At 38.6% G+C, this 72089-nt stretch overlaps 1 long non-coding RNA gene across 1 annotated transcript; it reads left to right on the forward strand.

Annotated features, from left to right (window-relative positions):
- Nucleotides 1–32284: 32284 nt before the first annotated feature.
- LOC107968521 (uncharacterized) lies at nt 32285–50993 on the forward strand. Its single transcript, XR_001709702.3, has 3 exons — nt 32285–32366; nt 45557–45732; nt 50730–50993. It is a non-coding gene; the product is annotated as an uncharacterized LOC107968521 (long non-coding RNA).
- The last annotated feature ends 21096 nt before the right edge of the window (nt 50994–72089 follow it).

Consider the following 72089-nt stretch of genomic DNA (forward strand, 5'->3'; position numbering starts at 1 on the left):
TTCTCTCCTCAGAACAGGCCCTCTAGCTCCAGCAGGTGGCACTGCCCCTGGGATTCAAGCAGATGCCCTCTGCCATCCCGAGAGCTCAATTGGCCAGTAGATTCATTTCTTTCCACTTCATCTACCTGCTGTTTGGTGTTGCAGGCAGAGGAAAGAGGTAGCTTTGATGGGATGGAAAGACCATTTGATCATCCAGTGGCTGGACCATTTTCTAGCAGGGGAATTTTGAGCAAATCACTTAGCAGCAATGTCCTAAGTTTCCTCATCTGTAAAATAGGATTGAGGCTGATACCTACGCCATGTGTAGGATTAAGTGTGAATGTGTATGAGATGCAAAATACAGGATGGACTGACACGGAGAACAGAATGGGAAGAAGAAAATTCACATTTAATTAACATCTATATCCTGTGTATATAAACATGCATGACACTTTGTACACATCGCTTCATTTATTTCTCACAAGTTTGTCCAGATGGATATTGTCACCCCCTTTTCAGATGAGGAAACAGGACACAGCAAGATTAATTGACCCAGCCAAGGTCCATAGCCAGTTTGCCACAGATGTGGATTTGAATTAAGGTGAGTTTCATTTGATTGGCACAGTCCCACACTGCCACTCCATAGCAGAAGTGGAGGTGCTGCTTTGTAAACTTGTGAGGAGGAACAGAAAGGAGGCTAGTGCGGCCAGAAGATGTGGAGCACAGGGGAGGAGGAGGTATATGAGGAGCTGGGAGAGGCAGGCAGTAACTGGACCACATGGGGCCTGCAGGCCTTGGTAAGAAGTCTGAATTTTGGCTGGGCGTGGTGGCTTACACCTGTAATCCCAGCACTTTGGGAGGCTGAAGTGGGTAGATCAGGAGTTCAGGAGCAGCCTGGCCAACATGGTGAAACCCCATGTCTACCAAAAATACAAAAATCAGCCAGGTATGGTGGCATACACCTGTAATTCCAGCTACTCAAGAGGCTGAAGCAGGAGAATTGCTTGAACTCAGAGGCAGAGGTTGCAGTGAGCCAAGATTGCGCCACTGCACTCCAATCTGGGTGACAGAGTGAGACTCCATCTCAAAAAAAAAAAAAAGTCTGAATTTTATTGTAGTTTTCATGGGAATGTCTCAAAAGAATCTAGGTGGAGACTCTTGCCTGTGCTGTCCACACCAGATGATTCATACAAGCTCCCTGCATGTTGACATTTGCAGTTTTTCAGTAGAATTAAGGAATTGCAGCACTATGAATTACCTAGGTCTTCATGGATAGTGACTCTATTTGCCATACTGCGTGTCTACCCATTTCCATTTGAGCAAGAATGTGAATTCTCCCTGGCAGGCACTAGCCATCATCACTGAGAAACCACTCGGCCAAAGGCCAGAAGGTTCCTTGTTTATCACAGGCTCAGATGGTTTTGCACAAAAGGCCACTGATCCCAGGCTGTCCCCTCCACTTGTCAGAGGTTGGCACTCACAAGTACCCAAGCCCATGACAACACCCTGTGAGTTCTGATTTATACACAAGCATTTCCTCACCTCCTCCAAATCTTTCGTCCTCAGCAATGGGGAAGAGTGGGCTTCAGAAGCTTGCAGTTGTGATATAAACTGGATTTGGACTTAGACGGACGGATAATTTAGAAGCCTACACTTTGCATCAAGGGAGTAAACCTGTTTGAGCTCAGTTTCCTTATCTACTGATGGTGGTAGAGAAAACAAATCTCACAGGATTGTTGTAGAATAAAAATGTGATGGCATGTATGAAAGCACTCTACACGGCGCTTGTCATGTATTAAGTGCTCAAAAATGTGCATTTAAAAAAATTGGAATAGCTAAACCTTGCCACATAAACCTAGGGTCAAATAAGAAACTCCACCTGGGAATTTCATAAGCCATATGCATCCTATAGATCTCTGGAACAAGAGAAGAAAAGAACAAGAACACGTCCAAATCCAGAAGATTTCTTTGAAATACAAACATCTTCAGTATCTAAAAAATATAAAATGTAAATATTAGAATCAGCTAAACTTGGGAGATAGAAAAATGAATAATAAATGCAGGTGGAAATTTAGAGTTTTGTTTAATGCATAAAAGGGGAATAATTAACAAATCTCAAAACATGTAAATGAGGGCATAGGAGCATTTTCAAAACACTACATCCAATTTCAGTTACATATGTGGAATTTGCTGCATTATAATAATTAGGTATTTTTTACAAAAGATTTATTTATTTTGAATAGAAGTATTAAATATTATACTAATTACTGGTTATTTTACTTTGTACCCAGGGAAAAGAAATGAATATTCATTAGCTTCTTAAGCTACTGATCCTCCACTGACTAGACAGATCCCAACAACACCACGAAGCTGCGGGTGGGTAGAAAATGCTCTCTGCAAAACTGGCCCCATGCTACAAATCACAGCCCAATCTATTCTGCTAATGTGCACATGCTATAACCCCCAAGTGAGTTCCGTTAACATTGTACCGACCAGAGCCCCCGGCTGAGCAGCCAATAAGTGAGAATAACTGTTAAATTGATCACAATAGTATTTTTCTGTCTACACAATCCAATAATCTTGAACAAGACGAGTCTTAAAATTTTAAACATAATTTTATAACATAAAACTAACATCTCCGTCCGTCTAAAACATGGCTTGTTCATTACAAAAGAACATTTTAACATATTTCAATCATTTTCTGACTTGGCTTTTGATCCTACTCTAAGGGAAATATCCAGAACCAGGCTTAATAACTTTAATTTACAAGGCATTTTCACCATAGCTCAAAAGGCAAACACTGTGTTTTGTTTTTGTTTTTTTCCTCCAGTGAAAGGGCAAATGAATTAGGCAACGCATTTTTCAAGACGCGAGTTTAGTTAACTTTTAATCCTTGTTCGGTTTAGGACACTTCTATGTTGGAGTCCAAGAGCTGCTTGAATTTTTATTTTTATTTTTGTTTATTTATTTATTTTTTTTGTTAAATTTTGTGAACCAATTTAGTGCTCGAGCAAGTCACTAACTCAGAGTGGGAAAGGAGCTGATGGCTCTGAGGAGAATGTGGTCTTGCAGGAGAGGCCACCATTTCCCCTCCATGGCTTGGCCCGTGATGCTGGTTTGCAGCCCCAATGGGACATCTCTGCTGGGCAGAAGCTGTTAAATCTGCCAGATTGTGCTGGGAAAGAGTGAGCAGAGCAGGGTGCACACACTGATGTTTTCTACATGGAAAAACAGCCATGGGTTCTGCCTCCATGTGGTAGATTATCGGGAGGGGTGGAAATATGCAAAATACAATCACTTGCTAGAGTTTGCTTTTCAGAAAGCCAGAAAGTTTTTTGGGGTGTTTTTGTGTGTGTTTTTGTTGTTGTTGTTTGTTTTGTTTTTTAATTTCCAAGAAAGTAAAAATTCCTGACAGTCTCACCCAGAGAAGAACAAAGAAGAAGGATGTGACTTCACGGGAGGTTTCAAATTCCTGGGGGTTAGGACAGAAGAGGACTCATTCAACAGATATTTATTAAGTACAAAGCATGTGCTGTACACTCTTGCCACTTGGTGTGATTCCTGACCCAGCCACATCCACATAATCTGGGAGCTTCTTAGAAATGCAACTTCAAGGGTCTACCCCTGACCTACTGAATGGCATCCGGAGGTGATATTTCCATTAAAGTTTGAGAAGAGCTGCTAAACACTGTTAGGTGCTCACCATGTGTTACAAAAATAAAAATCCAGGACACATATTTACCAAAGCTTATTTACGATTTAACTTAAGATATAACTCTAACTGATTGCAAGGGACATGGCCTAGGCATGCACAGTGACAGGAGGTCATCAGGAGCCATTTCCATAGTGACCTTGTGCACCAAGCCAAGGAAGAACCTGGCTTCAAGGCAGACAAGCATACTTGATCTACCTGATACAATTAAACCAACAGCTACCCTATTTCTAAATTCAGGTCAGAAGGGCTTCCTGTGCAACAACTCTAAACGCTAGAGAAACCTAGGAAATACAGGCTGGTGTCATCTGGTATCCAGCAGGCAATGAGAGAAGGATAGAAGGAAAATTACCCAATTCATTTAGCTGGCTTATTTAGGTCCTTCACTAGTCCATGGCCCTTGCATAGGAGAACTCATGAGAGATAGATAAACACCGGGGATGTGTCCACTGATTTCATCGGACAGCTGTGTTACATTTTATCTTCATTTTCTGCTCTAATAGATGCTGGTAATATTCCTTGACAGATTGTGTGGAGCCACAGATTTTCCAAAACCACATGGAAGTGATTTTAAAAATACTTTAGAAATTAACGACCTGTGAGGATTTTCTAGGGACTTATACCTGTTCTCTCTGGAGCTTCCTCCAGGACAATCTTTATCAACTTGTCTATTTCCCAGAAACCTAATTCTACATTAAAAAAATTTAATTACGAAAGCAATGAATAAATTTGTGTCTTAGAAAAAAATTCACAAACAATACAAAAATGTATAGAGTAAAAAAGTGAAAAATTGACTAGGTGTGGTGGCTCACGCCTGTAATCTCAGCAATTTGGGAGACTGAGGTGGGAGGATCACTTGAGACCAGAAGTTCAAGACCAGTTAGGCAATATAGTGAGATCCTGTCTCTACAAAATAAAAATAAATAAATAAATTAGCTGGGCGTGGTGTCACATGCTCATAGTCCTAGCTACTCAAGAGGCTGAGGTAGGAAGATCACTTGAGCCCAGGGGTTCAAGGTTGCAGTGAGCTGTGATCACCACCGTATTCCAGCAGCCTGGGTGACAGGGCAAAACCATGTCTCAAAAAAAAGAAGTGAAAATTCCCCTTTACTCTCCTCTCCAGAGGTAATCACTGTTAACATTGGATTGCATTTCTTCAGGTTTTATCCTGTGAATTTACATTGTATATGCATACATCAACCTGTAGTAGTTTTATATACTTGAATGATACTATATTATTCTGCAACTTTTTAAATTTTACTTCCATTTTCCCACTTAATCTATGTAATTTTAAAATAGCTGCATAATGTTCTATATAGTAGATTTACCCTGTTTGACTTAATCATTCTCTGTTGATGGCTATTTAGATTATGTCCAGTCTATTTTTAAGGAATTATAATAACAGTTCCAAGATAGCCAGATATGAGAGTGACATATGAAAACCAAGAGGTTCCCCATGCATCATCAATAATTAATTTATATAGAGATGTTGTTTTCAAAAAGCTCATTCACAGTAACAAAAGAAGAAATGTACAAGAAAAATATGGGGGAAAAAATCTAATTTTATTGATTGACATAAAAGAAGACCAAATTGTTTAGATATATCCTTTGTTCCTAGATGAGACTATTTAATATTGTAAACATATTAGTTATCTCAATTATCTTTATACAAATCAAAGCAATTCCAAAGACATGCCAGTGGGATAGTTTATGCAACTTGAAAATCAGTATAGAATTCTTCTAGAATAGTGTGAGGAATAGCCAAGTAAATTTGGGGAGGAGAAAGAAAACACAGCCAAGATACCATAAGTTTTGGTGAGTGGATTTGATTTATCTCCAATATCAACACAAGTTAGGAGCCCAGAGCCACCAGTATAAGTCATGTTTTTGGAACGGACACCTGGGATTGTCAGGGGGCAGTGGGGGAGGACATAGGGAGAGAGAATTCAATTTAAGATAAATTTGCAAATCAAAAAATATTACCACTAAGAAAATCAATCAGTCAAGTCAACATATTCTTTGTGATCAATGGTCAGTTATAAAAAATATTACCACTAAGAAAATCAATCAGTCAAGTCAACATATTCTTTGTGATCAATGGTCAGTTATGTAATAGTAAACTTTTAAGGGCTATTTGAAAGAAATGTGGATTCCCTCTTTGTTGGCTATTAGACATATAGATTCATAACCAAGCTTGTTGAGTTCACACATACATACCAAAAAAAAAATCACTTTTTTTGCTTGGTTTGCTTGATGTGTTGACTCCTGATGGATGTGAGCACTTGAGCTTTTCTTCAGTTTAGGAAAAATTTTCTTTTACTATAGCTTTGATTATTTCCCCCTATTTGTTTGTTTCTTTCTTTCTCTTTCTCTCTCTCTCTCTCCTTTTCTCCCTCCTCCCTGTCCTATTTTGTCCTCCTACTCCTTCTCTTTCTCTCCCTCTTTCTTTTTCCTCTATTGTCCTGTAGAAGATCCAATATTGGGGATATGTCTGTTTACTTCCTTGTAGTGTCAATTGCCTGTTCGTTCATCCCTCATATTTCCTCCATATCGAAGTTAGTTTTAAGATTTGTTTAGATTCTGGTTTAACTCCTTGACAATAATACTCTATAGATTTTAGCCAGTACTTTGTAACTGTATCATGTCAGGAGGCACAAAGTCTGATTCTAAGATTGATCAGTGGGTTTAAGAGGTAATATTCTGATTCCTCCTTTGTAAAGTTTCCCACTGAAATTTCATCTAACGGTATTATCATTAATGATTACCTAATCTTATTAGAGATTGAAAATGGTGACTTTCTAATTGCATTATTCCTTACACACTTATATGAAATTTTTACATAATGAAAAACTTTCATGCATCACCTGAGCTATTTGATAACCCCAATATATATTTCATACAGGAAATACAAGTAAATGGTTAATCTTTCCCTATAATCGACAGCTGTTAAAGTAAAGAGCTATTGTCCTACTTCATTCCGATGGTGTCTAATAAGGTGTTTTTGTTTGTTGGCTTTTGGGGCTTTTTTCATTTTTTGCATATCACAGAATCATGTGTTTTTATATATTTAATGTACTTCAATAAACAGAATTCACTAGTATTTTTGGTGCTAAAACTTTCCCATCTCTAGCCAAGGAGCTTCCTTCATGTTGGCTCTTGTGTCCCTTTGATCATGACTCATTAGTTTTTCATAGCTCCCTTGTTTTCAGGCACGAAACATCCCAGAATTGTAGATTTCTTGTCCCAGACCTGGAATAAGTTACTTCTCCAAGGAGACTTGATTTCTTTTGATATTTAGAAACCACAATTCGGGTGCTAGATAGGCTTGTTGTCATTGGACTTCCTAGACTTTTCATATTTTCAGTGGACAAAACTAGGAAAATGTGTATTTTTAAAAAAGAAAAAATAATGAGTTTATGCTGACATTTCTAATTCAAATCTAACATCACAATATTTTAATGTAATTTTTGAGGTTCTATAACTATTTCTTATCTCCTACACTCAAAATATTGGTTCTTAAGAACGTTCATATACTTAAGTACATTATCCTATCCCCTATATATGTGCATATATGTATTGAAATAAAAACACATATTACCACTAGCAATGTAACAGAGTAAAATTTACAATTTCTTTACAGCACTTTTTGTCTTCAGACTATATTCCACTAAGAATGTACAGTGAAAACACTATATTACTTGAAATGACTATGTTCTCCATGAGATTATATCACCAAATTGATATGTTAGTTTCATTAATATCCATTGGTTTTTAATTTCTTAAGCTTCTTTCTTTTGTATTTGATTAATATTTAAAACATTATATGATGCTACAATTGAAAGTTATTTATAATAAGGCATATTCAGAAAAATCTTCTTGCTTCCGTTCCTATTTCCTTTACCTGTTAATGTCCCTTCCCCATAGATTAGTCAAAAACTAATAAAAATGGTTATTTTTCAGTGGGTTTTTTTTTTGCAAATATATTAGTTTTGTATTTTCTACATACATAATCATCCCATTTACAAGTAATGATTTTTTTATTTCTTCTTTTCCAGCTCTGTATTTATTTTCTTTGTTTTATTGCCCTGGCTAGAACACCCAGTATAATGTTGAATAGAAGTGGTGATAGAGGTATTCTGTGGTATTCTTTCTGCTGAGTGAAAGCTTTTAATATTTCATGGTAATGTTTGCTGCAGGTGTTTCATAAATAGTCCTTATCAAATTAAGGACATCTTCCATTTCTAGTTTGCTAAGGGTTTTTAATAAATGAATGAATGTTTATCAAGTGTTTTTGCTGCATCTGTTAAGATGATCATGAGATTTTTCTCCTTAAGGTAATATAATGAATTATATTAATTTTTGAATGCTAAACCAACCTTACATTCTTGGAATAACCAAATTTGGTGGGTAAGGATGGGGTTAAGTTACAAGTAGTCAATGGTAGCTAGTCTTAGTTCTAGGTTCTAGTCTTAGCTCTAAGGAATACAAGAAATCTGGCACCAACCCTTAACCAAGACGTAGATGAAATGCACTAGCTTGTAATGTGTTGCTTAAAGTCCAAAATTTCCCAGAGGCACCTTCTACCAGCTTGTCTATATTGTTTATTGAAAATGTACATATTGATGCTTTACAACTGGTTTACCTCGTTATGCAGGCTGATTTTAACTATGTGACTTGTAGGATATAAAAGCCCCTCAAGCCAATTTGCCTCTTGGAATTCCTGAGACCAAAGCATCCCACATGTATTGGTTGTTGATAAACCAAAGAGGTTGCAGATTCTGTAAGACTGAAAAAGGAAATTGGAAGCTATGTCTAGAAATCTGAGATTTCTCTCATGTTTTCTTCGTGCATTCTTTTTCCTGCTGTATCCTATCCTTCACCTTCATTAAAGCTTTACGTGTTGTGTATATTCCTTTGGAATCTCATAAGTTTTTCAATTAGCCAACACTTTGTAATTGCTGCACTTGGTCATAATGTACCATACTTGTTATTTATCCTTGGATTTGGCTTGCTAATATTTTGGTTAGGATTTTTGAATCTTTACTTATGGGAAAGATTTGGCTGTCATTTTCCTTTCTTATGTTTTTATCATGCCAGGTTTTGGTATCAGATCGTTCTGGCTTTATAAAAATAGTTGGGATGTTCCTTTTTCTATTATTTGAAATATTTTGTGTAAGACTGGTTTTACTTCTTCCTTAAATATTAAGTAGAACCCACTATTGAAGACAGCTGGGCCTGGAGTTTTGTAGGTAGAAAGTTTTTCATTATAAATTTATTTAAATGTTTAGTATTATACAGGTTTTTCTATTTCTTCCTGTATACATTTTTGGAAAGTTGTGTTTTTCTAGGAATTTTTCTACTTCATCTAAATTTTCTAACTTCTTAGCATAAAGTTGGTGGTAATATTCCACTATAATCTTTTTAATGGTGAAAAGATTTTTTTGTAACTTGCTTATTTGTATTCTTCATATTGGTTATTTAAGCAATCTTTATTTTTTCCTTGACCAGACTCACCATGGATTTATCCATTTTCATAGGTTTTCTTAAAAGAAACTTTGGGCTGTGTTGATTTCCTCATGCATTTTGTTCTTATTAATTTTTGCTCTTATGAATAACTTCTTTCCTTTTACACTGTCTAGTTTTAGTTTCTGACCCTTTCTTACTTCTTGAGACAGGTGCTTAGATTACTGGCTTTCATCCTTCCTTCCTTTTTAACATCTGTTTTTAGTACTATACTTTCTAAGAAGGCTGTAGCTGCCTCTCACAAGTTTTGATATGTAGTATTTTCATTATCATTCAGTTCAGAATATTCTCTAATTTCCTGTGTGATTTCTTCTTTAATTCTTATCATATTTAGATATGTATTGCTTAATTTCCAAACATATGATAATTAGCTCACTTTCTTTGTGGTTATTTCTTCCTAGCTTAGTATGACTTGGTCGGAGAACATACTTTACATCATTTTAATACATTGAAATGTATTCATCTTTGCTTTATGGCCAAAAGTCATCAATTTTGGGAAATTCTCACTTGCAATTAAAAAGAATGTCTAGTCTTCAGCATTGAGTTTTGTATAATATCTCTCAATTCAGTCAAGTTTGTTAAACATGTTGCTCTAAACATCTACATTCTTAATGATTTTTGGTCTGCTTGTTCTTTCTGTTACCGAGAGATGTGTTGAGGTCAGCCACCATGACGGTGGATTTATTGGTTTCTTAGACCTTCCAATGTTCTGACAGAGTTCGTATTGTTATGTTTTCCAGGCGAGTTGAAGCTTTTATCATCATAAAACGCTCCTCTTCAGTTTAGGTTGGCATGCTATATTTTTTTCTCAGACTTTTAACATTTTCATATCCTTATATTTGAGATATGCCTTGTTTTAGCAGCATGCAGTTGGGTTTCGTCTTTGTATTGAGTCTGAAAATTTTTGTATTTTAATTGGGATATTTGTTTCATTTTTCTATAATGCAATTTCTGATATATTTGGGATTAAATACACCACCTTTCTATTTTTTTCTATTTGTACCTATTCATCTCTCTTTTTCCCTTTCTTCTTGCCTTCCATTGGATTGATTTTGTTATGATTATTCCATTTTCTCCTCCTTTAGCTTGGGAAAGTTATACATTCTATTACTATTCTTTGTAGTTATAAATTATTTTTATGAATTCTTTTACTATTCTTTCAGTGGTTCTCCTGAGATTATAAAATGCATTCTTAATTTATCAAAGTCTAATATAAATCAGTATTTTTACCACTTCCTTGACTAGGCAAGGCTTTAGAACTTGTATGGTACGGCTATTACGTATTTTACTTCTCTCTATACATAAATTTCATCCAATAGTATTATTGTTATAATTGTTTTATACTATCAATATCTATTTAGATTTAGTTAAATGTTTACCATTTCTGTTCTTCATTCTTTGTCCATTTGCAATCTTCTATTTGGTGTCATTCCTTCCTGCATGAAGAACATCTTTATTATTTCCTTTAGTATAGGCCTAAATTACCAGTTTATTTCCTGGCTGAAAATATTTTTGTTTCACTTTCTTTTTGGAGGGTCTTTTTACTGGGTATAAATGTCTAGGCACTTTCATAATAATATTCATGTATCTTCCAGGTTCTAATTTTTTTTTCTTTTTTTGAGACAGAGTCTTGCTCTATTGCCCAGGCTGGAGTGGAGTAGTACAATTTCGGCTCACTGCAACCTCTGCCCCACGGGTTCAAGCAATTCTTGTGCTTCAGCCTCCACGTAGCTGGGACTACAGGCACATGACACCACGCCCTGCTAATTTTTACGTTTTTTGTAGAGACAGAGTTTTGCCATGTTGGCCAGGCTGGTTTCGAACTCCTGACCTCAGGTGATATGCCCACCTCAGCCTCCTAAAGTGTTGGGATTACAGGCATGAGCCACTGCACCTGGCCTGATTTTGTTCTGTTGAGAGTCTGTCAGTGTTTTTGAAGACTATCTTTTCTTTTGCTCTTAAGTCTTTATCTTTGATTTTATTTATTTGTTTTATGGAGTCTCACTCTGTCACCAAGGCTGGAGTACAATGGCGCAATCTCGACTCACTGCAACCTCCATCTCCCAGGTTCAAGCGATTCTCCTGCCTCAGCCTCCCTAGTAGCTCGGACTACAGGTGCCCATCACAATGGCTGGCTAATTTCTGTATTTTTAGTAGAGATGGGGTTTCACCATGTTGGCCAGGCTGGTCTCAAACTCCTGACCTCAAGTGATCCACCCACCTCAGCCTCCCAAACTGCTGGGATTACAAGTGTGCACCAAGCCCTGCTAATTTTTGTATTTTTAGTAGAGGCAGGGTTTTGCCATGTTGGCCAGACTGGTCTCGAATTCCTGACCCTCAGGTGATCCACCTGCCTTGACCTCCCAAAGTGGTGGGACTGCAGGCATGACCCACCATCCCCGGCCCTTTCCAAATTTTTTAATCTTGCTTTTTAATTTCCTTGAATGTTCTGAGCACAGTTATTTTAAAGTCCTTGTTTTATATTCTGTTGTCTAGAGCCTCTGTTACTATTTTCTGTTATTTCCCTTGGTTTCAGTCTTGTTATCTTGCCTCCTTATGTGTCTGGTTACTTTTTAATCAAATATCAGATATTGTATGTTAAAAATTATAGTGGTAACTTCAGATATGTGGAGACATTATCTTCCTCCAGAGAGAATTTTCATTTGCTTCTGGAAGGCATTTAGGCTAAGGGCACTTGCATTTCCAGATCACGTTAGTTGGAGATTGAGATGCTTCAAAGCAGGGCTTCCATTCTTGTCTGGTCTATTTTTATGTTATAGTCCATTATGATCCTAACTACATGCTTGGAGGTTTTAAAAGTCTGGCCTCTCTTTGTCAAATCCTAAAATCTAGTTCTTGTCCTGTGGACCCTTAAACCTCTCAAGACTCTGCTCAGTTTCCCCCTTGTCACTTGTCTCCTCTAGGCAGGACCAAAGCCTTTTAAAGGAAAGCAGGCCCCAAATTACAGGCCCCATGATTCTTCAGTGCCTTTGTGGCTTCCCGATTTTTATTTTGTCATTTTTATGTGACTTAAGGATGCAAAAGAATTTAGCTTCCTGTAATATGTTTAGTTGACTCTCCAGAATCAGAAGCCAGTTCTAATTTATTTCTATCTAAAACAATATTATTTCAGAAATGTAAACAAACTTATGACTTTGGACACATGATTCTTTTCCATTAAACATATATATGTCATATGTATGTCTATCTGTGTATATACACATTTCCTTTTTACAGGCATGTGTAAAGAGAGAGGGACTGGGATGCGTGAAGTTTTATAAGTTAGTATTTCTCTAAAAAGTTTCCTGGTGGTCTTCTGTAGCTATTGTGGGACTGATTCCTTATTTAAAAGTAGTAAGAGAAGAAAATTGAGTAAAGGGAATTAAGAGATCTCTCCACTCCTGCTAAGACCAGCTGTGCTGCAGGTGAGCTGCTACTGCTGTTTTAAGTTCAGGAGAAAGCAGAGGCTAGAGACTTAATGTCAAGAACTGACATTATGCTTCAAGACCAAGTCTTTAGTTCGGGTCTTGAATGCTTCCTTGACCTTCCAGTGACCATGGCTGAAACAGCGAACAGCTTTGTTTAGAACTTCAAAGACGTTTTTGGCCTTGGTGTTCCAAATACATTCTAATATTTTACAGCCTTTTCTTTTTCCTTCAGTGACTCTCTTCCTATAACACTTTGTGTAAAGAGCAGAATACCAACTGTCTAAGAGAATATCTATTCCAGATTCTCAAATTGGCTATTATTTTGTGTGAAATGGGACAATTCCAAAAGAATGAGATAAACTCAGATCATAGTTGACAAAATCTACATGTGAATTTGCCATATTTAAAATGCAATACTTCCTCAAATTTGAAAAAGGACAATCCAAATCGTTTAGTGTTTATTCATTCAACAAACGTTTTATTGAGCTCCTACTCTGTGCTAGGTACTCAGCATACAACGTTAAATAAGACATACTTTTGTCCCCAAGGAGTTCTATCTAGTAAAGTAGAAGGATATGAGAACACTAACTATAACAAAATATGATAATAAATACATGATGAAGATGAGTATATATTATTCTAGGGAAAGAGATAAAGGAAGATTAAATCCACCCTGGGGGAGCTAGGAAATACTTAAGCTAGTCTTATTCAAATGTAACTTCCTATTTCTCACTTTCCTTGATGTTTTCAGACTGGATTAATTACTTTTTATCCGTGTTTTCACTTTCTATATTCATCAAAATTCATCAACTGTATCAGTTATCACACTTTTGTATAGTTATCATTTTCTCCATCAAGTTGTAAGTTTCTTGAGAACATGATACAGCTCTTATCCATCTTTCTATTTCCAGTACCCAAGAACACAATATAAACTCACTGAATATTTTTTGATACATAAATGTATACATATATGGATGAATGAGGTAAGGCATACATTAAGATTAGTGTATTAATAAAGCTATATTATTTATTAACAGAATAAATTGGATATTAGTTATAAGTATAAAAAGTCTTAATTGAACACATAAATGAACATCAAGGTATTAAGATTCATCCTTACTTGAACACATTTTAGATACTTTTCTGTACATCTTATAGACACATTTGCCCCTATTCAATCAAGTATTTTCATTACTTCCAATAACATTTGAAAATGTTATTTTATACTGAAATTCGTACATAATTCCTTTTGTCTCCTGCCTGAAGTTGGAGGATCGCCTGGTTATCTTTGAGGTAACACAGTCAGTCAAGGTGGCCATTATACCCCAGGAAGAGGAGTTCAGATATGTTTAGAATGACTGCTTTTAGGAACTGTCCCCGAGTTGTGCTTAACTGTAAATTGGAGGGAAACTGAGCAAAGGCTCAAGGGTAAAATTCTGACATTTTAATATTATACTATATAAAATATGTCTCTAAGTATCTTAGTTGCAGCTCTAAGACCTTATTCATAAAACACATCATTTCTATGCTTCTCTTTGGAAATGAAATTGACATTCTTATACTAGTGGAAATGGTAAATGATAAGTTCTTAAATTGTTAATAGCTTCTCCAGGCTTCCGCTCTCTTGCCATGCAATTGCTTTGGCTCCAAAATATAAAAATACTGTGATACGTGCTCATCAGCCTGCAATCCTAGGCTCTTCCTATCCCTGTAAACAACTTTTAGACTGGGGAATAAATGACAGGGGTCCACTTCTGGGAAGGAAGTATTTTAACATGGGAATCCATTGCACATTTTGTACCCATTTTCTTGGATATTGACAGATAATGCATCCAGACTGTGGCTGTATAAAACTTATTTTGCTAAACACAATGTCATACTTAACATATAGTAAATTCTGCCAATTGTCCTGCATTTGATGCTTGTGGGGGTGGGGGTGGGGCTGGGGAGGGAGGGGAAAAAGGCTGTGGCATGTGGCACCTGCTGATAACTAGTAAACATCTTGAAGAGGCATTGAATGGAGGAGATAAAGATAGAGCTCAAAAAATAGCAAAAAAAGGATCTTGTAACAAGAATGTAAAGGTAACAAGCTTCAAGAAATTAAATGATGAAATGCATGCAAAGCCAAAATAAGCTAAGGGACTATTTTAATGAAATAAACAAAATGTCCTTGCAAGGTTCTACAATTAATGAAGGTAGGTGACAAATTGGAGTCCACATTCCCAACCACCACTGCACAGAGAAGTATACCATTTATATGTTCCAGAATGTCCATGAGAAAAATGAATTAGATGTTCAATATAAGATCTAATAAAAGTTTCTCACATCTTCATAAAGAGCCCACTGTGTGTAAAAGGAGATGCACGGTGTGATTCTCAAGTAAACCTTTGAAAACCTTCAAAGCAATATTACATGTTGTTTGTAAACACTTGGGCATGCACTAATAGTATACAAAATGTGGACAGGAAAGATAACATATCAACTCTGGAAAAGTGGTTGCCTCTAGGGAGTGGGAATTGATTGGGGAGGGGCATTAAACTGTATAACATTTTCTTTCCTTTTCAAAAATAAGGCAGATATAGCAAAAAGTAAACTTTTCACAACTACTTTGGGGTCTATTATTTTTTCTTTTTCTTTTTCTTTTTTTTTTTCGATGAATTCTCGCTCTGTTACCCAGGATGGAATGCAGTGGTGCAATCTCGGCTCACTGCAATGTGTACCTCCTGGGTTCAAGCAATTCTCGTGCCTCAGCCTCCCCAGTAGCTAGGACTACAGACATACGCCACCACACCCAGCTAATTTTTGTATTTTTTGTAGAGATGGGGTTTCAACATGTTGCCCGGGGTAGTATTGAACTCCTGAGCTCAAATGATCTGCCTGCCTCAGACTCTGAAAGTGCTAGGATTATAAGGTGCGAGCCACTGCACCCAGTCATGGTTTATTATTTTCTGTATGTTTGAAATTTTTCATAAAGAAATATTTAGACATTCACATATTGAATGTAATGAGCAATGGATTTCAACATCCTTAAAGTAAATACGAGGTCTTTCAGCCCTCTTTCATTTAAACACTGCTCAGTGCAAGCCAATGGTGAATTCTGGCTGAAAGAAATGCAATTCAGTGTAAGCAATTCAGCAAGACAGGGAGGTTGTCAAAATGACACCAAAGGGGTACCTGGCTCTCCTGTGATCTGTTCAGCTCCTGAGTTGGAATGAACCACATTGGATGAGGGCATGAAGATCTTTTGCTTCAGGAAACCTTCCACAGATATGTGTCTCTCCAGTTGAGCATTTGATAAGCAGCAGCTCTGGGTTCAAAGTTCTATTCCCTGCCAAGTACTATGTCTTCTGTTAAGTGCAGTAGCTTGAATATTCAACCAAGCAGACTTAGAACAGATGCCCTCAAGGGGTGTGGAACTTGACAAATACAAGTGCCTGAATATAAGGCACCCCCAGCAAGCAACGCTGAGGGTCCCAGTGGGCAGATCTTGCCTGAACTCCAGGCAGGTGGGTGGCAAAGCACCAGATTTCAATGCAGAGTCAGATCGCTACTCTTTCATTTTTATTTCAAATAAGCAATTTATTCAATCATAATTGATTAGTATTTTGTGTATGAAGTTTAATAAATGCGTAAAATAAGGGAGCAGTTTGGGCAACTATATTAAATATTAAACAGCAGATCATAATACTGCAATGTCCTTACAGTATTCTTTATTGCTGGGTTTTTTCATCGCAGCCCATCAGCAAGTGAGTAAACAAGTTCACCACAGTCTGGGTTTTGGGTTTTTTTTTTTTTTTTTGGAGACAGAGTCTCTGTTGTCCAAGCTGGAGTATAGTGGCATGATCATGACTCACTGCAGCCTCGACCTCCCCAGGCTCAGGTGATTCTCCCACCTCAGCCTCCCGAGTAGCTGGGACTACAGGCGTAAGCCATTACACTCAGCTAGTTTTTATATTTTTTTGTAGAGACAAAGTTTCACCATGTTGCCCAGGCTGGTCTCAAACTCCTGGACTCAAGTGATCTGCCCACCTCGGCCTCCCAAAGTGCTGGGATTACAGGCATGAGCCACTGCGCTCGGCAGTCTGGGCATTTTTAAGCAGATGTGACCAAACTGCTGCCTTGGTCATTAAAATATACTAATGTTGCTAAACATTTCAGGAAAGCAGCTATAGTCCTGGAGATCTGAATGCATACAGTGCTCCCAGAGGCCATACCCCCACCTCACAATCAAGAAGGCAAAGGGTTGACGCTCCCCTTCAACCATCTTCTCCTCCCAATTCATTTCCAGGTATAATCACTTTAGCTGGTTGCACATGTATATTAATGGAGCAAGGAAAACTGTCCATGGGGATTTTCCTGTCTCCTCATTCCCACCCACAATCCCCGGGAATGGCCTTCACTGTATAAGCTGGTTTTTCTAGAGAAGTCTTTTATAAGCATTCAAACAAGTGGCTTCACTTGGCCACATTGTGGATCCTAGAGGAGTCTTGAGGAAGGAGCCTACTCAGGAGCCCTAGGGTTTCTTTGTTTACCAAGTCAGATAACTACCAACCCTCTTTCATAGGTGAAGAATCCTGAGGTGAACGGTACGTCTGCACCATCAAGATCGTGTGCCTCTGGTCTAGACCATCAGTTCTCAAAATGTGGCCTCCAGGTTATCAGCATCAGCCTGAGAACCCGTTAGGAGTGGCAATTCTCAGCTTCACTCCAGGCCTACTAAATCAAAAGCTCTGGGGCTAGGTCCAGCAAGTCTGTGGTCTAGCAAGCCTACCAGGTGATTGTGATGCTTGCTAAGGTTTGAAAAGTATACATTATTCTCAATTCTGATCCCTCCAGAGGTGGTAGAGAACAGCGTAGAGTGTGGATCCTGCAGCCAGGCTTTCTAACTTCTCACCATAGGTTTCCCACTAATTGGATGATGTTCCACAAGTCACTTCACCCTTCTGTGCCTCAGTTTACTTATCTGTAAATGAAGTTCATGGTAGTGTACCTACTACTCATTGGATGGTTGTGAGAATTCAATGGATTGTTTTAATTTTTGTTAGCTATTTTTATTGGGTTTAAACTACTTGTTGAGGTGACTTCTCCTAAGGGAAGGAAGACCTGATCTGAGTTCTGCCTTGCACAAACACCTTTACCCTTCTGAGCCTCAACAACTCCATCTGTAAAATGGGAAGATTACATCTGAGCTACTTGCATCACTGAGCTGGCATGAAGACAAAGTGAGAAAATGTGGCAGTGCCTTGTAAACCGAAAGAGCTATTCAAGGCAAAGTAGTAAATACATGCCACACCCACCAACTTGGCTACATGACTTTCTCCCTCAACAGCTACAGTGTGAATACAGTGAGCTATCTTTCTCAGTTTCTTCCCACCAGCCGATCACCCTACTCTCTTTTTAGGGCAATTCATATTGAGAACAGCTGCCACAGTCTGCAAGTTCTTTTTCTACTGTCTCTTGTAGTGTTTTAGACATCAGACATTCCGCCCCCTTTTCAATGACATTATTAACTCCATCTGAGTTGAAAATATGCCATAGGTAGGCCGGGTGCGGTGGCTCACACCTGTAATCCCAGCACTTTGGGAGGCCAAGGTGGGCGGATCACGAGGTCAGGAGATCGAGACCATCCTGGCCAATATGGTGAAACACCTTCTCTACTAAAAATAAAAAATATACCCGGGCATGGTGGCGCACGCCTGTAGTCCCAGCTACTCAGGAGCCTGAGGCAGAAGAATTGCTTGAATCCGGGAGGCGGAGGTTGCAGTGAGCTGAGATCACACCATTGTGCTCCAGCCTGCGAATAGAGCAAGACTCCGTCTCAAAAAAAAAAAAAAAAGAAAAAAGAAAAGAAAAAGAAAAACAGAAAATACACCATAGGCAGCAGAATGACTTACTTGTTGATATCTTCCCAAGCTACAGAACAACTATGGCGAAGATGCATTACTAATACATCCTAATGATTGAATAACTATTAGGAACAAGGTACTGTACCAAGGCTCCACATACCTCATTTCACTTAGTTATCAGAACAACCAAGAAAGCAAGAACTTCAAATATTTCTGTTTTAGAAGTAAGAAAACCAAGGCTGAGAGGTTAAGTAACTTGACCAATGTTTTCCAGCTAGGAAGATCTCTTGAATTCCAAGAGTTCTTTCAACAGATCCACACTGTAGAATAAAATCATCTTTTTCTGGAATGCTTTTGGCACTTTGAAAATTCAGCATGCTAAGGTGGGAACAAAGACAAATGAACCAGCTCATATCACATGGCTCTAGATAAGAAAACTTGCATTTGGGTAGAGTTCAAGTGGCATTTCAGAAATGAATGCTCAATAAGCATTTCATCATTCTCCAGGCACTACCTTTTGTCACCACGAAAATCAAGGCTGTGCTGTGGACGGCACCTAACATTCCCTAAGTAAGCCAAAATCAAATTACTGCTCGAATGGCATTTTACAATTATTAAACTCACCATGTAGGTTTACCTGTTTGCCTCCTCCTAGGGTACATCGTTTTTTAGCCAATAATCAAAATGACATGCGACAATATCTTTTATTGACTTTATTTTTTAAATACTTTTTATCAAAGATGCCAATATGTAGAGAGTCGCTTAGAAAAGCTCAAATATCTGTAAAATCTAAAGTTTATTTTAAAATGTGAGCTACATAACAGGATTCTGTTTACTCATAATATTATATTAGGATTTGAGATAAAAATGTTCAAAGATCACCAAATGGGTATATAAAAACCTAGGACTGCAGAAATTTAAATAGAGCCAGACCTTTCAATCAACTTCTTTACTTGAGATGTGATGTCTGACAGCTTCAGTAGACTCACCCATGCTTCTGCAACTAGTGGAAGCAAGGCTCAAAACCTAGGTTTTTAATGGGGTTTTAAGCCTAGCATTGTTATAATGCCTTGAAAAAAAAAATCTATGTAGTCTCCCAAGCATGCAGACCTGAGAATTGCCCTCCAGATATATTTGAATAAATTAATTTGCTAACTCGATTGCAAATGAAATGTAATTCAATGGATCTTTTCATCTCATGCATGAGTTCTGCTGAGGTTCAGAGTGCATTTGCTTCAACTTTTGAAGTAGATTTTGTGAAGTTCCTTAGCTGTTACCCATGGATGGTGTGAATTTATGGAGTGCTAGCCTGGATGAAAACAGCATTATAACATAAAATGCATCATTAATACTTTAAAACCCAGTATGATTTATATTTATATAAATAACATAAAGGAAGCCAATTAAACCAAAGTCACTGGAGTGTAAATAACATAAGAACTTATTGTTCTGTAAGCTACAGAAAATAAACTAATAATGAAAGTATTTATCATATGTCTAAAAACTATGCAGGTACGAGTGGGTTAAGCTGACTGCAAGGGGAAAACGTTTTTGTTTTCCCAACATCTTCTAACGCAGGCCCAGCATTTTATCCAATTTAGATCCATTTAAAACATGACATTATATCTGCAAGTTACCTTTTGTCCATTCAAGTAATTAATAATTTAAGTTAACAAGGATGTCTTGATTCAAACGCTGTAATCTGACTAGGAGGATATTTAAAATTCATTACAGTACATTAAACTTGCAGTGAACAGTTAGCTTCATTGCAAAATAAATAAATAGCCAATTTGCTTTGATCAGCAGAAATTCTGATAAAATCAGCAAAACACCAATTAAAATGTGAAAAATATCACCTACCATAGTTAGTCTAATGGAACATGCTCTTACAGGAAGGAACTGATTCAATGTTTATTTTCATACCAGCTGTGGCTTCCAAATGTAAATCATTTCACTTCTTGCTAGTGTATGCCAATCCTCTGTGGCCCCTGCATTGATCCTATGGTTGAATAATTTGCACGTAGTATTACGTAACAAGGAAGCTCTACTGGGGCTGCAGTTGAATTCCCTTAATTGTCTGGCAAATCATCATTTTCTTTATGTGTTTTACTAGTATTCTCATTTTGGGGATTACTGTTAACTGATGGAGGGCAAAAGCCATCACCAAATAGCCACAGTTCTTCCTGGCACATGTGACAACTGTCCTAGGTTAAGACAATCTCTTTTAAAATAATTCTGACACTTTGATCTTTTTTGTCACATCAGTCACTGGAGTCTGTTAGTACAACGCTATGTATCCACATAATTCAGACTTCTGTTACAGCGCAAGTTCGAGTTCAGTACGGGTTTGCTCATTTCTAGGATTTAACCCAGTACCAGGAGCCTGGCAATGCTAGTAAATGAGTTCTGGATGGACTGAGGAGCCTCTCTTGAATCTCAGAACCCAGGAATCCGTTTTCACGTCCTCAGTGCCTTCGAAGTGAAAGAATAATTAAGGTAAAAGCAGAAAAGGCTACTTAACACTTCTCTGCATGCCCCATTTATGGAATTTTTGTTAAAGAATAAAAATAGAATTGCTTCAAACTGCAAGATGGATTTTCTTTCCTCATCTGCCTTTTCTTCTATGTAGGCAGTTTCTTCTTGACAGAAACCATGAATTCATTTCTAACGAGCACTGTGGAATCTCTGTCAGTTCGGCCACTTCAGAAATTAGTAACAGGAAAGGAATGTGCAAAAATGAAAACAGTTGTGCTGTGTCGTGGGTGCTGTTTTCTTCTTTTGAATTTTCTCAAAATGTTGCTTCATCATCTTTTCAATAATTCGATGCAACAGATATCAAGGAAGAAATGTTTATGATGAGACCCTCATTGTGGCCCATTTGCAGATACACTTGCTCATTATCTAGGAAGGAGATGGAGCCTGAGTTTAATCAAATCCATAATTCGAGAACTCCAAAGTTAGATTTTAAAACCTTAGGGCAATCCATAATGAGTTTACAATGAAATGAAATAGCAGTTTTATGGAGTTTAAAACAACTAATTGTTTGGGAGCTGCTTTCATTCATTTGAAGTTTTGTCCAATTATTGCCATTGCATTTCACTCCTTGAATTTATATTTTTCCCAGAGTTAGGGGGTTCTTTTGAATAGTAAGAGGATGTGCCAGCCCATTTGCCAATAAGATGAATCCTACATGTTTGCCTTAAACCTGTACTATAGCTGCAAAACTCAACCTTGAACCTACCCGTATGAATTTGAGACTGTATTGTATCCTTTAAAAAAAGTAGAGAGACCCATGACCCTACCCGCAACTGGTCATTTCCATGTGATTAGAAAAGCTTAATGGTGATACCTAATGTAAATGACGAGTTAACAGGTGCAGCACACCAACATGGCACATGTATACATATGTAACAAACCTGCACGTTGTGCACATGTACCCTAGAACTTAAAGTATAATAATAATAAATAAATAAATAAGAAAAGCATAATGGCATAGGGGTGAAACCAGAATGGTTTTTATACAGACCCCAGCCACCACCACGTTTGTGTGATCTTAGGCAAACGCCTTAAGCTCTCCAAGCCTCATTTTCCAGTATTTCTACAATGGGATAACAATACACTTAATTGACTGGATTGTTGTGAAGATTGGATGATCATAAATGTAAAGGATGTAGGATAATTCAACAAGGTATTCTGTACCTTATCTGGCAACTCAGTGCTTAAGTTCTGGTATTTACAGACCTTAAAATTTCATGCTTTTCTTCAATTATTTGGGAATCGAGCAAAGAGAAGCTTAGAAGTAAAATATTTAGATGATTGCCCTAATTCTTCACTTTACGCACAGAGGCAGAAAGTTTCCACTGTCACTCTGGATGTCCTTGGGACACCATGACATGCAATCAACATCAGCTGTGCTGCCTGATAATTCAGAGGCTATGATACCCTTGTTTATGGCACCTTCAGTTCCAAAGACATTTTTACTTGACTAATTCACTGTTTCATATCAAGCAGGGGATGAAGAAGAAATCATTCAAACTAAATGCTACTTTGAAGTTCAGTTACTTGGCTGGAAAACGGCAGATAAATTGATAATTGCAAATGGTCTGAAATTTGAATAATTTCATTTCCACTTCAACTAAATCTATTGAGCACACCCAAATAATTTAAAATGCTGAAAATAAGCAGTATTGGGGATTAATGAAGGCAATATATTCACTGTTGCATTTATTATTTCTAAATTATAGCACTACCACTTGAAGGAATGCAATGAAGTTGAAATGAAGCAATTTTGTTGTTAAATATTGTCATTTAGAATAAAACATGTGACTGTAGAACTGAAATCACACAGGCTGTTGCTGTTTACTTTTTATACTTATTTTCAAGTGAATTTTTAGAAAAAGTAATAACAAGAAAGTCCTGTGGTTCAATGACACCACGAAGGATTAACCAGACTTTGCTTAGAATGGGAGGCCCGGCCAGGGGCAGTGGCTCACACCTGTAATCCCAGCACTTTGGGAGGCCGAGGTGGGCAGATCACAAGGTCAGGAGATCGAGACCATCCTGGCCAACATGGTGAAAACCCGTCTCTACTAAAATACAAAAAATTAGCCGGGCATGGTGGTACGCACCTGTAGTCGCAGCTACTCGGGAGGCTGAGGCAGGGGAATCATTTGAAACCAGGAGGCGGAGATTGCAGTGAGCCAATATCACGCCACTGCATTCCAGCCTGGCAACAGAGCAAGACTCCATCTCAAAAAAAAAAAAAAAAAACCCAAAAAAACAATGGGAGGCCCAAGGAGGTAGAGATGGGTACTCAGACCCTGGCAGCTCCTTTGGGGCTTCAGCTAGAAGTGGCTCTTCTTGCTTTTAGATTGGCTCTAACATAGTACCTCAAAGAACATAGTGGGGTCATGTGAAACTTTGCTTTTGAAGTCAGAGGGACCCAGGCATCAGGAGGTTCTTTAGGGGCACAGACCTGTCCTCATAGAGCTTATTTTCTATTGGGGGAGATTAAAAATTAAAATATTTTACGTCAGATGATGACGGGTGTTATGGGAGGAAAATGGGCTTTTTGGCTGTGTGGCTTTGGGCAAATTACTTATCCTCTCTGAGCTTCAAGGCTCTTTTAAGAACTACAGATAACTTATGCAAGGGCACACAGTTCCTGAGGGGCAGAAGTGATAACTGCAATTGTTTTTATTACTCTTATTTTCACTATTATTTTTCCTCCATTTTGTTAGAAATGAAAACCAACAAAATTAGGGTTGCCAGATAAAACACAGGATGCCCAGTTAAATTTAAATTTCAGAAAAACAATGAATAATTTCTTAGCATACATATGTCCCATACAATATGTGGAATATACTTAAACTAAAAAAAACATTTATTATTTATCTGAAATTCAAATTTAACCAGGCATTCTGTATCCTCTCCCCTCCCCAAAATATAGCAATCCTAAGGGAAAAAGCCCCCTCAGAGAAATCTGTTGAAATTAAGATCCTTCTGAGTCAAGTTCTCCTTCCCTGCTAATTTCTCCACAACTTTGATGTTTTCTTTATCTTTTAAAACAAATTATGTGTGGCCAGTTGCGGTGGCTTACGCCTGTAATCCCAGCACTTTGGAAGGGCAAGGTAGGTGGATCACTTGAGACCAATAGTTTGAGACCAGCCTGGCCAACATGGTGAAACACTGTCTCTACTACAAAAAAATAAGTAAATAAATACAAAAATTAGCCAGGTGTGGTGGTGTGCACCTGTAATCCCAGCTACTGGGGAAGCTGAGACATGAGAATCGCTTGAATGCAGGAGGCGGAGGTTGCAGTGCACCAGGATCATGCCACTGCACTCCAGCCTGGGTGACGGAGTGAGACTCTGTCTCAAAGGAAAAGAAAAAATGAAAACAAAAAACAAATTGTGTGTAATAACAAATTCTTTATTAAAGAGAAAGGTGCATAGTGCTAGTATCTTCAGGGCAGCTCTGTATTCCTCAGAGCAGAGTTCTGTGCATGTGGGGCCACCAGGAATACAATTTCATCTGTGAAACGGGATGCAAAGTAACAACAGTGATCTACCTGTCGGGCATCATGGATGGCATGTGCTCAAGTGCGTGGAAACTCAGTGTGGAGCTTGGCTCAAGGAAAGTGCACAAAACAGCAAAATAATTGTTATTATTCACTCATCCATTCCACAAGCATTGACTGAGTTCCTCCTATATGATGGGTACTGTTTGAGGCACAGTGAACAACTTCCATTGTTGGGAGGTTCCACACAGCATAGACCCTACTGTCATAGAACTTACTTTCTAATGTCAGAGACAAATAAAATGTTTTACATCAGATGATATTAAGTGCTATGGAAGGAAAAAAGGGAAGGTGGGGATAGAGAGTGACAGGGAGTTATTCTCAGTTGGGTGGTTGCAGAAGAAAGGCAGCACCGATGAATGACATTCGAGCAGAATCCTCAATGAAGGTAGACAGCAAGCCACACAGATATCTGGGAGAGGAACATTCAAGGAGGCAACAGCACGAGCAAAGGCCCTAATACAGGTAAGTGTTGATATGTTGGAGGGAAATCATTACTGATGAGATGGACGAGGAAATCCGTCACAACAAGCCAGTTTACCTGGAAAGACTAGTCTTATATAGACCTCAGGCTCTCATCTTCAACCCATTTGCAACCCCTGCTTGCAAAGCTTGATGAATCCCTGGTATGTGTCTGAAAAAGTGCCACACTTTTGAAGCCTGTGCTTAGGGGGAGCAAACACTGTCCCAGCTGCTGCCACTGGGTATCTACACAGTAGGCAATGTTCCCACAGCCACCTGGATGTGGTACTACACATAGAACCTTGCAATGGCAAGACAGCTTCCAGCTCATCACACCCACTTCCATTTTTGCTTTCTATTCAGCTATTTTTCTTTTCTCAGCTTTCTAAGCCTTGTTACATTGAATAATCACCACAAAATTCTGTCCCTTCAAGTGGCTAGTATAGAAGCCGACCTCTGGCACCTCTTTTTCCTAGTCATCATGCAGTGCATGTAAGTTGGTGACATCACCTTCAGGAGAAGTCTAGGTTATTTAAAATCTTTGAAAAATGCAGCTTGACTAGTTTTTTAGTACCTTCAAACTGTCCTATCTTTAGAGCTCTTGAAAGTGCTTCCAAGAATAGAGCAGAATTATTTAAAATAATCAAATTCCTTTTAACATGCCAGTCCTATACTAAAGTTGTCCTTGGATTTAGTAATTGTTTCTCACTCTTAAGTAGAATACACATTTCTTTCATTTACATTTCTACTTTTCTCCTATATAAAATATAAAGATACCCAGTAAATTAATGTGATAGGACCTATACATTCAACATTGTAAAAAACTTATTTGTAAAGTTCTTTTTATTCCTCTCAGTAAATATTTTATCACTGTGGTGGTGGGTAAAATAGATACTAGGACATTGTTCCTGCTGCTGCTCCTACCAGAATGAACCCTGATATGTCCAGGATACTGAGACATAAAAAATTGCCTCTGACAGAGCTTCTGAAAATTTGGTAGGTGCAGTTGAAGACCTCGGAACAATGGTTCCTTGAACTTTCTGCACAGGACATGTTTATTCCTTTTTGACTTTTTTTGAGACAAAATCTCACTTGATGCCCAGACTGGGTGTAGTGTAGTGGAGCAATTACAGCTCACTGCAGCCTCAACCTCCCGGGCTCAGGTGATCCTCCCACCTCAGCCTCCTAACTGGGACTACAGGCACACACCGGCATGACCGGCTAATTTTTCGTATTTTTTGTAGGGATGAGGTTTCGTTATATTGTCCAGCCTGGCCTTTTTGACGTTTATCAAAATGTGTGAGCAATTTCCAGTGCTACTGACAACACAGGAACCCATAAAGGGGAAAAAGCCATTCAGGCTAGAAGTTCACTACATTGAATCCTTTAACCTATTAAGAAGTATGTATTGTAAGACAAAGAGTGTACTGTAAGTTATGTTAACTAGCTAAGTCATCCTTTAGGAAGGTGAAACCATTTGCTAAGATCCCTACCCCACGTGCTGACCAAGGATTTCCATTTCCATGACAAATGGCCACCCTCTCTTATCTCCTTGGATGAAGATCCCTGGCTACAGCTTCTATCACCCTTGGATCTGGTTATAACCCTCAGAACGAAAGTCTTTAAAAAAAGCAAAAGATTCTCAGCCTGACACGCTGGTTTTGTCTGAGAGATTTGGCTTACAAAAATAGTGCTATATACTGACTGCATGCCCACTTTATAAAAGTGACTATTGTTAATTAAGCACCAACTTCTCATTGTAATTATCTACCTTAAAAAGAATTCAGCCTGAAGGCGGAAGTGCTCCCCAACATTTTATTTTGTGACATTGAAGATAAATCCCAACCTCCCAAAAGTTCTTTCCTTCCCACAACAAAAAATAGGATGTAGAACATCAAAATGACAACAATAACAATCCCCTTCCACTCCCCAAAATAACCTGGAGAGGAAAACAGCAGCTTCCTATAAACAAACACCATGAAAACTTAATGTATTTATTAGTAAAGAAAAATAAACCTTCCTCTCCATGCTGTTCAGTTATCCTGTTCATTTCTTAATAGTCCTATATTCATAAAAGGCCAAAGGACTCTGCCCTTGACAAGCTAACTGAGCAGGAAAAGGCAATCATGTGTACAAGGCTGTCACCCACCCCACAAATTATGATAAAATATACCTCAGGATTGCAAAAAAGAGTTGCATATCTCCAGTGACATCCACAGTAGTACGTTTAAGGATTTGAATAGAACAGCAATTTATTTTGCACTAACATGTTTTATGGTTATCATCAAGCATTATGTCTTCAGAGACTGAAAGGTGATGTTTTTATGGACTCTGGCTCCTTGTTGCATTATCTTCACAGCTCAGAAATGATCTCTTGCTCTTTTTTTAGTTCCTCCTTCTCACCCACTACCTTTGCCCCTCCTTTAACAAAGCAGCGATTTTTGCAAAGAAAAGGGGAAAAAACAAAATGAATCCGCATTAGACAAAGGGCACAAATGAACAGATTTCCAACCCTGAATAGTTTCAGAATGAATGATTATCTGGCTAATTAGTGAAATAAATAATAATAATTGCCTGTCCCTCCTCATTAGAGCCCTTAATAGCAAATGGAACCCCAGTGCAGAGTGCCAGCAAGCTGGTTTCACAGCTCAGTTCTGAGTTGAGAAAAATAGACAGTCTGTATTGCAGATGTTCACATGCCAACCCTAAAACCAGAAAAGCCAGAAAAACTGGGGACTTCAGGATCTGTAAGGGAGATGGCTTGGGACATAGAGGGAATATTTCTGACTTCCTTCCATGCTTAAGAATTATGCTATGTTCTGGGCATCCAAGAAGTGAGCTAAGACCTACGAACATAGACCATGGACGCCAGAACACAGAAGAAATTATTCTTATTGTTCAAAGTTTATCCAGTAGCAGCTAAGTTCTTAAAGTCTGATCCAATCCAACTGCAGCATTATTTATCTTGCTGCTTGTTAAACCTATGGGTTCTGGGCTCCCTCCCAGACCACCGACTCAGAAGCTCTGGGACTGGGCCCAGGGCCTGCATGCTCGTCAGGATTACCGAGTGCTTCTTATGCCCCTGAAATTTGAGAACCTCTACAAGTCAACGGCTGGTGAAACTGGGCAATGCTGTGAAATAAAGCATGTTTCGCCTGATGGAGAAGATGCTGTAGCAGGAAATCTCATGAGATCTGACCATCCTCTTGCAGAGATTTTTACCCTGGGGTTGAGCCACAACATCCTTATTGCCAGGGCAACTCTCAGTACCATCCTTGCCACAACATCTGAAATTAACATAAGACCTCCTTGCTGTTTTGCTCCCTGGAGCCAGCCCAGCCAAACATATTACTCAACACTGAAGGCATTTGATTGGCTTCTAATGAGGCAGCAGATCAGCTTTTAGGGGTCTGTTCTCAGTGTGATGCATGAGTTAAGCTCCTGGTAATGTTAATCAGTTGGGAGTTCCCACTGCTCAGGCAACTGTCTTGTAAAGCTCTCACTACTTGACCGTCAACTTATCTTAGCCTATTCTTTCTGTTTTGAAGTCCACCAGTGTTCCGATGCCAGCAAGAATGTGAATAAAAAGACTGCCTTTAAACTTCTCCCACGTTCTGAATAAACCTCCTTTCAAGATGTCCTGAGGCTCCATCCACACTGCTCCCCACACCATGATACATTTACCCAGCCAAAGTGAGTAACTAGTAATTGATTCAACTATAATGCACTTAGCACTGAGGAGACAGGGGTGTTTCTTGAATTTGAAGAACTCAGAGTCCATCCTGGGAGGCAATTATAATACCCCCAGACCCACAGAACAGATTGGGTGGAGTCTCAAAGAAGAAGAGACACTCAAGAGGCAGAGGAATGATGCTGACAGAAGATGTCTGGGAGAAGAGCATTTCAGCAAGGGAAGGATAGGCTTACACCTGGGGCCAACTTACCCAACAGGCTGCAACTTGCCTGAGCCTCCACCAGTAAATGCCATGCCCAGGGGCCATGATTCTCTTAGGAGACCACAGAAATATTGTAGTTCTGATTTATTTTAAAGTCAGAAAAAATGAATATATAAAAATGAATCTAGACTCATCTTTATATCAACACAGTCATAAAAAATGTATAGTCCTTTTTTAATAGATGAAGAGATCCATGAAGGCAAAAGTGCCAGGGCCCTCAACAATTGTAATGCATCTGCACTCCCATGCTTACTGCAGCATTATTCACAGCAGCCAAGATTTGGAAGCAACCTAAGTGTCCATCAACAGATGAATGAATAAAGAAAATGTGGTACACATACACAATGGAGTACTATTCAGCCATAAAAAAGAATGAGATCCCGTCATTTGCAACAACATGGATAGAACTGGAGGACATTATGTTAAGTGAAATAAGCCAGACACAGAAAGATAAACTTCACATGTTCTCACTCATTTGTGGGAACTAAAAATTAAAGCAATTAAACTCATGGAAATAGTAGAATGATGATTACCAGACACTAGGAAGGATAGCTGGGGGAAGGGAGAAGGTGAGGATGGTTAATGGATATAAAAACATAGTTAGACAGAAGGAATAAGATCTAGCATTTGATAGCACAACAGGGTGATTACAGTCAACAATAATTTATCGTGCATGTTAAAGTAACCAAAAGTATAATTAGAATGTTTATAACACAATAAATGATAAATGCTTGAGGTGACGGATACCCCACTTACCCTGATATGATTATGCATCGTATGCCTGTAACAAAATATCTTACATACCCCATAAATACATACGCCTACTATGTACACATAAAAAACAAAGTAAAAAATATAATTCCCAATATAAGTTGAAAAAACATATCTTAGATGTCTTTTGCTGTCATGGATAAAAGTCCATTTTCCTCCTACGATTAAACATTTATATTTTAAAAAGTCATAGTGCAGCCCCAGCTTATGCAAAGATACAAGTGAGTGTCTGGAAGTGCAAGTGACAATATTGAAAATATATGGAGCCTCACTCCATAAGAGGTACTTTTCTACAAGTCCTGCAGGTATTAACCTCTTGATTCCTCACAACCCAGTGCAGTAGGCACAATTACCACCACCCCAACTTTACAGATAAATGAAGGCAGAAGAGGATAAAGCTCCCCAAAGCCATTCAGTCCTACAGATAACCAGGGCACATATCTGAGTACTATGGCTCTAAAATCTGCACACTTACACTTCATGTGGGTGTTCCCCAAATTGTCTAATTATTTGTGATGAGGGCCCATTTTCTTTATTTCCTATCAATCACAGACCAATATCTTTGTAAAATAAATAAATAAATAATAAATTGCCAGAAAAAGGAAATGCAAAAAAAGTACAAAAAAACCAAGCCCAATTTTAAAAAATCAATTCAACAGACACAAAATTACATTCCAATAATTGTGCTTGACAATTGCAGCCATGTCAAATTTTTCTAAAATGTTCTCAGGGCTTATTCTCGATGTCTATTTTTACCTCATATCAGATGGGTAACAGCCTGCAGACCAGCCGGGGTCCTGGCCCACATGCTAGGCACACTACCCTGGCCAAAGGAGCTGCAGTTGGCTTTTGCAGTAGTGGAAGCAAGGAAGGGGGAACAGGAAGAAAAATGCCACTTTGCCAAAATGTCAGTGAGAAGAACAAAGAAGGTGAGGATGGCAACTGAGTAAATTAGGATGTGTGCCTTTTCAACCAACTTGAGGTTGTGCTTTTGTGCCAAGCACCTGCCTATCACAGGCAGAGCTGGGGACCGTGGTGTCAGAGCCTCTATCCATGAAAGCCTCAAAATTTAGACTTTTGAGGTGATACATATGAGCACTGATGCAGACTCACGGGATCCAAAGTAGAATGTTCAACAACAAATGTAGAACTGTGACCCACGAACTGTCCACACTCCCAATGGTCCTCAATAAACTAATATTTTTAATTGAATCCTTCATTTGTCTTATAATTCATATAATGGCTACATTATAAAATTTTGTATCAAAAATTATGTATTGAATGTAAACATAACATATACCACAATTTTGCATTTTCTTTCTGTACTTTTCTTTGTATCATAAGTATATTCCTGAACATGTAGGGGAAAGTAGGATTTTGGTAAGCACAATCATATTTTAGACATCCCAGGAGACACACTGTATTAGATTCAAAAAAATCAGATTTTATGGTGAATTCTATTTCCTTGTCTGTAAAAGGAGAGCAATAACCTATAATAACCTGTAAAAGACTCTGAAAACCTTACTGTGATGTTTTTAAACCAGCGGTTGTAAGTAGTATTCTCTTTTGTTAATCCAAGCTTTCACACCAAGGTTTGTGAAAGATGCACCTCTATTTCTTGGTATAGCATTTAAGCCATGTGCTGTCTTCCATGTACATCTCAATCGGGAGATTGTAGGCTGGTAATTGTCCTAATATGAAAAGTAATCACTTCAAGGGCCTAAGGAAAGGAGTTTTGGGGTATTATTTAATTCAATCCCCTGCCTAGAAAATCTTAATATCTGGCTGAGTGCGGTGGCTCAAGCCTGTAATCCCAGCACTTTTGGAGGCTGAGGCAGGTGGGTCACGACGTCAGGAGATCTAGACCATCCTGGCTAACACGGTGAAACCCCGTCTCTACTAAAAATACAAAAAATTAGCCAGGTGTGGTGGCGGGCACCTGTAGCCCCAGCTACTCGGGAGGCTGAGGCAGGAGAATGGCGTGAACCCAGGAGGCAGAGCTTGCAATGAGTCAAGATGGTGCCACTGCACTCCAGCCTGGGTGACACAGCGAGACTCCGTCTCAAAAAACAAAAAAAAAAAACCAACCAAACAAACAAAAACAAAAAAACCCCCAGAAAATCTTAATATCTGATCTTAATTCTACCACATTTTAATTCGTTCACTTACTTTCCATCAGAAATTTCCCCATTTGGTAATGGGGAAAGGAAATGAATCTTGCTCTTTTCCCACCGAAGGAGACGTGACCCCCTGAGATATAGAGGTTTAGAATTTCTTGTTAATGGCAAAATCTTGAACAGTGTTGTAACTCAGGCAGCTAGTCCACGATAGTCACTGTCCTGAGAGAAGAACAGCCTGCTCATAAAGAAGATAGAGCACATGAGCATCCTCCCAGAAATGGACCAACACAACAATTTTGATAATGCCAATATGGCGCCCCTAAGAAAGGAGTGGACCCCGCCCCTGGGAAGAACAGTAGCACCTCCTAAGAAGACAGAAACACGTGTGTTCTCATCCTATCACCATGGAACCTGTGGAGCTTCCCAGGAGACTTGGAGACCTGTTATGCTGAGATAATAACTTCGCAGTGCTCTTCTAAGAGCTTTGCAGGTAACTACCTTATTTGATTCTCACAACAACCCTGAAATAGGTACTGTTGGTTGACAGAGAAACTGACGTGTTGTATTGGTGAGTAACTTTCTTGGAGTCACACAGCTACTTATTGGTGCTGCTGTGGTTTCAATCCGGCTGTTCAAATAAGTGTTGAATACAATGTATTATATTGATTTGACCCATATTCTTCCATGTAGAGGCTTTATTCAGCCCATTGGAGGGCTCTCTTTTTGAAGACTATCATCAGAAATTGAAATATAAGAGGCAGGCAAGCCAGTATTAGCAGTACTAAAAAAAATAGTTATAAAAAGCATGTACACAGTAAGAAACTTTTGCTATTATATTTACTTCTCTAACTGCAGTATTTTATTATACCTATATTAAAGATGAGCAAAGGATCGCTCTGAGAGATTATATAGTTATCATAGTCACACAATTGATTTGGACTTGATTGGAGATCTTAACCCGCCACTTAAAAAGCAACATTGATGCTATTTCTAAGTCTCTGTTTCCTAACCACCATTCTTGTGGGTTGTCAGGGCAAACTATTTCTATCTGGTGCACACACTCTCTATTCCACTCCCTCATGAACAAATACAGTTTCTGTAGGTTTTCTTTATCCATCTCTTCTTTGTAATGCCTTTAGACAGTTTAAAGCTTAGTTGCGGCACAGCGTGTTGGTTCATGCCTGTAATCCCAGCACTTTGGGAGGCCGAGGTGGGCGGATCACTTGAGGTCAGGAGACCAGCCTGGCCATTATGGTGAAACCCCATCTCTACTAAAAATACAGAAAAATTAGCCGGGCATGGTGCTGAGCACCTGTAATCCCAGCTATTTCGGGGGCTGAGGCAGGAGAATTGCTTGAACTCGGGAGGTGGAGGTTGCAGTGAGCCAAGATCACGTTATTGTATGCTAGCCTGGACAACAAGACCGAGACTCCTTCTCAAAAAAAAAAAAAAAAAAAAAAAAGCTTAGTTGGACATTTTAGGGTTGGGAAATACTCCCCTATCCCATGCAGCTCATTTCTCTGTGAATCAGGTAGTGAAAGGAGCTTCCCAAAAGGCACAGATGATTTGTATATGCTAAGCTTAAACCAAGGAACCCAACTCGTAGCACTAATAATTATTGCAATTTGTTGAGAATAACAATAGCTTGGTAAAGCCCAGTGTTTCCCTAAAGGGCAAGTATAATAGGCCTATAACTTCAAACGTGTAAGAATAATTTGTTATTCATGTTAATCCCCTCGCCATTGCCAGCCACATCAATCTTTTTCAAAAGGGGAGCACTGGAAAAACCACTGAAGTCTGAAGGGGAAAAATAGACATGTAAGGTGAACAGGAGCACACAGTAAAGCAACTCTGTGATTCTGCTGGTTGCTGCCAGGGACTCGTAATGTTTCATTAACATTCACCCACCACCCATTTGGCTCCAACTCTCAGTAAGGCAGGGATGTGAGCCAGGGGAAGAATACCACCATCAAGTCATTGCTGGCTATTCCTACGAGGATACTATTTTTCAAAATTTTTTGCCACCTGAGGCCCAGGAAAAATTATTGGCCCTTGTTTAAATCACTGAATTCTTTACTCATGTACAGGTCAGTTTCAACTCAGAAACAGTGCCTACTTTAAAAAAGGTACACACACCCAAATAGCCACACTTGTTTCCGGGACTTAGATTTCAAAGCTACAGAAGTATTTCAAGTAAAAAGGATGCTTAGGAATAAGCAGTAGCTGACAATAAAAGAAAAGAAGATGCAATATGGATGGAGGTGACTGAAAACCAGGAATTCAAATGAACTGAAGGTACAGCCTGTGGACCAACATCCTCCTGGAATAGAAATAAATAGCATTGGTAGTTTCGATTGCATCCCCTCTCCACTTTCACTTAAATCATGAAGCTAGATTTACACAAGATTTATACACTTTTGACCACAAATGGGCCTCCACATACCTTCATTTTCTTGTGCCATGCACATGAAAGAGAAGGGAAAGAAAGATTTTTTTTTTCCCTTTGGTTTGCCTTGACATGGCACGAGAAAACATGAGCATTAGTGATGTCTAGCTTTCTCAGCTCTTGGCCTTTGAGGGCAAACAAGGCTCCTTTCCAGGTAGACACTGACCAAAGGCCTTAAAGCATGAGTGTCTCAGTTTGTTTTGGCTGCTATGACAAAATACCTTAAACTGGGTAATTTACAAATAATAGAAATTAATTGTCACAGTTCTGGAGGCTGGAAAGACCAAGATCAGCATGCTGGCAGATTCAATGTCTGATGAGTCCTCCTCCTTTGCTCCATAGATGGCACCATGTCGCTGCATCCTCACATGGCAGAAAGCATGAACAGCTCCCTGGCACCTCTTTTATAAGGTCACTAATCCCATTTATGTGGGCTCTGACCTCATGACTTAATCACCCCTTAAAGGTCCACCCCTTAATACTATCACATTGGCAAGTAAGTTTCAACGTATGAATTTTGGGGTCACACTCAGACCACAGCAGTGGGAAAATTAATATTTGTTTTCATAAAACAGGGCATTTGATTCTCCTCTCTGCCATTAGCATGCAACAAGCCATGTAACCTTCCAGGTTTACAGGAGGCAAACCTCAACCACTGACTCCTCCTGGGTGCTTTTTGATCCAGTAGTCTGTATGGCCTACAGGTAGACCGCTTCCTTCAATCACTGCTTGAGGAATCACTGGAGGAGGAGTCTTGTTGCGATGAGAGACTGTCTGGGTCCCATGTTGTCAGGGGCAGGCCCAAGAGACAGAGAGTTGTAGGATGGGCATATAGAAGTAGGGCAGTTGCTAATAATTATCTTAATAAGTTATTCTGGATTTGCCAGGCCTGTACCTCAGCAGTTGCAAGCCACTTTTACTTCTGGGGTATATTTTTTCTTTTAATTTTCATAGTTTCTTAAATTAAAAAATTATAAGCTCATTATAAAATAGCAACTGAAGCACACAAATTAAAAGTAAGAATTTTTTTGATTTTTGAGGCAGGGTCTCAGTCTTTCACACAAGATGGAGTGTGCAGTGGCACATTCACAGCTCACTGCAGCCTTCACCTCCCAGGCTCGAGCAACCCTCCCACCTCAGTCTCCTGCATAGCTGGGACTAAAGGCATGTGCCACCACGCCTGGCTAATTTTATTTATTTTTTGGAGAGACAGGGTCTCCCTATGTTGTCCAGGCTGGTCTTGAACTGGGCTTAAGCAATCCTCTGGCCTCAGCCTCCCAAAGTGCTGGGATTATAGCATGAGCCACCATGCCCAGCCTAAAAGTAAGAATGTCTAAGTTTCTTTCCCCATTCATCCCATTCCTTCACAGTTAACACTTTTGCTCCCAGCATTCTTTACAAATTCTGCTTCTGAAACCTGTGTTACTCTGAATTTGTCCATTGTCTTTTACTGCCCTGGCCTCTAACTTTGGATACACCCTTAACTTGATGTCTGCCACAGGACCTTGAGTTAGGTTCCCATTCACAACAGCTTGGCCTTGACAGCTTAAGTTCAGCCACTTGCCATGTTTAAGCTGGGTTTTCTCCAATTTAAATACTTTCATTTTTTAAAGAGCTGCCTGGCCTTCCTCTCCTCAGCTATAGAAGAGATTTGGTGGTGGTGGTTTTACAAGCTAAAATACAATCAACAAGTTGTGAATAAGACATTCTAGCCTAGAAGGAATGAATGGTATTTCCTAAACTCTAAGAAAATATTGATTACAGTATTTAATCATGGACAGTATGGAAGAAAATAACAAAATACTATATTAAGCATATTGATGAACTGTAACATGATTTTATGAACTATAAAACATTAACATCATTTTCTTAATGTACACTTTTGAGTCAAGAGGATATGATACTTTCACTCAATCACTTTTCACATTGTGAACTGAGATCCCTACATACCTCTCCCCCTTCTTTTGACATCGTCTGCCCTAATATGTTATCTTAGATAACTGTGATGTTAAAAGATAAATAGCCTCAAATACTGGATGTCTCATGTGAACATGAGTTGGGACATGAATTAGTCTAAATCATCTTGACATTTTGCACTGGCACACCCACCTTTGCTAACAAAAGGTTGTCTGGGATGATTTTCCCATCAGGAATCCTGCCCATGGCCCTTTAAAAATAAATCATACCTGTAGAAGATCCTTCTTTCCATGGTTATGGCAGAAAGCATGGGTCTTAGTTCCAAGTCTAGAATTAGATGACATGGATAGAATCTAGAAATACCAAGGTTGGGGAAAGAACATAAAACTGAGAGTGATCTCTTGTTTCAGGATGAGGTTCCCAAATGAGGTTATGTGATGAGACAACCACTCATATAGCAACAGGCATCACACAGACCACTTCTTAATATCTCTTCACCAGTCAACTGACATTCCTCCAACAGAGTTGTAAGGGCCGATCTATATGAGATGGTCAAGCAACAAGGCTGGCCTGATGAATGAGTGCAATTTGAGACCTTCCAGGTATCATGAACCCACCCACTCCATTATGACATCTAAAATTCTCCTACTATAAATTAATTTATTTGCATTTACGAGTCCCCGTTGAGTCACTAGGAAAAGCAGTAACTTAAGCTGTCGTCATTTAACTAAAGCATGCTTTGAAAGCTACCAGTACCCAAGGTTGAGGAATATAAAGGAAATACAAAGTAGGTGAAAATGGACATTTAAAGGGAAGTTAAGTTGTCAAAACCAAATTGCAGTCTCTTCTTTATTTTGCTTATGGTTTGCCCTCTTTTGGAAAATTTTCTTCCAAGCAGCGGAAAACCCTCAGAATGAAAAATGATGCACTCTAAGGAACGTGAAAGAGGATTAATTCTAAGCAGATACTTACATACTTTTGAACCAAAAGGAGAAGTATTTATGGATTCTAACCGTCCTGACCCTCTTTTCAACATAGCTGTGAATATCAATGACAGTGTTTAATACATATACATAAAAAAGGTCTACGCAGGGAAACGACAGTTTGGATGGAATTCAACCAAAAGACACCCCCACTTGGTTTCAGGACCCTCCCTTCTAAGGAGCCAATTTCCAATAGAAAGCAACCAAACTTTAAAAAAAAATCATAGAGTAACCCATTAAATATTTCACAGAAACTCATTAAAACATTTTACTATTTGCACTGATTATCATGTGGCTGCTTATACAGCTGCCCATAAATCTGACTGCATTAGGTTCTCAGGCCTTTATTTCAGTTAATTTCTTCTCCCTATGTGGACTTGCCCAGGAAATGAGATTTAATGAGTCACCGTCCTCCCTGATAATCACAGGAGAGCTCATTAGCTTTTTGTCAGATTTGTACCAACTATCTGCCCCCAATATGCCTATGACTTCTTTTGAGTTAAATATGATATTACCAAAAGGGAGAACTGAAAAGAGCATTTCTGTACTGAATGCTGCAGACTTGAAACACTATATAAATATTTTTACATATGTTAAAAGGCATCTGAGAGCAAAAGGTAAGAAAATAACAAAAATACAACATTCCCTATTGATGGCATCACTATTTAGATGACACACATCATTAAAAAGAAATAAAGTTTGACATTTACATGTTTGGAAGTCTTTCTAAATCTGTTTAAATGCCTGAGCTGAGTCAATGCAAACGCAAGTTCAAAGAACAGAAGAAAACAATCTAATGGTTCTTAAAATTCGTGAAGTTTGAGGAGTTCTCCATCCTGTATGTTAGGATACTTCACCAAGGTCTCCCAATCTCCTGACCTTCCATTTTCACTGGAAATAACAAAAGGCTCTCATGTCACTTCATGGGAAAGGGGAAATTTTTACACTTCCCCCAAAGAAAAGCTTGAAGTAAATCTTCCATACTTTCATGGACCACCTTAGTGATAAAGTTGACTTGGCTTTCACTAAAATTGCCCATAAAGGAAGATACGACAGTGATGGTAAAAACATCAGAGTGATTTTCTGAATTCTCATTTGAGTCCCTCAAGAGGTTACCATTTCCCTTCTAGGTACAGACAGAGTTACCTGGGCAAAGGTGTTGCTCCTGCATGGCTGAGTGACCACCACGGACCAGGGCCCAGCTCTTCATCAATATTTATTGAACATTTGCAATATACTTATCTGACAAAGGGCTAATATCCAGAATCTACAATGAACTCAAACAAATTTACAAGAAAAAAACCCCATCAAAAAGTGGGCAAAGGATATGAACAGACACTTCTCAAAAGAAGACATTTATGCAGCCAAAAGACACATGAAAAAATGCTCATCATCACTGGCCATCAGAGAAATGCAAATCAAAACCACAATGAGATACCACCTCACAGCAGTTAGAATGGCGATCATTAAAAAGTCAGGAAACAACAGATGCTGGAGAGGATGTGGAGAAATAGGAACACTTTTACACTGTTGGTGGGACTGTAACCTAGTTCAACCACTGTGGAAGACAGTGTGGCGGTTCCTCAAGGATCTAGAACTAGAAATACCGTTTAACCCAGCCATCCCATTACTGGGTATATACCCAAAGGATTATAAATCATGCCGCTATAAAGACACATGCGCACATATGTTTATTGTGGCACTATTCACAATAGCAAAGACTTGGAACCAACCCAAATGTCCGTCAGTGATAGACTGGATCAAGAAAATGTGGCACATATACACCATGGAATACTATGCAGCCATAAAAAAGGATGAGTTCATGTCCTTTGCAGGGACATGGATGAAGCTGGAAACCATCATTCTCAGCAAACTATCACAGTGTCAAAAAACCAAACACCGCAGGTTCTCACTCATAGGTGGGAATTGAACAACGAGAACACTTGGACACAGGAAGGGGAACATCACACACTGGGGCCTGTTGTGGGGTAGGGGTAGGGGGGAGGGATAGCAATAGGAGAAATACCTAATGTAAATGATGAGTTAATGGGTACAACACACCAACAGGGCACATGTTTACATAGGTAACAAACCTGCACATTGTACACATGTACCCTCGAACTTAAAGTATAATAATAATAATAATAATAATAATAATAAATATTTATTGAACTAACCAGGGGCCATAGAGCCTATTTGGAATGCATAAGATTATGCAGCTCTATAGTCCTTAGATTGAAACAAAGTCCTAGATTCAAACAACAGTGCTTCTGAACACTTTTTGGGTGGCATATCTTTTTCAGAATCTGATGATAAAAATGGACTTTTGCTCAAGAAAAATGCACCACTCCACTACAAATGCACATACACACAAAATTTGGGGGACAGTTTCAGAGAGTTCTCAAACACTGCAATCTTATTTCTAGCCTTGCTTGGGGTTCCTGGACCTAAGATTAATCCTCTTATACAGATGATAATATCAAGGAATGTAATTAAAACTACTACTCATTGAGAACTTACTACGTATCAGGCAATATTATCTCATTACACTCCCACAACAACCCTAAGAGGTACATCTGTTATTAACCACATTTTACATATGAGGAAACTAGACAAAGATTTAAATTATAACAGCTTCTCAGAGGCAGAGCTGGAGCTTCAAACTCAGTGTGCCTCTGGCGTCTGTGCTCTGAGCCTCTAGAGTCTGCTGCCTGTCCTATAAAATATATTTTTATTCTAAAGCATGTTCACTTCTGCTTTCTCATTTAATCTTTGTAACTACCCTATAGTTACAAAGATTAGATTGTGATCTGATCTACCTAAGCTAATTCTAGGAGTTAGATTAAGTAGATATCTCCACTTTAGTAGGTGTTGAGGGCATTTCCAAAGTAGAGCGAGAGATTTGCTACCCACAGTCTTTTCAGACAACGAAGTCACAGTTAATGAAATTAAAAATTAAAAACCAAAATTCTGACTTGAGCCTTCTTTCTCCATTCACTACAGGTTTAAGCACTCTAGGAACACCATCTAATTTCCTTATTCACAGCCATCCACTGCCTTGAGGACTAAGTCAGCATGGTAAGGTTTTGAAGCCATGTGGTGATTCCTACAAAAACCTGGCTTCCTGTGGTTCACAGAGCACAGTTTTGTTTCTACAAAGGCAAACGCATAGGGAAGAACAGACAGAGGAGAAAAGTTGTCAATCTGCAGAATATAAAAATGTTTAATGTGCATATGATCATGCTGGACATTAGATGCATGGCCTTGTCTTTATATAGAACCCCAAATCTAGTTGAAATGTTAAAATATTTTTAAAACATTTAACCCTTCCCTTACCTGAACTCTACCTAGCATTCCTCAGTGCTCAGCTGTTCCCATTCTTCAGTGAATTTCTCCCTCCTGAAAACCTCTATCAGCTTGTACTGCCCATTCTGCACAAACATTCATTGTCAGTCATTTGTCCTGGCTTTCTGCTCCAGTGAAATGGCAGACTGCAGAAACACAGCTTCAATCTACTTCTAAAAGTGCAGAGAAATACAGGGGGAAATGTAGCAAAAAGCTTCTGAAACAGAACCAAACTTGTAAGAAAAAATGAGAAAGAGAGAATAAAATAGAAATTCCCAGGTACAAGAAATGAGGAGGAACAACAGCCAGAGCTGCCATGGTGTCATCTGTGAACTCACGCTCTGGGGACTCAGCAAGGTGTGGGTCTAGATTTGGGCCATAAAGACCAGGGGCTGGGGTCGAAACACCCATTCAGCAACAGGAGAGGTGGAGAAGGCCTACGCAAGGTGGGGAATTAGAACTGACAACCAGCTATGAAATCAAGATCCTAGAAGGCACAGCAAAAAGGGAAGAGAAAGGAACTTAGTCTTTTCCCAGATCCAAGTGGTAAAGAAAGTCAGTTATGGGAAATCAAACCTCCAAGTCTATTTGACCATGCAGGTGTAGGGTCTAAACTCACATTATCCACGTGTAAGGAAATCTCAGTGAAGAAATTAAAGTAAAAACTGGATGCATACCAATAAAACGACTGAGATGCCCATCATAAGAAATGTAAAACTACTCTGTAGAAACATTTTCACAACCCCAGGAGCATGGAACATCCCCAAGATGGAGAAAACTCCTGCTAAGCTAATACTTAAAAGAAAAAAATTACAAATCACAAAAGAAAATAATTCTCTATAAGAAAGAGTAAGCAGATATAACAAACAGGAAGGTAATACACTAATAACTTAAGATAATAGAACAACCTGAAACCAGCAATAAAAATAAGTATATTTAAAATAAGTAGGCCAGGCATGGTGGCTCACACCTGTAATCGCAGCACTCTGGGAGGCCAAGGTGGGAGGATCACTTGAGTCTAGGAGTTTGAGACCAGCGTGGTCAAAATAGTGAGATCCTGTCTCTACAAAAAATTTTAAAAATTAGTCTGGTGTGGTGACACATGACTGTAGTCCCAGCTACTCGGGAGGATGAGGTGGGAGGATCACTTGAGCCTGGGAGGTTGAGGCTGCAGTGGGCTGTGACTGCACCACTACACTCCAGCCCGGGTGAAAGACCAAGGTCCTATCTCCAAAAAATTAAAAATAAAATAACTAAAGATATTAAAGAAAGATTTGAAGGCACGATACAAGAACAAGACACCCTATAATAAAAAATACATTTGGAAACAAATCATGTCATACTTTTGGAAATTGATAAAACACAGTGAATTTAAAACTAAATAAATAATGTATTAGTTTCTTAGGGCTGCCGTGACAAAGTGCCACAAACTGGGTGGCTTTGAACAACAGAAATGTATTGCCAGAAATGTACTTTTAGATGCTTTTTTAAACCCAAAATCAAGATGTTAGCAGGGTCTTGCTCCCTCCCTCTGAAACTTGAAAGGAGAAGTTCCTTCCTTGTCTCTTGCAGCTTCTTCTAGCCCCCGGTGTTCCTTGGCTTGTTGCAGCAAAGCTCCAATCTTCACATGGCATTCTCCCTATGCCTCCTCACATAGTCCTCCCTCTGGGCATGCCTCTGTGTCCAAATTACCCCTTTTTATAAGGACACAAGTCATAGTAGATTAGGGCCACCTTAACGACCTCATTTTAACTTGATTACCTCTGCAACAATCCTATCTCCAAATAAGGCCACATTCTGAGATACTAAGATTAGGACTTAAATGTAACATTTTTGGAGGACACAATTCAATCCATAACATAACAGATACAACAGAAGAGAATCGATGAAAGGAAAGATAAATCAGGGAATTAACCACAATGCAGCATAGAAAAATTGATAGGAAATATAAAAGCTAAAAGTTATGCAGAATAGAATAAAAAGATTCAATATACGTTTCTTAGGAGTTCCAAAAGGAAGGAGTAAAAAGGATGAAAGAGAAGCAATATTCAGTGAGATCATGGGTGAGATTTTCCAGAATTTATGAAAACAGATCCCTAGATTTAGGAAACACAGAAAGTAAAGCAGGGCAAAGAAAAATCCACAGCTATATACATCCTAATGAAACTGCAGATCTTCACTAATAAAATCCTAAACAAAGACAGATGAACTATAAAGATTAGGTTGGTGACAGATTTTTCTTTTTCTTTTTCTTTTTTTTTGAGACAGAGTCTCACTTTTGTTGCCCAGGTTAGAGTGCAATGGCGCAATCTCGGCTCACTGCAACCTCTGCCTCCCAGGTTCAAGCGATTTTCCTGCCTCAGCCTCCCGAGTAGCTGGGATTACAGGTGCCCGCCACCACACCCAGCTAATTTTGTATTTTTAGTAGAGACGGGGTTTCACCATGTTGGTCAGGCTGGTCTTGAACTCCCGACCTCAGGTAATCTGCCTGCCTCAGCCTCCCAAAGTGCTGGGATTACAGGTGTGAGCCACCGTGCCTGGCTGGCAGATTTGTCATCACCAAAATTAAAAACTAAAACAAAAGTAATCAGTGCTGGTAGAAATCTGGATAGTGTTTAACTGCTGGGGGACTAGCGGCTGGCAGGGGCCATGAGGGAGCTTCTAGGGTGCTGGCCATGTTTAGTTTCTTGACCTAGTTCTGATTACATTTCCTTGTTGATTACATGTGCTCATTACCTGTATCCATGATGGGTGTGCTTTTTCTATATGAATGCCATAATCCAATGAAGATTTTTTTAAAAAGAGAGACCAGAAGACAAAGGAATAATGCCTTCAAAGTGCTGAGGAGAAAATAAGTCAGCAAAATTATCACTCAGGTAGAATGACAAGGTAAAGATATTACAATCAAATAAAGATTGTGAGACATTACTGTTCACCACCTTTGCTGAAAGAACTGCTAAAGGATGTATTGTAGGAGGAAGACAATTGAACCCAGAATGAAGGAATAGCATTGCAAGGAGCAATAGTGAGGCAAGAAATTGTGAGGCAAATCTAAAAAAAATACTCACTGAAAAATAGTAAAGATGACAAAGTTTTAACCAAGGAAGAATCAAAATCCTAGGGGAAAAATATCCAAGATGGTGAGAGAGACCTTTGGGTACAAAGCTTCTTGTATTATTTGAGAGAAGGGAAGAAGTATTGAATTTCAACTCTAAGTATATGTGTTAAAAATTGAATGGCCACTAAAAAGTAAGAAGTAGATATATAACTTTCAAACCAGTACGAGGGGGGTGGGGCATAAAGAAAATTCAGTCTATCTAAGGGAAGCCAGTGAAGGAGGAAAAAAAAAAAAAAGCCAAGAAAAGTTGTTGAATAAAAAGTCCAAAGAAATTATGGCTTAAATCATGAATGGACCAAGCTAGTCAATTAAGAATAGATATTCTTAACTTTTTCTTTTAGAGGCAGGGTCTTGCTCTGTCACCTGGGCTGCAGTGCAAGTGGTACAATCATAGCTTGCTGCAGCCTTCAACTCTTGGGCTCAAGTGATCCTCCCACCTCAGGTTCACAAGTAGTTGGGACCACAGGCACAAGCGCCAGTGGCTGGTTAATTTTTTAAATTTTTTTTTTTTTTCGTAGAAATGAGATCTTACTATATTGCCCAGGCTAGCCATGCTAGCTTTCCTCCATCTGTCTCCCCCTCCTCAAGCCTTCCTATTTCCTGGCTTCAACCAATCCCCCTGCCTTGGACTCCAGAAGTGCTAGGATTACAGGTGTGAGCCACCACACTTGGCCTGTTAAATTTATAATAATTTAGTTATATGCTGTTTATAACAGACAAGTATGAAATACAATGACACAAATAAGTTGAAAAGAAATGATTGAAAAACATGTATGAGTCAAATCTAATCCAAAGAAAGTTTTTAAAGACTAAGATTAGAAAAAAAAAATAAGGGGAAAAATTCTTATTAGAAGAAGAGTCATTAGTATATGAGGAAGAAAAAGGACCAACTCACCAAGAAGATATAACAATCATGAGATTGAACGAACCAAAGAACATTGCCTCAAACTATATGAAGCAAAAAATTTAGCTGAATTACAAGGAGAAATTGATCAATTCTCCACAGTGCTGGGAGATTTTAACATTGGTGCTTTAAATCTGATGCGTCTACATTTCATCTCCACAATCAAACTGTAAGGTTCTTGAGGTCAGAGTGCGTGTCTTATGCCATGTCCCCCAATATATGAGATGCATTTCCCCTCCCTCCCAAAGTATCTGAACATATAAATGTCCCCGCTTATATAAATGGTTAAAAGATAGTGCGCTATAGGCAAGTGCAAAGCACAGAAAGTATGTACTAATAATTTATTACTGATAGTAGACACTTTTTGTAACAAGTAAGACTATTACAAGTAGAATAATTAATGAAGACATAAAATAATGGAGTCAAGAGAGAGAAAAGAAAATTGTCCCTATACTTCTTTTGAAGCATTTATGAGACACCAGGTTCATTTCTTAAATTATTCAAACTACTGTATAAACTAATTGGAAGATCATGTATATTCATTTTAAATGGGAAAAAAATGGACCTAGAAAGAATTTTAAAAGTGTAAACAGAATTTGCATTTGGTGGATATAAGACAGTAGCAATGATACTACCCCCTAGTGGCAGAGCATAGCAACCCCAACAGGATAATGAAGGTATGTGTTGTATATCCCATGGGTCATTTTCCTAACAAAAGTATTAAGCTGTAGGAAGTATTCTGTAGATCATAAAGTTGATTGTAGTAAATGTTCAATCAATGTCTGCTGTTGTTATTGTCATCACTACAGTGTCATCAGCATTTTTGTTATGCTCAGCCTATAGCTAAGTGCCTTTGTGACAGGTATCAATATCCAGGACATCAGCTGTGGCCAGGGCTACAAGGTCACACCACATAGAAAGGGCAATTTATATTAAGGGAACAGCCTTCAGCCACTTTTTTTTTTAGAGCGGAGCAGTGTAACCATCAGACACCAGGAGGCTTCCTGGTCTTCTCAGTACATCATGCAATGGCAGCTTTTTGAAGATCAGTAATATGAAGTCTGTCCTAAAGAACATTGAAGGTATCCCTCCTGGAAAACACTGCTATTTTCTTATGGTCCACAAGGAAAAGAAAGAAGGAATGTAAGTATTCCAGTTACAACTCACTAGGATCCATCCATATGTAAATACATCCCACAAGGTGGATTAAAAGTATATAAATTTGTGTTAAAAAGAAGGTAAAATGGTTATTAGATAAGATGCTGATATTAGGGGAAAATTGGTGAAGGATACATAGGAACTCTCTGTACTATCTCTGCAACTTTTCTGTAAGTCTAAAATTATTCCAAAATTAGAAGTTTCTATTTTTAAAAATTGATGGTCAAAAAGAAAAGAAGAAGGTAAAATTCTTATTGTATTTGTCAAGAGATTCACTGACAGCAAATGCCATAACCTATAGGTAGCAGACAGCAATTTTATTATATTTTAGTTGGAAAAATGTGGGTCCAGAATGGAATTTCTTGAGAATGTCCAGAATTTCTTGAGATGTCCATTAGGCATTCTTCTAAACCAGTGCCCCAGTGCAGGCTTTGAGCAATCTACTTCTACAACAGAAAGGCAGTTTTAGAACCCCTGCATAGCTTGTCCTACAAAGAAAATAATACTCTTTATAATTTGGGCCATTTCCCGTAAGGTTTGGGTCATTTTTGTCATGTGCCTTTTAGACCAGTCAGGTGGAACACTTAACTATGTTAAATCATTTTTTCAAGAGTTATGACTAAATGATGGGCAAAGGAGCTGGAGTTGGAGGTAAACACTGAAGAAATGTGGTCAAAGGCAATTTGAAGTTGACCTGGTAGTCTAAAGTGCAATGACCAAACTATTCAGCTCTCGATGATTGATGTGTGGACTTCACACAAAAGCAAATGTGGAAATTGTGATTCCAATCTCAACACAAATCCAGTCAGTTGCCAGTCTAACCTGTTGGGTTATTTTTAAGTTTTAAAACATTGTTGATAATTAAAACCACAATGGGCTGCCAGGTCAAACCCATGAGAATGGCCAAGATAAAAGAACTGTACAATACTAAGTGTTGGCAAGGGCATGAAATATTTGGAACGCTCACACACTGCTGGTGGGAGTATAAAACGGAGTAACATGCTGAAGAACCATTTGGCAGCTTCTTATGCATCTACCACATGACCCAGTAATCCCACTTCTAGGTACTTACATAAAATAAATGAAAACACAGGTCCACAAAAGCACTTGTACACGAGGGGCAGACTTTTTAATTTTTTTGAAGTACTATTTAAAAATTGTTTATTATAGTTCATGTTTTTGGTGTCTTATCTAAGGAATGTTGTTCATCCCCAGGATTATGAAGACTTCCTTTTCTTCTAGAACTTTTGTAGTTTTAGCATTTATATCTAGTCTATAATCCATTCTGAGTTAATAAAAACAGACTGATACCCAAAAGTTCATGGGAGCTTTATTCATAATGGCCTCAAACTGGAGACAATCAAATGTGCATCAACAAGAGAATGGATAAATACAAAGTGGTATATCCAGACAGCAACAAGGAATAATACACATTGATACAATAGTTGATACACACAATGACATGAATCTCAAAAATATTATGTTCAGCAAAAAAATGTAGACACATGAGAGTATTCTGTATGTTTCCATTTGTCTGAAGTTCAACAACAAGCAAATCTAATCCATGGTGATAGCAGTCAGAAGAGTGGTTGCTGGGGCTGGAGAAGAAGGTGGTAATAACAGGAATGAAGCACTAGGAGACTTTCTAGGGAGATGGCAATGTTCCAAAATTTGTGGGGTTTGTTTGTTTAAGACAGAGTCTCACTCTATCGCACAGGCTGGAGTGCAGTGGTGCGATCCTGGCTTACTGCAACCTCTGCCTCCCGGGTTCAAGCGATTCTCCTGTCTCAGCCTCCTGAGTAACAGGGACTACAGGCACCCATCGCCACGCACAGCTAATTTTTGTATTTTTAGTAGAGACAGGGTTTCAGCATGTTGGCCAGGCTGGTCTCAAACTCCTGACCTCAGGTGATCCACCTGCATCGGCCTCCCAAAGTGCTGGGATTACAAGCGTGAGCCACCATGCCCAGCCCCGAAACTTGTTTTGAGTGGTTCCACAGACATTTTGACAGTTACACAGAAATTCACTCGTCAAAAAATTTCCACCTATCTACACTCAGGAACTGCACATTTCGTTGTATGTAAATTATACCTCAATAAAAAAAAAAGAAAACTGCTGACTTCAATGCTGATATTTGCTCTGCTAAATTTAATCCACTAGAAAAAACCTTCCAAGGCACAGGGCCACTTTCCCAGTAAAAGTATTTTCAGCTTTTGGGGCCTTGTCCTTGTGCAGTATTGTTGCAGAGAGAAGCTACAAGGCAGAAAGGTAAAAATCAAGGTGGTACAGAGTTACATCTCTGAGAGAGCAGCTAACTTTTCCGGTTCCTCTATTCACAAAATGACTAACAGCAGGTTCTCGAATCTCTGCCACTTGCCCTCTCTAGGAATAGTTGAGTGACAATGAACAGAATTCATTTTTTATTAACTTACTACCAAATAGTTTTATTTTCAAAACAGGAACATCCGGCAGAATCTCAGCTTTCATTTTGAATTCAGTGTTCCCGCTTCATCCATTATTCATACACACTGCACTTCCCTGGTTTATGATTTTACTAAATTTCTTCATTTGAATTATGGCCTTGTGGTCAACAGCGGGCAATATATTATTCTTATATAATTTTTAAATACAAAGGCAAATGGCACGGAACAATTAGAATCGATGGCTTGGGAGTCTGGCACTCAGATGTCATAGGCAAATGCTGTTTTCTTGACTTTAACCTATGGGTTCCACTTCATGTGGGTTGTATTTTTCATACATCAGGAGTTTTTATAAATTTCCTATTCAATCCAGCAGCCCTACTTTGTTCGCAAAATATAAGCAAAACAAATATGTCAGGGTAATGATGCCAGGACTCTCCCTTATTGAAAAAAGCAGTTTATTAATACCTTATTGCTACAAGCTAGATCTTATTATCATCTTGGGTCATTTAGAATCTTATTAGGTATTCTGCTGGTGGATGAATAATCCTGTGATACATTCTTTGCCATGTCCTTCACAGTTGTCATAGCAGGATCATAAACAGCATTTATAACAATCTAGCCTAGAGGAAGCGGCTGACAATGGTCTGCTTAGCATGCAGGAAATATTCAGATCGGCAGTGTCTGGTTAGACACAAGCCCACAGGAGAGCTCCCAAAGTTAAATGTAGCATGGGTTTCTCTGAAGATTCCCCTTCAAAAACGGCAGGAGGTCAGGGACGTGGGGACCAAAAACATTTTGGAAGCCACAGATAGTTTCCTTCCATCAGACCTGCCGGGAGGCAGGGGAAGGCCAAAGCACAAGCCATTTTGTTCCTGATGGGCTGTTCAGGTCTTGATTCCCAAACTCCAGATCAAGGTACAAAGTATTTTACGTCAATTGTTCTTTCATTCTCACAGATGAAATTGTGATTTGCCTGTATTACTACTGTGTGTCTAATTAGTACATTTGATGAGAAAATTAATCTGAAGGTGAACGAGATTATGGGTATAATTCCCAGCACAAACTAGGTGTCTTTACTCTATTCCAAAACTATAGATCTCATCACTTATAAAAACCCATGATATATACATACATACATATATTATATATTCCTATTCACATAGCGAGAACCATGACTGGAAATCCGCCATGACTCTTCCTAGAAAAACCCATTCAAGAGGCAAATGAGCCAGTCCAAATTTCTCCAGCTTCATCTCCTATCATTTCCTGCCACTCACAATTAGTTCACAATTAATCTCTTATTATTTGCTAAACAAGTCTGGGCCTTTTATAAAAGCTGTTGTCTTTGTACAGAATGCCCTTGCTTTGTTTTTCTTTGCCAGGCATCCTAAGTTGGTTTCTCCCAGAAGAACCTGAAACAAGGATTTGAGGGAAAGTAATTTATTGTGGAGGTGATCTCAGAAGCAGAGGTGGGGGAGGGGATATGAGACAGGGAAGATAAGGAAACCAGTAATGCGAGCATTACTAAGCAGGTTGTCACTGTGGGCGACTGAGGCACAATCCCCCGGGGGACCTCCCAGTGGGAGGATGGGGTATTTATTGATTTGCTCCCATCAGTCAAGGATTGTGGGCTGCTCTGATGGGATAACTTAACTCCCTAGCCCTGCCAGCCTGCCAGTGAGAGAGAGCCCTCAGACAAGTAGCAGAGTCTGAGAACACCATTATGGTGGATGCCACAGCGGGGAGGGTAGGGCACCGACAACATTCACTCCCCGGCCTAAGTCCTCCTTCCCCTTCAAGTCTTAACCTCAGTGTGACTTTCTCTGGGTAAGCTTCCTTGACTCCGCCACTCTGACTTAGGCAGCCCTTGACTGGATTCTCATAGCAACACTCTGAGTCACGGCACTTGCCTGATCACATTGTGACTTCCCCTCTAAATAATAAGTTCCTCTGGGGATGGAGTCGTACCTAACTCATGTTCATATCACCAGTGTAGTCCCTGGCACATTAAAGAAACTCAGTAGATTGATACATTCCACAAATATTTATTGAGGACTTACCATATGCCAGAAACTATTCTAGAAGCCAGGGGCTAGAGCAGTGAGCAATATATTCTACTCAGGGACCTTATAATGGACAGAGGTAGGAAAAACCCATATAACCAAATTGACATAATATGTTCAGGTATTAGTAAATGCTAGAGAGAAAATAAGAGAGGATAAGGGGTAGAAAATGACTAGGGTGAGGAGAGGTTGCTATTTTAGCCACGCTGCTGAGGATAGGCTTTTCTGAGAAGGAAATATCTGAACAGAGATTTAAAAATTAATGGGCAGGGGCTAGGGAAAGGGAGGGATGATAAGGCAGAGCACAGAGGATCTTGAGTGCAGTCAAACTGTTCTGTATGATACCATTATGGTGGATACATGTCATTATGCACTGGTCAAACCCATAGAACATACAAAACCAAGAGTGAATTGTCATGTAAACTATGGAATTTGGGTGATGATGATGTGTCAATGCAGGTTAATCGATTTTAACAAATGTACCACTCTGTGCAGGATGTTGATTGTGGGGAGGCTCTGCGTGTCTGGGGGCAGAAGATGGATGCGAACTCTCTACACTCTCCCTCAATTTTGCTGTGAACCTAAAACTTCTCTAAAAAATGAAGTCTAAGCCACGTACAGTGACTCATGCCTGTAATCTCAGCACTTTGGGAAGCTGAAGGGAGCACATTATTTGAGACCAGGAGTTCAAGACCATCCTGGGCAACATAGCAAGACCCCATCTCTAAAAAAATTAATAAAGTCTATTTAAAAAATTAGTAATAATGAGAAAGACCTAGTCTTGTAAAGATATGGAAGAAAGACAGTTCCTGGCAGAGGAAATAGCAAGTGCAAAGACCTGGAGGTGGGAACAATCACGGCGTATTCAACAGTCAGAAAAGCTAGACTGTAGGGAAGGAGGAGGAAAAGGTCAGAAGAGCTCTGAAAGGCTGGCGAAATCCAGATCACATAGGGACTTTTGGGTGTTATAAACCAACTCAATCTAATATCCTAAAATCAACTAGAAGAAAACTCGAGACTACATTAAAAACCATTTCCCTCAATTATCCGGATATTTAAGCTCACTTTCACTTCTAAATTTACTTATTATGACAGCTGCCTCATTTTGTGTGGTACACCAGAGGGCTGCAATGTTGACTAGAGTGCTTTCCCAGCTATTCACTCACACATTTGAAATAACACCAAAGGTGCCATCCCTGAAATAGCCAGAGCCATAAAAAATTAAGTCCCTTATGATGGTTGGCTTCTTGCATCAGCTCTGTTACAATTAACTTTTGGAAGTCCTTTACTATCATATCTTCAGTTTCCTCTTCAGCAGAGTACAAGGATAGGGACAAAATGGCCTTCACAGTATTTGGCAGCCCTACAAGTCTATGAATCAAATTGTTCAAGGTGAAAATAGAAGATATGTGGCTGATTATTTTAAGTTTTTAATAGGAACATTTTTAAACATTCACAGACGTGGAAAGAATACATAATGAAACTGCATGTAGCCATTTTCGATCATCAAAATTTATCAGCATTGTGCCATGGCTGGCTTATTTCACACATATCAGAATTTATGCAACTAAATATCCATGCTCCCCTTCAAGGTGGGCATCCTGAGAATCCATCCATGGATAGAATGATGCAACACATTCTTGTGCATATTCCAGCAGGAATGGGCTGACTTGGGAACAACCTTATAATCAAGGCCAGAGAATAAGATAAAGTAGATGACTATTCATGTGGCCAATATTAAACATATTAAAAAAATAGGTTTTGAGCAGGGGTTTATTCACTACTGGAATACATGTTTTCATGTATTTATTCAGTAAATACAGTATACGAAGCCCAGGGATAGACACTATAAGGCAGGGGTCCCTAATCCCCTAGGCTACAGGCTGGTACTGGTCCATGACCTGTTAGGAACTGGACCACATAACAGGAGGTGAGTGGCGGGTGAGCAAGCAAAGCTTCATCTGTATTTATAGCTGCTTCCCATCCCTGACATTACCGCCTGGGCTCCACCTCCTGTCAGGACAGTGAAGGCATTAGATTCATATAGGAAAATGGACCCTATTGTGATCTGCACATGCAAGGGATCTAGGTTGTACAATCCTTATGAGAATCTAATGCCTGATGATCTGTCACTGTCTCTCCCATCGCCCCCACATGGGACCATCTGGTTACAGGAAAATAAGCTCAGGGCTCCCAGATTCTACATTATGGTGAGTTGTATCATTATTTCATTATATATTACAATGTAATAATAATAGAAATAAAGTGCAAAATAAATGTGCTTGAATCATCCTGAAACCATCCCCCCCACAGCCCCTCATCTATGGAAAAATTGTCTTCCATGAAATTGGTCCCTGGAGCTAAAAAGTTTGGGGACTGCTGCTATAAGGGATACAAAAATTGAAGGACACACAGTTCTTTCCTCAAGGAACTCATAGCCCCGTAGATTCAGAATTTGCAGGTCTATGCTGGCTCTGATGCCCACATCCCAGGATGCTTGATCCCACAGCAGTCTCATCGTCACACCTGGGTATTCTGACTTGCCGTTGCCTCCCTTTCCAAGGCAGCCTTTGTTCTAGTTCACAGTCACTTCTGTCTCCATCTTGGTGAGCAACATGTTTAACATGTTTTCCTTCTATAGCACTGGGGACAGGGTGATCTGCTTTTCCTCAAACTCTACACACAGAAAAGCTTGAGCCGCCCGTGCACTTGACCCTCCCTTGATGGAGATTGCCTGCCATGGCCCTTTGGGAAGACGGGAGGTTCTGCTCTGAGTCATTTCTCCTGCAGTGTCTGGTGCCCCCTGGACCAATCGTTCCCACAATTCCCAAGGAGTGAATGTGCAACTCTTTAACTGATTGACTTACCACCAGCCAATTAGAGCTTAAACTGTCTAATTAAGCCAGAGATGGAGCCATCAACTCACTGAATTCTGAGGCCTATTAACTTCACCTAAACAATAGAATGAGGTCAGGTGTGTATTATCATTGGGAATAACTAGTAAAACCAGAGTAAAGCACTTTGCAAATACAACACACTCTGGGAATGTTGGTAAGAATAAACAAAAGATAGGTCTAGACTAAAAAAAAGTCAAAACCTGTGCAAAATTCATATACAACCTCTTTTTAAATAGCCTCTCCTCAAATGCATAAACTTCTGAATTCACTATTTGTCTAAACAGCAGAGTAAAATATGCATCATTACATAGGACTCTACCATAAATGGTCTCCATTCTTATTTATTTTTCATAATTACCTTTGACCAGTGTTGTTTACTACGTTATGACTATCAAGACAGCTCTATTACACTGGTTTAGCCACAATTCACAATTCATATGTGCTTCTTTCTCAAATCTTATATCAATATCATAATTACTCCCCATTTTTCTCTTTTAAGACAATAAAACTGCTCACTTCAGAAACAGGGAAATCATCATTCTCTTGGAGGGCAAATAAGAAGTACTTACTGACTTGCTTTAAAATCAGACAGCTCATTGTTCATGTCCTTTGTAGGGACATGGATGAAGCTGGAAACTATTCTGAGCAAACTATCTCCACGACAGAAAACCAAGCATCCCGTGTTCTCACTTATAGGTGGGAATTGAACAATGAGAACACTTGGACACAGGGCGGGGAACATCACACACTGGGGCCTGTCGTGGGGTGGGGGGAGGGGGGAGGGAGAGCATTAGGAGATATACCTAATGTAAATGACGAGTTAACGGGTGCAGCACACCAACATGGCACATGTATGCATATGTAACAAACCTGCATGTTGTGCACATGTACCCTAGAACTTAAAGTATAATAAAAAAAATCAGACAGCTCATTTATGAAAAGATTAAAATTGTCCACTCAAAACACCTTTTTTCACCATAAAACTAGCAACTGCAAAGAAAAGCAATATACACGGAGAGATTTTTGAACCTGATTTATTTAGCCAAGAACAAATGTTTTGTAAACATCTCCACACAGAGAGAACCCATTCTAGTCTGTTTCTAAAGCTACAGCTGCGTTGGACCCTGAGCTCATATTTAGCAAAGAGACATTTTTAAGAAAGTCAGCATGAGAGAGAGAAAAAAATCTTCTCAGGTATGTGTATGTTATTAATCATAATTAAGGCAGGTTTGACAGCTTCCTGGCAATAGAGATGATAAGTTCCTTTTCTCTGACATCAAAATCCTAAAGGAATACTAGCTATTTCATTATCAACTTCACTGGTCTTTACACCTATGATATCCACTTCGAGAATATGAGGTCTTAGAGAAATCTGAGCTCTGACAATTATTGTTTGCCCACCACTGACACCGGGTAGGGTATAACACAACCTGGGCTCTTACTGAGATCTTACTTTAGTACAGAGATCCACGCTGGGGTTAAAATATGAGTTTCAGGAAAACACATGGCCTGCTTCATAATGCATTTCCACTGAAGGGTCATCCTTCAGAGTTGTTGGTTTTTGTCTGTGCAGGTGGCTCTGCACTTTTGATTTCCCATTAAATTGGAAAGGGAGCACTTGGTCCCCACTGCAATGGCATCCTCTGACAAGATATTGAGAAATGGGAGATGGATCTATTTCAAGAGATAGATTCATTTTCATAAAACCAAACAAGAGAATTGCCTCCATTTAATCACACCCAATTTCATTAACGTGCTTTCTAAAATACCTCCGCTTTGGAAAGATTCTTATGATGGCTACATCTTAAAGGAAGCATCACCAGGATATCAGTTTGGTGCCTTTGCAGGTGATTTCAAGGAATTTATTCTAACCATCTACTGACCATAAACTCCAGCCGACTTTCTCAGGCCCAGCAGGGAAATGTGGTCTGTAGTGTGGAAATCCTCAGCTCGCTTTCTATTTCTTTCACAGAAAACATGAGCTTCACAGACCCTTGCCTATGTTGGCACCTACATAATGGTGTAGGTTGAAATTTGGATGATCCTCAAGCATCCCATGTTCCTCTTTGTGCCTGTCTTTACGTCTTTCGGCACTGAAACGTTTGTGCTTCCCAGGACTTACTCCAGGGAAGGAAGTGTTCACTAGGAGCTCTACTCTTCGGTAATCTATAGATAGTTCCTCATTAAGGGAAGTAGCAGAAAAGGTTTCACTAATTTGTTAGAAAACTATTTTATTGAAAAGAACAAAGAAGAGTCTTTCCCACACATTGATTAGGAAAAAGAGAAGCACGTTGGGGGGAGTTTTTCCAATGGCTTTTAACTCAAGATTATGTTTAAAACCAAAAACCAGAACAAAACAAAATTTAGCAAGAATAGTGAGAACCAAAAGCAAGGAAAACATGAACTAGTATTACCATGAAAAAAATATTGCGAAGATATTCTTCATCCACATCATAACCAAAACCTAGATTTAAAATCAGGGAAACAGCCTGGACAAGATAGCAAGACCCCACCTCAACAAAAAATAATTGCTTAAAAATTAGCTAGGTGATATACCTAATGCTAAATGACGAGTTAATGGGTGCAGCACACCAACATGGCACATGTATACATATGTAACAAACCTGCACGTTGTGCACATGTACCCTAAAACTTAAAGTATAATAATAAAAAAAAATTAACTAGGTGTGGTGGTATGTGCCTGTAGTCCCAGCTACTTAAAAGCCTGAGGCAGGAGGACTGCTTGAGCCTGAGAGTTCAAGATTACAGTGAACCATGATTGTACCTCTGTACTCCAGCCTGATGACAGAGCAAGATCCTGTCTCTAAAAAAATAAATTTTTAAAAAGTAAAGTCAGGGAAAAAGTAGGATGAAAGGCCAAACGAGTGTTGTCTCAGAAGGAAGAACCCAGCACCGTCAAATCTCAACCATGATAGAAACAGTTGTCTCCACCAGCAAAACCATCTAGAGGAGCCAACACATGCTGGGAGGGGTGGGGGTAGGCTAAAGACAAATAATTTCTATTATGTCATGAAAAGAAAGAAAATACATTTCTAAATCTTAATTACTCAATTTTCAGCTTATTTTGCCCATATCAATCTAGAAGTGAAATCTGTGATGTTCTGGAGTTAGAAGAGACCTCAAGGGAAAACAAACAAGTTAATGTCCCTCGTCATGACAGGACTGCCCCCCCCAACCCCCAAATCAGTTACTTATTAATGAAGGGTGTCTGCCTCTGCTAACTTAACATCATGGCTATGATATTAAGTTAACATCATAACATACCTTTAAATATGGTCTTTAAGATGTTAAAATCACCACGTCTGCTGACTAGGCATTTTATTGTCTATTCTTGGCTATATCTCATCTTAGTGAGATCCCATGGGATTTAGCAATTAGTATGGATACAGCAGTTTGATAATCAAAAGTAATTAATGGCATCGAAACACAGGCTTGCCTGTTTCTGAGGACTTGTTACACGCATTTGAGTCTTTTTAAATAAGCCACTTGATTCCTGTTAGAATAAATGCCAACAGATAGCAAACACTGTAGTTTAATATACTGACATGTTCGAAGCGACATTGAAAGGCTGACTCAATGTGCCAGTTGGCAATAAGTTCTTAAGTCACTTATAATTCTTGATTCTAAACACAAAAGAAACACCAATGTTGCTCTTTGCAATGATGTATACCATACATAGTACAGGCATTTACAATCTTCCTTTTAAAAAAAAGTAAAATTATAAAATAGAGACTGTCAACTGTCAAATGGAAATTTAAGAAAAATTATGGTTATTTCTTTCAGCACTGATTTAATTATTGCTGAGGAAAGTAAAAGGAGAGAGAGATACTTTATTGTAAGTGTTCAGTTTGCCATGAATCAAATGAAAAAAATTCAAAAATTTCTCATAGTAAAAGAGAAGCGTATGTGGGTTCAGTTGAAACAGACAAATGAAATTCTTATCCGAGAACTTGGTATTCCTTTTAACAAGCCACCTCCCATCTTGTCATTGATGAAGTTGAATCTGTTTTTATATCAATAGGGTACAAGGAGTGAAGGTTTGGAAAGGGGAGCAGGTTTCCAAAGAGTCAAGCCTCCCTCTTCCCAGGAGAACTGAATTTTCCATTGATTTTCTTTTAAAATGTCCTCAGTTTCAGACAGACTGAAGCCCAACACACATGAGCCCTTTCAGTAGTCCACATCTGTAACTCATTTCCATTTCTTAAAAAATTGATGATGTTTGATTTAATGCCAAAATCTCCCCAAGCACAAGGGACACTAGCTTCAGGCAGCTTGATATCATTATTTATAAAGCTAACACTTGAACCTTTACTGGGAACCCAAAGTGAGAAGACCGAGGTAGCTGGCAGCTGCAGAAGTAAGAAGCTCTTTGGAGGCTCTTCTGGAAGACTCCATGCTTGGCATTTCTCTTTTTAGTATCACTGAAGGTTGAGACAAACATCAAGTGTGGGCAATTTGAACAAACCTTTAATATCATCTGCTAATCTTCAAGAGCAAATGGAGTAAATATAAAGTGTCCTGTCAAGGATTAAAGTCTCTTTGGTGTAGGATTATGCAAATATGCTAACCTGAAACCATACTTATTTTTTAAGGGCATTTTATTTTAAACATATGTGCAACCTGTTCTGTGCTCAAACAATATTTGAGAATAATTTCTGAAACTTTAAACAACTAAGAGAGAGTAACATTGAAAGGCAAAGGGACTCAGATGCCCTTTCTCCAATCTAGGGAAGGGGAAACATAGCAGATAACTTGCTCATCTCTTACAGGCAACTAGATAAATGTGCACCTTCTAGCTCACCCACATTACTTTCTACCAGTATCAATATACTACATTTTGTTTAGGCTGAAGACAATATATATAAGAAATATGGCATTTGTAGGCAAACTCATAACCTCATAACTATACCACCCTTATGGCTGCAATCATAAAATGAGCATTTCTTAAGTTTCTAAGAAATCTCAAAGGTTATTTTTATTATGAAATATCTAGATAGAAAAATCATTTAACAATCACACAAGTAACTAACCATTTATTTTTGTCATAGCTTAACATTTTGCTTCAGATAGCTTAACATTTGTTTCAGATCTTTTTCTTAAGGAAGTGAGTCATTACAGATACAGTTGAGGCCCCTCAAGCATCCCAACCTAATTCAATGCCCATTTCCCCTGCCAAAAAGAAAAATTGAGAATCAGCTCTGGTCAAGACAGCTGTGTTGTATAGATCACACTGGCCCCTGGAGTTGTGCCCCCAGCACCTCAATGCTGGGATTGCATCTTTTTAGTTTTCCTCATTTTTTTTCCATCACAGGTTCATTTCCATTCAAGCAAGGAGATGGGAAACAAATTCTAGAAATGCCTAAACTTTCCTAAAGTGAAGTCATATTCTTAACAGAGGCCAGTCTTTGATAAAACCAGAAGTTAGCTTTTGAAAGGAGGGACTCTAGGTAAAACTGTCCACAAAAAAGGTCTCTTCCTTTTCTGCTTTCTTCACTCTATTTTTTATTTTATTTCGAGGCAAGGTCTCACTCTGTCACCCAGGCTGAAATGCAGTGGCATGATTACCGCTCACTGCAGTCTCAACCTTGTGGGCACAAGCAATCCTCCCACCTCAGGCCCCTGGAGTAGCTGGCACTACAGGTGTGCACCTCCATGCCCAGCTAATTTTTGTATTTTTCGTAAAGACGGGGTTTCCCCATGTTGCCCAGGCTGGTCTCAAACTCCTGAGTTCAAGCAATCCTCCCACCTGGACCTCCCAAAGTGCTGCGATTACAGGCGTGCGCCACCATGCCCAGCCAGAATTTCATTTTTTGATTAAAAAATATTTCCATATTTTCATCCTTACCATTGATGTAAAGTTCTCTACAACACACATTTAATAAGTATTATTTTTGCAATATTTGCCTCAAATTGTTGTGTTTAAGAAAATCAGATGTTACTAATAGAGCTAGTAGAGATAAGGTCACAACAGATTCTTTCTAAAGTGGTTGCACCATATGCTCTATTAGCAGCTTGAAAGAGGACCTAGTACTTCATATTGTAATGCATAATAATGGTTGATCCCCTCCCTTGCATAACACATTAGGGAATCTTTAATATTTCAAACCAAAGGAAGTAAGTTTTAAGCATCAGCAATAGGAAGATGTGGAAAGTTTAGGCAAGGGGTCTTTCAGTATTTCACATCGTGTTGTTACTTTTAGCACACTCCCATCACCTCTCTTGTTCTCCTACTCTGCACCCCATACTTTAACCAGAGTGCTCTTGAAAACCGAATCTGATCATGCCACTCCCAACTTACAACTCTTGGGTGCCTTCCCATGGTGTTAAGGAGAAACTCTAAGCCCCTTTCCCACCACAGGCTACCTGAAGAGGCCCTGTTCCCTCTCCTCTTCCTGTCTGCATTTGCCACTCTGACCTCCTTTCCATTTCTTAAAGGTGCCAAGCTCTTTCCCACCTCAGAGTCTTTGTATGTTTTCTTTGCCTGAAACACTCTTTTCCCTTCTCTGTGGTTGGCCAATTCTAAACCATTTTTCACATCTCAGCTGACAAGTGCCTTTAATAACAAAAAATTTCCCTGGCTTCTCGTATATCTAAATCAGGACTCCCTTATGTAATCTTATTATACCTGTTGTTTTTTAAATTATAATTTACAAATGCATATTTATTTGTATGAGTATTTGTTTAATGCCCGTTTCTCTTGTTAGACTATAAACTTCATAAGGCTAAGCATCATGATCCTTTTTCACTTCTAAATTTACCAGCATAGTGCCTCTTATAGAATCAATCATTATTGCTTGACTAAATGATTGAAAATACCCTGCTCCAGACCTCAATATTTAAAGCTTCCTTTCCCAAACTTGCACAATTGCCCCAAGCCTTCCCTCTTCTTCTCTAACTTAATCTCCACTCCAATCTCTGCCCCCCTCCTTTTCCCTTTCCACACATGTTTGCATGTCTCCACCCACTTGGAAAAAGGAACTAAGGGCTGGTAACAAAAAGTATGCCTTATGATGATTACATGCATTCTAGTCTATTTCTATTACATACTGCAACATAAAATGTCATTATATGGTATACATGCAATGAAAGGTTTATTTCAAATTTTAGAAGTATGTCTTCAAAGACATCATGAGAACACCTCCATGGATTCAAGATGATTTTGGTAAGCACGAATGGTTAAATTAATAAGCCAAATAGCTACTTTGCAAGCATGGACTCAACCAAGAATTCTAAACTATAAGCTGGAAGACAATGTCACCCCATGAAGCAGCTATCAGGTTTTTAAAAGTGGTTTTGAACAGAATTGCAAGTATTATCAACTGTAACAGAATAGTTGTGTTCCCCCAGGTAGTTCTGAAAAATACTGCACATCATCTTGTCACTTAATATTCAGAGACAAATTTGGAGGTTCAAATTTGTATTTTTATCGTGTACATAAACATTTTTCCAGTCACACTAACAAGGAGGGGGAGGAGGAAGACGAGGAGGAGGGGGAGGAGGAAGAGGAGGAGGAAGGGGAGGAGGAGAAGGCAACCAAAAAAGCTGGATCATCATGAAATTAAAGTCCCATGCTGAAAATTAAGTACTCTGAAGAGCACTGGTTTTTTTAACTGATAAATGTTCTTACATACATTTTTCAACCTTCTTTATTCACCATTACACGATTTCATCCAATGATTCCATGTTTCTTTTCCTTTAAGAACTCCGGGTATAACTGATGTAATTTTAGAGTTCATGCCTCTCTCCCTTCAAAACAGACTAGCAATGACTAGCAATACTCTAAAGGTTGAAATAATTGTGCCAAGAAGAGGACACAGCAGAGGCAAATTGTCCCCATTCCAAAAGCAGCTAAAGCTATCAACAGAAAACAGTGTTGAATCCAAAATCCAAGAATTTGACCTGGGGATGTTGCTAGCTGTGTTCTTCTGGGACTTTTTTATTTTGTTGCTCAGCAACCCACAATCCCCATTCTTTGTTCAGAGAGATGCTCCAGACCTCCAGATCCAGAGATGAGCAGGCTTCTAATTTCCTTCTTGAACTTACTTTCAAACTAGTGATTCAAGGTAGAAGGGAGAGAGGCATAAATAAAGAATCTTCCAATGAAATCTTTAAGACATTCATTTATTTACTCAACAAGCATTTATTGAGCTCCTATCATGTACTTAGGAATTGTGGCCACAAGGGATATGATGGTGAACAAGATTTCCCTTCTTCATGAAGCCTGTCTTGGGATGGGAAGCACCATGCATGAAACAATTACACAAATGAACATCAACTATTCATTGTGGTGAGTTCGTGGAAGGAAAAGTATAGGCTCCTGTTCATAATTATAAAAGAGGGAGCACGCTTTGTCTGGATTTTGAAGCTGATTATTTTTTTTTCTCCAAGCTAATTTTGCATATTTATTTAGGAAGATTTTCAAAAATGGGCAAGGTTTAAAAATTTGTTTATTTAAACTTTTAGTATTTTAAGTTCAGGGTACATGTGCAGGTTTGTTACATAGGTAAATGTGTGTCTTGGAGGTTTGTTGTACAGATTATTTCATCACCCAGGCGTTAAGCCTAGTACCCATTAGTTATTTTTCCTGATCCTCTCCTTCCCACCCTTGAGCTGAACTATTAATAAAAGGGAAATGAATAGGAATAAAGGGAAGGAAGGAGGGAACCCTCCTGGCACAGGGAGTGGCAAGCACAAAGGACCTGAAGTAGGACAGCACAAAGGGCGGCACACCTGCTGCATAAAGGGAAGGCGGCAGAAACTCAGCTGAGAGGTAAGCCAGGGCCCAGTCACCAAGGGCCTTTTAGGCCACTGTAAAGATTGGGGTCTTTGTCTAAAGAGAAACTTGAAGTCATTGAAAGGATGTCACTAGTGACATTCATAATCCAACTGAGTCTTCAGATCACTCTGACTGCCACGTTGACATGTATTAAAGGAGGTAAGGACAGCAGCAGGAAGCCCAGTGGCAACACGATTTGACGTGTAATTTTTAAGATCATTGGCTATCATATGGAGGAGGAGTTGGAGGGAAGCCATAGTGTACGTGGGGACATGTATGTGGATCACTTGAGGCTGGAGGGCAGTGGCACAATCTTGGCTCACTTCAACCTCCATCTTCCGAGTTCAATCAACTCTCATGCCCCAGCTTCCTAAGTAGCTGGGATTACAGGCAGGCATCAGCATGCCTGGCTACTTTTTTTGTACTTTTAGTAGCGATGGGGTTTCACCATATTGACCAGGCTGGTCTCGAACTCCTGGCCTTAAGTGATCTGGCCACCTCAGCCTACCAAAGTGCTGGGATTGCAGGCGTGAGTCACTGTACCCCACCATCAACAACACATTTGAGGCCCCACCTTCACCAAGTTACCACACTTCTCAGCCTGCCTCTTTATGGCTAAACTCAGCCTTCTTCTCGGTTTACCTTTCCTATTCTTATTTTCTCTTTAAAAAATTTTTTTGTTTTATTGAGTGGATATATGTAATTTTGAACACATTGCTATTTCTCATTTTATAAGATTCTATAAGAAATTATTTTTAAAAATTATTCATTATATAGTAACTTATTCTCTTGTTTAAAATATGATACACATTCATTGCAGAAACAAGAAGAAAATAAGAATAATCTAGAATCCCACCCTGGGGACATTGCATTAGTTAACATCTTGGTGTATAGTCTTCCAATCTTATTTCTATGCTTATCTATATACCTATATATATCATCTTCCAATTTTTCCATAGAAACAAATGTGTGTATGTGTTTGTGTGTATGCATTTGTATAAGTCTCTTAGATTCATTTTGGAATGAGAGAAATTGATATCAAGAGAAAATAATAAATAGAGCGATGGATAGACCAAAATTTTCTCTACATTTTGAGCCCTAGATGATTTAAATCCTAGGCTGGTTTTTTGACATTATCAAAATTGTTTCTTCCCAACTACTTCTGTCAATAAATAATACTCCTGCTTGCTCAATCAGAAACAATTGCTTGGCCAAGTGATGAATGATGACTTAGAGGTTATGTGATTCCAGTCCTTCCATCTTGAGTCCTAAGAGTATTCAGGTTGATGGAAGACTGACCACAGGTAAAAAGTAAACACTCCCTATGGTCATGTCACATAGTCCCAGACCATACAGCACATTATATTTTAAGTTGTTTATATAGCAAAACTAGATTGCCAGTGGAAATGACAAATCTCTTAGCTTTCTTGCTTCTAGGGGCAATCTATGAAAAGGCAGAAATTTGCTCCCAAGTTTTATCAAGACTAGTTTTGTTTTGTTTTGTTTTTAATTGCAAACCAACCTGAATCCAGTTCCCAAAAGGGAGGCATAATCAAGAACTACAGCCATCTGTACTAGCTGTCTTAGGAAAGCAGTAGCAATAACACCTAGAGTAGGCGCCACTTGGAACTCATGCAGTAGAAAACTGTGAGCAATGTGCACTTTAATCAGATGTTCAACCTTGCCCAGCTCTCTCCTCTGATAATCAGTTGATACTGTCCTAAAATGCAAATACCTAATAGCATAGTCTACATGGTTTCATCTGGGTCACACCTATGTGGCCATTTTGTACTGAAATCCATAGAAATTTGTGGCAGCTATATCATACCCCAACCCCAAACCAGAAGAGAATATTTAAGCGTTTAAACAAGTCTGAACTATATTGACCAGGAGGGACAAACTGTTCACTGCAGGACTTTCCCACCTGAATTCTTCCTCCTTCTCTTCCTCTCATCCTCCCTTCCATCCTGCCTTTATTTATCAAATAAATAGGCTCAACACTTTGAATGTTTTCTATTGAGATGAATACAGTTTTTAAAATTAATTCAGCAGCACATTTGTTTATATGTAAAAATCTTTACATTCTAGACTTACCACAAAATCCCCTTCCAGATGTCTATCCCTAATTAGTCAGGATGTGTTTCAAAAAGGTAACTTTATTGGAATATTAATTCAGTTCAATTTTAAAACTTTTATTGAGCATGAAACATATGCCAGACACTATTCCAGGCGCTGGTGACTTCAAAAAAGAGACATAAACCCATCCTCATGAATTGTCCAGTTTAGTAGGTACCTCATAAACCCTAACTGAGTAAAATATCCTAACTTTAAAAAGACGATATACTTTGATTAACATTTTGAATGTTTACTTAGATTTTAATACATAAGTCCAGTGGGTTCTCCTTTTTAAACTTCATCTTCTTTCTGATTACCCTGAAATGCCTGTTGCTCTCTAATGACGAGTTAATAGAATTCCTACTTTCAGGAATATCTGTATAGTTCATACACTCCTTTTCTACACACACACACACACACACACAGAGAGAGAGAGAGAGAGAGAGAGAGAACATGTTCCTTTAAAGGGACTAATATGTTTAAGAAATTAGATGGTATGATAGGGCATTTCAGGAGATAACTAGAAAGCTAATTTTTAAAATAACATATCAAACAGAAATTGCAAAACCAAAAACATAATAACTGAAATTTAAAATTCAATGAATTAAGAGCAGATTAGACATAGCTAAAGAGAATATTAGAAAACTAGAAACTTGTCTTTAAAAATATATACCCCATCTAAAGTACAGATTAACAAACAAAGATGGAAAATACAAAAAAAAAAATGTGTAAGAATTTTGTGGATAGAAGCGTAGAACTGTTAAAAGACAGAAAATAAAATCTAAATGAGTAAAAAGCTGTGTAATGATTTGTATATATGATGTATAATGATTATGGAGGGAAAAGTCAATATCATAAATATGTCACTTATCACTCAAGTTTCTCTCTAAATACAGTAAAATGTCAAAGCTCCCAATAGGGATGTGGGTGGGTGTGTAATTTGACAAGCTGTCTCTAAAATCCATATGGAAGTAAAAGACTATGAAATAGCTGAAACAGTTTTAAAGAATAAGGACAAGGGGAACTCAGATTACCAGCTTGAAAGAGTTTTATTATAAATTAAGGCTTTAAAGACTTAATATAAGTTAAGACTTCAAAGACTTATAAATCCACAGGAATTAAAAAGCATGCTATGGCTCAGGAATAAAGAGATCAGCAAAACAGAATAGCTAGCCAGAAATTGAGTACACCCTCCACCTCCCCACCCAAGTACATGGGAGCTTGGAGGCATAACCACGCAATGAGGGAAAGGAAGTCATCAAATAGTATGAGGACAACCAGCTGTCTACATGGAAAAAGTAGTATTTATTTATACCGTAATTTAATAGTGTATATAAAATTGATTTTAAGAACATTAAAGACTAAATGTGAAAAAATAAAATTTTAAAACATTTAGTAAAAACACATAAGACAGAATATTTTTAGGACCTAATGGTATAGAAAGAATTTTCAAAGACACAAAATAACTAATCATATTGGAAGAGATTAATAAATTCTAGTACATTAAACTTAAATCTTTTAACAAAAAATCACAAACAAAATTTAAAGGGAAAACCGCAAACCAGAAGAAAAATCTTGCAATGCATAGAACCGATTAAGAAATACCCATAATATATAAAGAACTTCTACAAATCAACAAGAAAAAGACAAACAATGTAAAAGAAAAATAAGCCAAGTCTATGAACAAGTAATTCACAAAAGAGAAACCTCAAATAGCCAAAAACATAGGAAAAGATGTTCAACTTCAGTAAAAATGAGGGAAATGCAAATTAAAACAATGAGATATCATTTCATACCATCAGAATGTCAAAAACTCTAAAAGCCTGACAATACAAATGTAGAGAATGACACAAGATGACAGGAACTCTCATTCATTGTGAGTAGAAGCATAAAGATGTACAATTCTGGAGAGTAATTTGTCAACATCTAATAAAGTTTAATATGTGCATATTTTATAAACCAATGATGTCATTCCTTGGTAAATAAGGAAACAAACCCTCACACAGGTTTATTATGTTCCAAGCCCTGTTCTAAATATTTTATATATTAACTCATTTAATCCTTACAACAATTCCATGAGCAAGGTACTCACAGCACAGAGAGGTTAAGTGATTTAAGGCCACATAACTAGTTAATGGCACAGCTAACAAGGAAACCCAGCAAACTGACGCCAGAATTCATATTCTTAATTCTTATAATATGTGACCTCTCTAGACGTCTTCTTACATATGTGCAAAAGGGGACATGTACTAAGATATTTACTCAGTAAATTATTTGTAGTGGTAAAACACTGGAAATGACCTAAAGGCCATCAAGAGGAAAATGAAAATGAAATGTGGTATCTTCATTAAATGAAATAGTGCATAATATTAAAATGAATAAACTAGACTTAACCTGTATCAATAAAGATGAATCTGAAAAGCTCAATGTGGAGAAATAAAAGAAAGTTGCAGAAACATAAGTACAGTATCTAGAATTTGTCAACATCCTATTGGAGCCAGAATTGCTCTCATCTAATCAAACATAAGCTTCAGGCCCCCTTTCAAGCCCCTGGGAGGGGCTCTGGCAACATGTTCACATGGCCGTATGTTTTGTAATTTTTACAAGTAAAATATTTTAGCCACACTTGGTTAAGACAATTGTCGCTTCTCACACCAACTTCAACAATTTCCTGTCCCTTCATATCATGTAGCATTGGAGTGACCAGGGGCATTTTTTGGATCTGATTGAGGAGAAGTTAATTATGGACACATTTAGTTTAGGTTTTGTGGGACACATCCATGTGCTTTATAACCCATCTAATGCAAGAATTGCCCCCAGAAATATTCCTGCTACCTATCAAAGGTGCATTCCCTAAGGCGTGATCAAGACATAAATGTGTTCTACAGCACCAAGAACCGGAAGTGTGGAGACAATCCAAAAGAGGCCATATTTGAAATGGATGGAATCAGAAGCTGGTCTTTGAAAAACTCAGTCATCAGACACGTAAAATTTCAAACGGGAGATTCGGTTTTCACTGATGCCAATTGAAAACAAAGCTCTCTTGTTAGGAATGGACTCATAATATAGCATATACAATTATAAACACACTGCTTTTATTTTGTTTTGGGGAAAACTTTCCAAAATAGAATTTCTCATTATTCCTATGTTTATAGGGCAAAAACTCATAGCAGCACTACAAAACAAATGAGTATTTCTGTGTACAGACTCATCCTTTACAAATTTCTACTATTAAGAACAACAACAACAAAAAAGCCTGATGCTGCATTGTACACCTATAATCCCAGCTACTCAGGAGGCTGAGGCAGGAGGAATGCTTGAGCTCAGGAGTTTGAGGTCAGCTTGGGCAACATAGTAAGACCACATTTCAAAAATAAAATAAAAGAATATGAACATTCGATCAACAATGCTAAAGGGAAAAAATTATCTTTGTATTTATATTGTTGTTACTTAGGTAATGATATTTGTCTAAACATTCAGGAAACAATATCTATTTAGAAAAAAAATTAAGAAAACTATACAGAAAATATTAAATCATTTCACATAAAGCATGCAGCCAAAAACCTGGAGAAAAAATTTAACAGGGGTATGTCAAATAGTTAATTAACACAAATACTATTATTTTTCCAAATTTTTGTGATATTTGTCAGTTTTTACAATTTGTAATTTATTTTTCTTATTATTTCTCATATTTTTCACCTTAAAATATTGCCAAAATTTTGTAAGTTTCTGTGTGTAAAACTGAAATCTGCCCAAATCACAATATATTATTTCCTTTTAACTTATAAACAGTAAAAGGTGAAAACACACGTGGGAAGAACATGCAGCAACTTTGGGATCCTGTTTACCTTAGGACTGGAAAGCGGGGCCTGAGTGATGGGCACTGGCATCCCCCACTATGTTCAGTGCATTTTACATACTCTGTAATTGCAGTCCCTGAAATCTGGTGTGGATAAGCATCAAGCTAAATCTGAGATATGGTCTCATTCATGGAATTGTTTTGTTAAGTGACTAGGTGGGATGAGATTTGCCTCATTCTATAAAACTGGATATCTGACCTCTATTTTTACAAAATAGATGCAGTTAAATTAAGTGAAATCATAGTAAGAGAGATTTGTACACATTATAAAATAGTGTATAATGTTAGATAGTTTGCAAAATGGCAATCTATATTATATGCAAGTATTACTAATGTCAATATTATCTGACATTTACTGATTGCTCAATATATGTCAGGTACAGTTCTATGTGCCTTATCTATGTTTATCTCATTTAATAATCCCGATAAGACTGAGACAGATATTACTATTTTATTTATCAGATCAAATATGTAACTTCTGATGGAAATGAAAAGTATATTTGATAAACTACAGAATGTTTACCTATATTAATTAATACCTATAAAATATTTAAATAGTAAGACAGTTGCCTTTCTCAATTCATTCAAAAGCTATTAGTCCAGGTATATGATGTAATGTTAAGGGTTGGGGAATGGTCAGTCAAGAATGCTACGAACAATTATTGAATCCATTTTTAGTTTTTCAGTAGTTATTGAATGATACATATCTAATACATGTCGTGAAAGATCTCAGTTTGAATTTTGAGGAATAATATGATGTAATGTATATAGGCTTTCAGTTTCTCACTCACATTTTAATTCAGATTCCACACTATTTCTTCTAAAGTCAAAACTCAGCAAATTCAGATTACTCTCCCATCAAACTCAGAAATTCTGTTTTGGTATTTATCTGTGGACTCTTAAAATGCCACAACTTATAAAAGGAATTTGCAGCATTATGGAATCAAGAGTTCCATTAAATATCACGCATTCAACAACTATATTTGCATCAAGTAGAACCCATGTACCACAAACGGGATGGGAGAGGGGAAAAATCCCCTGCCCTCGCCGAGTTCGCAGATCCCATCTGAACCAATCAATAACATTATCAACTGTAGACAGAGGCACTTACAGAGAATTCTAAAATAAAACCACATGTGCAGATACATAGATGGGGGCCTGAGGACACAAAAACTGAAAGGAAAAAAGAAACCCAGCAGACCGGATTTTTTGTAAATCTCACTGCTTCACTCCTAAATGGATCCAAAGTCCAATAGCTTCATTACAATGGCCTGACTCAGGAGCAGGAGCTTTGAAACATCGCATCATGGTCGCAAATGGAGGGGTGAAGGGAATCTTTGGTGAAGCTAATGAAAAAAAAAAAAGTTGGACAGAACATTTCCTGCTGGAACGTGTTGAGAGTGTGTGGTGTTTCAACCATGGGCTCCTGATGATGGAACTTTAGTTGCTGAACATGAAGATAATTTCAGCACCCTACAATTATGTGCCTAATTAAAATTAAGAAATTAGAACACAGTTAAAAGGAATAATATTTTGCTCACAGCTAATTTCATTAAAGTATTAATGAACAGGACTCTTTTTATGGCCAGAGGGCAACCACTTTCTACAGAGTACTTCCATGCTAGCTAATTTATTCATGCATGAAAAACAATCCAATGAGAAATGAGGGAGCTAAGAACTGCTGGTCCTAATTAAAATATTTAAAACACCATGTCTATTTTCTTCCATCTAGCCAAATACCTAAGCCTGAGCCAGCATGGTGCCAATTAACATGGAAAAAGCAAACACAAACACCCACGGTTTCTGATTAAAGTGCACATTATTGTACCATGCAATATATTGTTCGGCACATATATGTAAATGTTTAATTAACCCATGTCTAAATCTCAGCAACATTCAGAAATCGATACTTTAATCCCTAAACAAGTGGCAATCTGTGTAGGGAGACGCTGGCTTATTTATCACTGTGTTTTATTCAAACCTCATTTGTAGCAGTCGTGTGCTGGCTATGCTAAAACGTTTCTTAAGGGAAACGGGAGGGAGGAGATTCTTTGCTTGGCAGACTTCTTTTCAGATGGCAGCGAGATTGTTAGTCGCCAAAGACTCGTGAAAGGAACTAGGCTAGCCTCAGGTGATATGAAATTTTTCATTAATAATGCAGGAGGAAGTCTGGATCTAAACCCATTTGTCAGCCTGGATAGCAATAACAATAACAACGCCTGCACATGTACACGCACACGCACGCGCGCGCGCGCGCACACACACACACACACACACACACACACACCCCTCTTCTCTTTGTTAACTAAAGACCTATCTGTTGGAACAAACTCCAAGACATCCCTACCACGGCAGCACGTTGGAGAAAAATGTCTAAAACCCAGAAGTCGAAGATTTGAAAATCTTACAAGTAACCATCAGAATTTTATCATCATGTTAAAAGCAACAATAAAAGGAGAGTTAACATTTTAGCAGCTGCCAGAGTTAACAAGCACTTTCAGTTCAGTTATTTCTACTTCACAATCCTGGGAGGCAGGCTGAACAAGGGACACCAAAGCTGAGGGCAGTAAAACGATTTGGGGAAGCCACACACAGCACACGCCAGAGCCAGAACTTGAACCCACATCTGTGAATTCTATAATCATTCCACTCCACACCACATTGATTAAAACGGCTCTTAATTTTTTACGTAGAAGAGACCAAATCTTCAGAAACCCAATTACTACCTATTTAGTTACGAAAAGTCATTTATCGTTTGCTTTTTAGCATTTCTTAGGAGGTAGGGAAGGTGAGGATATATTAAACACAGTTTCTTCTTTCTGAGGTTTCTCATTGTTTTTAGCAACTAAAACCATGGGATTTTAGACTAAGATCTTAGACATCATTTGCCCAGAGCATTTCAAACTGTTTGTGGCAGCAGAATCCCTTTTTTTCCCCAAATACAATCTTTGTATATACAACCAATATATTGACACAGATAAAAGCAGACCCTTGTGATGGAGGGGGCTGAGGCACTGCCACAGAACCCGTTTTCTGAAAACCACTGTGTTCATCAAAGCATTTATTAAACAGCTGGAGGAACTGAGGTCCAGAGAGGTGAGGACACAAGGGAAGTACTCATGCAACATAATAGCAGACCTGGAATACACCTACAGTAACCTTGACCCTCTGCCCCGTGCTCTTTCCACAGCATCATGGTCCCTAATGAAATCAACCTAGACTATGATGCAGTTAAAGAGCCAAATAGAGGTGAGAGTGTTTGTGCAAAATTACCAGCAACAATACAGGAATGTATGCTCATAAGGCAGGACAGCCTAGTGTACAAAGCAAGAGGTGAGATTCAGAGGCAAAAGACTTAAGAAAAAGATTTGTCTCTGTCCTACAGGCTCTTCATTTCCATTCCCTGGGGCCCAGATTCCTCATTTGAAAATGGTGTTGATATCTCACAGAGTTGTATTAAGAACCAAACAAGAATCAAGGAATGTGCCCTTTCAAAAGTATTTTATCACACTGCATTGCAATTGCTTGTCTGTTTCTGTCACTGGACTCTCAGCATTATTCCGAGATAATGTCAATGTTTTACTATCTATTCATCCTCAGTCTAGAGTTGCTGTTCAAATAGCATTGGATGATGTTTAACTCATAATTATAATGACTAACATATATTGTGCATTTATTTACTATATGTTAAATATAATGCTAAGCATGTGACATTGATCATATATTTCATCTTGACACCCTCATAAGACATACTGTCACTGTCCCCATTGCACAACTGAGAAACAGAGACACAGAAAAGTGACTTACCTGCCCAGTGTTCCAGAACTATTATAATAAGCTGTGGAGCAAAAAACCCACACTGAGACGGTCAAACTTCAGAGCCTAAGCTCTTAGTCACTGTGTTATACAAAAGCAGCAAAATAAGGTAATAAACCAAAAGTTATCAGCTAGGGCATGAGGCAAATGTCTTAGGTGGGAAAGCATGTGAAACACACTGGGCATCCACTGAGAAACATGAAATGCAAATTCCAGGAAGAGTTTTGTTCTTGATGACTGTTCTAACAAGCAGAAATTAGGGAGAATGAGAGAACATTTCTAACCTCTAAGAATGATATTGGGAAAGAGATATTTCCAATGTTAAACTCTCAGAAAACGGTCTGATTCAATGTGTCTAAAAGAGAAAGACT

Source organism: Pan troglodytes, chromosome 16 (genome assembly GCF_028858775.2).
Source record: "Pan troglodytes isolate AG18354 chromosome 16, NHGRI_mPanTro3-v2.0_pri, whole genome shotgun sequence".
Lineage (NCBI taxonomy): Eukaryota > Metazoa > Chordata > Mammalia > Primates > Hominidae > Pan > Pan troglodytes.